Source organism: Saccostrea cucullata, unplaced genomic scaffold, assembly GCF_032062105.1.
Source record: "Saccostrea cucullata isolate Sc308-1 unplaced genomic scaffold, CSIRO_AGI_Scuc_v1 ctg2620, whole genome shotgun sequence".
Lineage (NCBI taxonomy): Eukaryota > Metazoa > Mollusca > Bivalvia > Ostreida > Ostreidae > Saccostrea > Saccostrea cuccullata.
Genome location: NW_026937953.1, coordinates 7 through 72,095, shown reverse-complemented (window position 1 = coordinate 72,095; position 72,089 = coordinate 7). Strand labels below are relative to the sequence as shown.

Sequence of the window (72,089 nt, the reverse complement as noted above, 5' to 3'; positions counted from 1 at the left end):
CGATCATTTTATTTGTTCAGGGAAAATATCAAAGGTTGAAAGCGCCGTGGGGTTGACTGAAGAAAATGCAAATAATTTTTTTTTCAAGAATAAACATTACTCTTGTCTGTAAATGGTGTAAATAAAATTTTTAAAACATGGTTTAACTTCATCAAATTTATAATAAAGCATGCATCATTACGAATCATTCAACTTTTGAAGATATGAAGATATTTTCCTGTGAAGGGGGGGGGGGGGATAGAACATGCATATCCTCTCATAAAAACATTTTAAGAAAAACGTCTGAAACAGATGGGATTTCTTTATGATCAAATATAATCAAATAAATACTGTGTATTGGCTTTATTAGACAAAATATAATTTGATTTAAAGTTATTTATAATTTTATGCACAATGAAAGAAAAAGTGAGTAAAATCACATACCCCACGCTCCCACAAGAGTCGAAGTGCTGAAATTCACAGAAAAAATAAAGGAATCGTAATTTCCTTGTAATATGCACATCTATACACGTTGTGTCCTAATTATCTGCTAAGTTTGACGAAATTATATGCACCGGTTTATGAGGAATTGTGCTGACAAACTGCTCATCTTTATATTCAAGATATGGCCAAAATCTAAATGTAAAAGTGCGGAAATTCCCGAAAAAATAAAGATTTCGGAATTTCCTGGTGGTGTACAAATACAGACACATTGACTCCTATGAATATCAGCATAGTTCAACAAAACTCTGTGCATTAGTTTATAAGAAGTTGCGCTGCCCCCCCCCCCCCCAAAAAAAAAAGGGCTGACTGATGGGTCCAAAACATGTTACCTCACGCAACTTGTTGCGCGGAGTATAATAAACTAGTTTGATTCTGTGGTACAATAATAATGAAATGATAATTTAATGTGAATTAAATTTCTAGACATAAGTAATTAATGATTACTAGAAAAAACAGATAAAAAGAGAGAGGAAACTCCCCGTGAGAAATCCACATTCTACCTACAATTAGCTTTTTAAAAATTCTCTTGTTTCTTGTCCAGGTTCAGCATTGAAGTGTCGGAACCGGGGGGGGGGGGGGGGGGGGGGGTTACAAATATATACTTAGTATAGACATTGAATATTGCTGCGTATGTTTAGCCTCCCCATCCCCCCGCTTTTCACAGACAAGTCGCAGTATAAGTTAAAAAAGAGGAATGTGTTGGTGTTTGGAGAAAAAATTTGTTACTGAAGTTCGAACCCATCCCACCCCCACCCCCCTTTCCCCCACACGAAATAGGAGATTTGTGTTTAGGAAAAGGACATTCCCCCTTTTTTTAAGCTTGACAGATATTTTGAATGTATAAAAAAATTTCTTTGCACTTAGCCCCCCCCCCCAGTTTCAATTTGCTTCCGACGCCAATGCGTTTGAGAAGGTATTTGAGAAAGTTCCCGATGTACCCATTCCTGTGATGTATATTTCACGTTTATTTTATCTCCCGCTTGAAAAGTGGGAGGGTATATAGTAATAGTTATGTCCGTCCGTAGGTCTGCTACGCTTTAGGATACCCATCTCCTATCTGCAAATCCTCTTATAACCATATGGGCGGCGGGGGTATCATTTAGTGAGCTCATTGCTCACAATACCTCTAGTTTAAAAACCCTTGCTCTGTCCTAAGGATTAATAAATGGACGGCACAAAGTGCGTAGGATCTTATACCTATTATTGTCCTAAGAGATGGTTACAGATGGTTACAGAGAGAGGGAAAGAGAGAAAGAGAGAGAGAGAGAGAGAGAGAGTTAGTTCAATATACAATTAGTAAATAAAATTATCCGTATTCAACCAGTGTCAAGACTTCGTATCTTAGCTTTTAGAATTATCTCCCAAATACTCCTACAGAGATAATTTTTAAATATAAAAAAAAGTACCTACACTATCAGACAAGGATAGTGAAATCTCAAAAGCCTCTCTATAACACCATAATTATAAAACATTTATACATACCTCAAAATGCACATACATTGTGGTCGGAGTGACACATTTAAAAATAAAATTTTCAAAATTGAATTCGGCAGAGATGTCCGTCTTCCAAGAATATTTTGATAACGGTCATGTCAATTATTTTTGCACGCCCCCCCCCTAAAAAATCAAATGCCTAAATGTCAATCTGAACAGTGGATGGCATTTCTTCGTGTGTTTGTGTGTTAAAGAACGTATAGATCTATATACACATAAAAAAAAAATATTCTGGGTCATTTGAAGTAAATAATTGCCGTACATCAAATTACTTGGTTTAGATTTGAGATTAGTACTACAATTATCAGTTATAATCATGATAATTGACAAATGAATTTTGCGACGCAAACCAACTGCAGACTATATACATGACTTTGATTATAATGTATATTAGAACTACATGTAAGACAATTCACAATTATAGCTTCTGAACAGCAGTTATACCCCCCCCCCTTCAGCCGCGCAAAAACCAAATAACTTCTCTTTCCACTTGTGATATTTTCCCTGACCAAAATATGATTAGCACGGACTAGGTGTATCGACGTGCTTGTCTGTACGGAGTAATGACAGTGTGTTTACTATTGAGCTTTTACGGAGTTTATTTCTTTATTGTGATGCATATTTCAATAAATGGAATTCAGGGTGTATATCACTTGACTTGTGCACATCTTCGAACCGATGCAGTAACCTTTTTACCAGGTACATGGGTACGTTTACAGCGTTCGAGGCGTTTTCTCGATATGCACCAATTGCATAGGGGCTGCAAATCAAAGACGTTGGTTGTTTTACGCCATTCAAATAATAATAATTTCAAAATGTGTTGCAGATTTTACTGCTTTTTATTTCAAGTTTATTCTGCATAAATTGTCGCACTGTAAAAATACGTACTCGTGCATCTAAATTTCTCACCAAACTTGCATTTCTTTTCTTTTGATTCAAATCAATAATTATTCAGAAATATGATTATTATTTTGTTTATTGTGGTTTTGAAATGTCTTGATATCCTTATGTGATCTCATATATGCTTTACCATCGGAGATGTGCACAAGTCGATACCCAAACCAAAAAATCATTGAACTGTAACGAGCGCATTGGGGTATACATCGTTACAATGAGACAAGGTATCTGAAAGAAATATGGCGGAATACGGCTATCGTTGGTATGAAACAAGTCGTACATAGATGAAAATGTTGCGTTTTTAAGAATTCATGTCAGCTTTAATCCGTGACTAAAGTTTGAGAAACAAATATTAATTTGGTGTAAATAAAAATATATTTATTTATCACTTCTCTAATTGCATAGGGTAGTCTCTTCACTTACGAAATTACACGCAATACGGAAAACAAAATGTATTCGACACAAAAGCAAAATTCCCAGATACCGATATTAGATTTGCGACAAACTGAAAATATCTAAAGCTACATATGTAGATGCGTAAGTCTGGTCTATGTATCGTTGTGTTTAAACGTACAACTTTATTAATGAAATGGTTTCCATTAGCTTTGTAGTCTATGAGAGGCCTCCGTGGGATTAGGGCAGCTTTTGAGGTTTGAACTTGCTGAATTAGCAGTAAATTAACACTCAAGTCGTGGGAGGATTGAATGGTACTAACGACGATTTATTGTGTTGTATTGTTTTGCGTATGGCAGTCTTATCTATTTTTATTGGCTAATTAATACGTCTGAACACAAGCCTATCTCATAACAAACTATCAAAGCAAGTAAATTTGCTAAAATTTAGAATTTTAACATATCTCTTATAATGACAGACAATAACATGGTTTTAATTTTAATTTACCTTTGATGTTTTTTTATGGTACTGCCATGTCTGAAGCTTTACAGACTCTGTCAATGTTTTAGCCCTATTTTAGTTACTAAGTCTGCTTTGATACCAGAGAAAAGTGGATCTGTATGGAAAATATGGACTATTTTAGAAATATCTTATCAATTTTACTCAGTTTAATAAAGCTTTGTTTTCATTAAGCGCTCGTCAAGGCCGGGGTGACAGGAGTGACGTAAAAGATGACGAAACAATGCTCCATTCCAATCTTTAGGAAGTTCTCGGTTAATCAAAGGCTGGATTAGATATGCGAAATTAGTAGAGTTATCAGAATAGTCAACATTATGAGATTGAAAGTGCTTTTAATCTTGATAAAATAAATGATAGGAAAAAACAAATTTTGCACATTCGTCATTAAAGAGATTTTCTTTTATGAAAAAAGAAATGCAATTGTATTTTACATCTTAGATTCTAACCCAGATGGAGTACCTGTAGAGTTCCGTCGTAAAAATTAATTTGCAATTTAAAGGTCGAGGGTCCTGATGCATCTTTGTTTTTAAGAATGGTACTCATGTTTTCCTCAGACTTTTTCGCGAAATTAATTTAAAACAATTTTTAAAAAAAAAGCAACAAAAAATCGACCAGGTGCCAGAATTCTGATTTCATGGCATGTTATTCTCCTTTCCGTGCATCTATTGTTTTTCTGTAAGGATTTGGGGCAGCAATAAAAAAGCAAGTATTGAGTTCTCTTAGCAGGTTAGCCTACTTCATCTGATATAAAGAGCAGTAAATTATTGGAAATATAAGCTTTAAGTCTGAGAGTCGAAAGCTGTACTTTAACATTTCTTTGATCTGATCTATTCATTATTAATCTAAGGTTTCGTAACATTTTTTTTTCTTTAATCATATCACGTTTCAATAATCCAAAGACGAAATCAAAATCATTTGATTATATATAATAGAAGTTAATTTGACCCAAAATTTAGGTCCCGGAAGACGAGCGCAAATGGTTTCCTCTAGAGCTTTCAAACTTTAACCTGTCAGACAGGTGGATTTTTTTTCAATGGAAATACACTGGGAGTCTAAACTAAGCGTGATCCACGACCTTCAGCTTCTTCCATCTTTCATTCAGGATTACAGACATTAACCTCTGCGGACGCTAAGAACTGGGGATTATAGCACCATCCTCAGTGGCTATATCCCGCTTAAAACGTTAATCTATAGGATATATACCACAACAATCTCCGAATTTCCCACGTCTGATTGTTTCTGATGTATGATTCTCTCGTAGAATTAGATTGGATTGCGGTGTTCTCTTGTTTGAACATGGAATTTTGTTTAAATCTGTACGAACACATGAAGTGTCTGACGTAAGAATAATTTAAAAGATTTTAAAATAAATGACACCCCCTCCCAAATAAATCCAGAAGATTTACACGGTCCGTCAACCAATAAATGCTCTTATTAAAAAGGTTTTTTTTTACCGTGGTATGTTTTGTATATAAATGATTCATTTATAGAATTTTATGATACCCTTTTCCCACCCTTTTACAGTCAGGAATTGCAAAAGCAAAAAATCTGTTATATTTAACGTAAGAAATGAAAACATTTAAAACAGATCGAAACAGCCTGTCTGCGGTGATTTTTTTTTTAATCTCTAGTCCCATCCGATTGTTGATTTTTATTTAACTGTAACAATTGATAGTTAAAAGAAAGTAAATGTCAGTTAAATGAATAAAAAGTAGCGCTAAAAAATACCCTGGAGATGGACAAAAAAACATATATTTTAAGTTTTCAGAGGTGGGATCGCTTGTGATCTCTAAGTACAAAATTAATCTCATTTGTAGATCGAATAATTACGTGTCAGATATATAAGACAAACAGTGTAGACGGTGTCAGAACTTCTCTGGCACGTGCTTGTTTCATTCGATCATTTTTATCAACAAATTGTCGTATAATGTTCCTTCATTGTTAGATCCAAACTCGTTAAAGAACACCCTGAATTGTTGAAGGTAACGCCCTACTGAGAGTGCAGGAAATCGATAGGAAACAAAGAAGGGTTACCGTCCACACCCTGCTTCTAGTGTTCCCGTGATGAGCATTTATTTAAACTTTAATTTATTATTGCACTTAATATACGATTTCGTGCCTGCCGGGGAATGGAAAACCCGTGTTTTAATTTAATAAAACATATACCGTATTCCATTGATATAATGTGTATACTCACGACTTCCGTACTGATAGGGCGAGTTGAATTACACCCTTTGTTCAGTTCTTTCTTCGTTTCCAGGTACGTGTAAATATATAGAAACTAAATCGCTAATGATTACAATCAATTATATTGAGAAGAACAAGCAGTAATGATTGTATTTAGTATACCAGACCTAAAACATGTACTATAAAACACATTTCTGACTGAAGGGTTATGAGGCTGCCTGAAGGATATGGAGATAACGAACAGTATTCAATATAAAAGTCAATCCCCACCCACCTACCCCACTCCCAAGGTAAGCCCCAGAAATCCCGGAAATTTGCAATATTTAGGAGCATTAGATTGATACTCCTAATGTGGAGTGTGAAGAAAATGCAAAACAGATTATCTTTAAATATTGAATAAAATTAGTATAGAAATACTTTCTTATTTCAAATGACTGATCGCGGTGACATATGTAGGGTGTCTCAGGTTCGATTTTGTTCCCGACGTTTGCGACAAATTAACTTACACAGGCAGTGAGATCCTTCACGAAACGTCAAAAACAAAATATGCATAGTGTTACACCCTTTTTACATCTTACATGTAATGATGGCAAATGTGTCCTCCCTATATGTGTTAAGTTAGATTTTCAAAATCAATTATGTTTGATAAGGAGTTGATCTTTACGTTGTGAGTGCGAATCCCACTGTCGGACGTGGAGACAGGTCCTTCGGATGAGACTGTATAAACCGAGGCCCTGTGTCGCAGTAGGTGCTGGCATGAAAAAGACCCCTCACTGCTCAATAGTGTAAGTTCCGAGAATAGCTCAAAATTTGCAGCTTTCCACCGGCAAGTGGTGGCGTCTTCATATGAGTAAAGAATTCTCCCGAGGCGCAGCCGAGGTTGTCAATGGTTTTCGAGGGGTGAAAATTTTCAATGTTGCACTCAACTACATTCAATCTTTATTATATTATACTGAATGTTTTATACAAATACATATAACAGTGAACCATGTGCGCTTAAATTCTGCGCAGTCGCTATTTTTTGGAATATCACCCGTCGTCAAGTACTGTTGACTGTTGCTACGCTGGAGGACGTGGCTTCATTATACAGCGGGTAATAGTGTTTTTTAACAAATGTTTCTCGACCAATCAGATTCAACTAATTTACATGAAAGTATAATATTATTAAATATCAAAGTCCATAAAACAATACAAAATAGGAGCAAAGCAAACACGGACCTCCAAAACATCAGAGATGGGATCAGGTGCCATGGAGGAGTGAGCATCCCCTGCTGACCGGTCACACCTTCCTGTGCTCCATGTCATGATCGGGAAATAACGGGAAAATCCGTCAATTCAGTGTATAAATAATGGACTAACAATTAGTATGAAAAACGTCAGTCAGTATTTGACGCAATGATAAATTGTATTTGCTGACAAGGTCATTGTATCGACCATAGAACTTACAAAATGATGACTTTCAACGAGACTTCTGATAGTCTTGTTTCATCAACTTGTTTGTCAATAATTTACCTCGTTTTAGAAATTGTTCATACGTAGAGCATGCTCTTGCGTATCGAATCAACTGAGATATATAAACTCCGTATGCAGGTGATGAAGGATTAATTGCTGCATTCATGTAAGTAAGGGAAGTTGACGTTAGAAAAGTTAAAGTCATGACGTTTATCATAGAGCTTGGTTGTTATATTACCATTAACGTCTTTTTCAAGTAAAATATCCACGGATGAAACAGATGTATCAGACTCTGTGGTATCTTTTATCTCAAGCTCACCAGGATATATCGTATCGACATAGGAATGGAAATGACCATTGTTAAAGGACAATATGTCGTCGATATATCTAAATGTTGAGCTGAAGGCCACAGCAAGTGTTTTCTTCTTTTCACGCGTAAGATTTTGCATAAATTCTGCTTCATAAGAATACAAAAATAACTCTTCTAATTACGGAGCGCAATTGGTACCCATGGGAATTCCAATAGATTATTGGAAGACCTGGTCTCCAAAAACCATATATATATATTGTCAATCAGAAACTCAAGCATCTTTTTGATGTCAACTTCAGAGTACTTGTGGACTTTAATTTATCTAATTTAATTACAACAATATTTGAATTAACTTTAAACAGTCTTCATGATTTTTGAAACAATCAAATTAACAATTTTCTAATCTAACTGCAAGACCGACTCCAAAAACTTTTTCGATCAGTTTGTATTATTTGGCTTTTGAAAAATCCATGCATTTATTTACTGTATATTGTAAGCTCTCCCGAGCTGAAAGCATATGGTTAAGGGCGTTCAATTTATAGATCTGTACTTGGCACTCAAAGCCACAAAACAGTGAAGGTTCTTCATGATGCCAACGCCTACTGTGACACGGAACCTCGATTTTAAAGGCCTCATCAGACAGTTTGGTGACTCTTACTTCAAATGCCTGGCGTTTGGAGAAGAATTATCAATAAAATATATGGAGATAACGAAGAGTATTTGAGATCGAAAATCTATTAAACATTACAAATTAGGATAGTAGAAAACACAGACCTCCACAACATCAGAAATTGGATCAGGTGCCACGGAGGAGTGAACATCTCCTGCAAAAGGCCACATCCGCCGTTTGCTCATTGTCATGATCAGGAAATCACGGAAAAACCCGTAGACAACATATTGTGTAAATAATGGCCTTACAATCAGTAACTAAGGAAAAAGTCAGTCAGCGTTTGACTTAATATATAATGATAAATAAGGTCATTGTATATAACAAAGAAACGAAATTGCTGATATTCTTGCTTCCTCAACTTGTTTGTCAATAACTTACCTTGTTTTAGAAATTCTTCTTACGTAGAACATGCTCTTGCGTATCGAGTCAACTGAGAGATGTAAACTTCGTATGCAAGTGACAAAGGTATTTTGCTGCATACCGGTAATTAAGGGAAGCTGACGATTGAAAAGTTCAATTCATCACGTTTATCATAAAGTTTTGTTGTTAGATAACCATTAAGGTTTCACCAAAGGTCAACATGCGTAAAAATTATCTTTACAATAGCCAAAAAACTATGTGGTTTATAAAGTTAAAACTTTTACATTTTATAAATATATCAATCATATAGAGATAGAAAGTATCACTTACAAATAACAAAGACTTAAAAAGAATATTTATCGAGAAAAAATCTTTTTACAAATGCATATACTTTTATAAAAGGCATCTAAGTACATCCTAACTTTTAGTGAAATTCATCACTGCAGAAACAAATTATGTTTATCAATGAAGGGCAAGTAGCACTTTGATAGCCTCTGGAAAGTTGTTTTCCCTGTTTGTTTTGTCCAAATGTTAAGACTTGAAACCGAAATTACAATGCAAATGATGGATTTTATAGGGGTCTTGTCTTTATACATAATCATGCTTTCAATAACAGCCTTTCAGGGACCATTCACATCCAACTTGCTCTTCATTGATAAAAGTATATTATTATGCGCCCGGATCGATAGATCCGAGGCGTATATTGTTTTTGTCCTGTCTGTCTGTCTGTCCGTCTGTTTGTTTGTTATCCCCTCGCGCAACTAGTTGCGGAGGGAATATAGCATCGCGAATGTGCGTATTTATGTGTGTGTGTTAGTGTGTTCGTTACACCTTGTGGGCAAGATTGACAGAAAGCCTTTGCATTAACCATTCTCAGCGTTTACATACTTGTGTGGCAGAACAAAAGGACGAAGCCTATTTATTTTCAAGTTCATTGGTGAAATATTTCTTTAGATATCGCGTTTTTACTGCCTCGAAACCCTGACATTTTATGTACGAGTTGACAATAATCATTTGTGGGCAAGATTGACTGAGAACCTTTGCATTAAACACTCTCAGCGTTTACATACTTGTGTTGCAGTATAAAAAGATAAAGCCTATTCATTTTCAAGTTCATTGTTGAAATATTTCTTCGGATACCGAGTTTTCACTGTCTCGAAACCCTGACATTTTATGTACGAGTTGACAATAATCATTTCCGCTAGGGAATGCAGAAGGATAAAACGTACGCTGAACTAGGACCTTAGGTCCTCTGCTCAGTTCACGTCTATCGGGCCTGTTTACTCCGCTACAAAATGTAGTGCGTTGCATACGTAAAGTGAAAATAAAATAAATCGTAATACTGTGAAGCCTCTTCAGTGTAAAAAAAACAACAGAAAATTTATTTTTGTCAAGGGAATAACCATCTGATGGGTATTAGAAAACAAAAAGGGGGAGGGGGTTGCTGAGCAACATTAACTGCAATATTATAAGATATATGATATATAAGAGTAAAACATTTATGGATTACGTTGGGTGACCTGTGGTCTCCCCTATGATTTTATTATTCCATGTAAGGTTATAGTATCTGTATAACACAGTGCCTAACCTCTGATCTCCTTACTAATAGTAAGCAACTCAGAGTAAACGACGTCCAGTCTCTGCATTCGCAGATCTCTAAGAAGCAGGGGGGATGAAGATTTTGCCCCCTACCACCCCCTACCTTTTCATTTCGCTCGGACTTTTCACCAATCCTTTAACATAATGGAATAATTATTTGTTAATAAATTATTCAATGTCTCCTTTGTCTTCCTTATGAGGTCATGCTTCAATAGGCTACCTCATCACTTAACACTTTTTGCCGGAAATCACTGATTTTATTTATCTTACAAAGAAGATGTACACCTTGTATTGCAAAGTGGAGTTCTCCACCCCTTTCCCTGGATTTAACACATCAAATTCATAAACCCATCAAAACTACATTAAACCAGAAGTCTCTGTCGAGACTGAAGCTCTACTGGTTTGTACTTATTATATAGCAAAAGAAGAGACTTAAGCAGTTGGGAATTGAAACTTTACAACAGCAATAAATAGGATAATGATCCTTGATTAAGTCTCGTTATGTTCTTAGTGTAGTCTACTTGCATGCCACATTATATTATAATCAGACTAAAACTGTATTTGGAGTAGCATTTTGAGAGTATATAACAGAAATTTCTATTTTTAGCAACTGTGGCAACACCGTTCATTGAAGTAAAAAACCAATATACAGAATTATGTACCTTATTGTAGTCTACTTGTGTGCCAAGTTATATTGAAATCACACCAAAACTGTAGGAGGTGTAGCATTTTAAAAGAATTTCACAGAAATTTCTATTTTTAGTAATCACAGCAACACCATTCATCGAAATCAAAAACTGATATACAGAATTATGTACTTTAGTGTCACTAGTCTACTCGTGTGCCAAGTTATATTGAAATCAGACCAAAACTGTAGGAGGAGTAGCATTTTGAAAGAATTTCACAGAAATTTCTTTTTTTAGAACCACGTAAACATCGTTCATTGAAGTCAAAAACCGATATACAGATTTATGAAGCTTAGTGTAGTCTACTTGTGTGCCAAGTAATATCGAAATTACACCAAAACTGTAGGAGGAGTAGCATTTTGAAAGAATTTCACAGAAATTTCTATTTTTAGTAACCACGTCAACACCTTTCATCGAAATCAAAAACCGATATATAGAATTATGTATCTTAGTGTAGTCTACTTTTGTGCCAAGTTATATTGAAATCAGACCAACACTTTAGGAGAAGTAGCATTTTGAAAAATTTCACAAAAAATTCTATTTTTAGTAACCACGTCAACACCGTTCATCGAAATCAAAAACCGATATACAGAATTATGTATCTTAGTGTAGTCTACTTGTGTGCCAAGTTATATTGAAATCAGACCAAAACTGTAGGAGGAGTAGCATTTTGAAAGAATTTTACAGAAATTTCTATTTTTAGTAACCACGGCAACACCGATCATCGAAATCAAAAACCGATAAACAGAATTATGTATCTTAGTGTAGTCTACTTTTGTGCCAAGTTATATTGAAATCGGACCAAAACTGTAGGAGGAGTAGCATTTTGAAAAATTGTTTACAGACGGACAGACAGACAGACGGACGGACGACGGACGCATTACTATCGCATAAGCTCTTCTGGTCTCTGACCAGTAGAGCTAAAAAGGAAATAAAATTTTAAAAATGCACCAATTGTTATTTACTTTTGGGATACATATACTGTATTTGAAGACAAGCAAGTTGACTAATCCTCCAAATTCCAAATACATACATTTAGAGAGTTCGGAGAAATTATGCACTTTTTTCCCTGTCAAAAAATTAGGGTTGCAATTTTTTTTTTGGAGAGGATTTGAAAAATAATTCTACACATTCCATGATTATAAATTATTGCCTACTTACAACTTTCAGTAACATCGTAATAATGTACAACATAAGATTACCTTTGTCTCATTCATATATACTCTTCAAAAAAAGAAACGCATACTAGGAACAATGCCCTGAAAAATGTATGATAGTTTTGTCATACCTTTTATTTTCGTATGGATACTATGTATTCAAGTGAAATGCATGATTTTTTAATGCAATTGTTAACTTTACAGCTATTTTTCAAGTCTCACAGACAAAAAGACCGAATTTTGCAAAATTTCCCAGAAAATTTTGATCTCAATTTTCATTTGTTGAATTCCGATGCAATTCCTTCAGGTACAAAGGGGCTTTCAAAAGCGGGGGTTCTCGATATTTTGAATCTGGTTTTATCTGAAAAATGACGCTTCCTAAAATTGCTGCATCTGAATGTTGCGTAGCACAAAAAGGAAAATGGGGACTGGAAGCAGGGGTACCACAATCTACGATTGCAAGAGGTTTTAATGTTACACACAGACCATATCTAACCTATAAAACATAAACCATTAACATCGAACACCCAATACTCGCAAAAAATATGGTAGACTACGTGTGACATCAGCAGCACAGCATCACTTCCGAGCATTACGTAAATTGCATGAATGTAATGCAAGGAGGTCAGCTAAAGCATTAGCTATCAATGAACTGCACAGATCATCTAACAAGACCGTTTTCAGTTGACTGCGAATTATTGCAAGAGGATTATTCATGCCGTTGTTCCCACCCCACAACACCCCAAGCATCGACTTCAAAGATCTCAGATCAATAGAGTGTGACCACAGCATCACTTCTGAACATTTTGGTTAACCTACTAGTCAAGAATCTTTATCTGAAAGCCTCTAATAAGTTAAAGAGTGCTAATGCTTTGTAATGAATGTTAGACAGATAACTGCCTCCAGGACGTTAAAAAAATTGGTGGTGGTAGTGTAATAATATGGAAAACGGTATTATAAGAACATAGGATTTATTTGGTTCGAGTTCCATTTACTTTGATGGAAAAAGGCACTCTAACCATGTTCTACCTACACATACCCATTCAATTTTGCAGCATCCTAGAGCCTTATTGTAATCTCACAATACAAAGCCACATATGGCGCGTTTGACACACTTATTCTTGCAAAGAAACAACAATCTGTTTCAGTCACAGTCATCTCAATCGCTAGATTTAATCCAAATTATGCAACATTGGACAAAATGGCTTGACATGATTTGCCAAAGACAATCGCATCCCCAGACTCTGCAACAGCTGACCAAAGTTCTACATTTGGAGTGGGAGAGTATTCCTATACAGTTTTTATTACACACATTTGCTTCCATTAGATGCCGTTTGTGGCTATCATTTGTGTCTGCGGGGGGCATACCAGATATTGATCTTTAATTGTCTTAAACTGACTATAATTTTAAACTTGTTTAGTAATTATGACATTTAGATAGTATTCCTGTTGCTTACCACATTTCTGTTTTATCAATGCATCATTTTACTAAGTAATCTTTATATTCAATGTGTCACTAAAATTCTACTATGCGTTTCTTTTTTTGAAGAGTATACTACAATTTGTGAAGTATAAAATCCTTATTGATGTGCAATATAAGACTTCCGCTTGTTCCCATCATCTTTATGCAGATACCAGAGGTAACAAAAAGTTAATAAGACCAGAGGTAACTTTATATCGTACATCTTTAGGGCGACCATAGGTCATCTTATATTGTACATCAAAAGGGAGACCAGATGTCATCTTCTGTTCTACATCATGTGGGGGACAAGAGGCCACCTTATTTTGAACATCAGTAGGGGGACCATAGGTAACTTTTTATTGTATATCAGTAGGGGGACCATAGGACACCTTATATTGTACATTAGTAGGGGGACCAGGGATCACCTTATATTGTACATCAGCAGGGGGACCAGAGGTCACCTTATAGTATACATCAGTAGGGGGACCAGCGGTCACCTTATATTGTACATAAGTAGGGGGACCAGAGGTCACCTTAAATTGAATATCAGTAGGGGGACCAGAGGACACCTTATATTGCACTTTACATTAGAAGGGGAAACAAAAGTTATCTTATATTCTAAATCAATAGGGGGACCAGTGGTCATCTTATTTGTATATTAGTAGGGGGACCAGAGGTCATCTTATATTGTACATCAGTAGGAGGACCAGAGGACACTTTATATTGTACATCAGTAGGGGACATCAGAAGGGGGACCTGAGGTCATCTTAAATTGAACATCAGTAGGGGGAAAGAGGACACCAAATATTACACTTTACATCAACAGGGGAAGAAGAGGTTACATTATATTGTACATCAGTAGGGGGACCAGAAGTCAACTTATCTTGTACATAAGTAGGGGGGCCAGAGGACACCTTATATTGTACTTAAGTAGGGGGACCAGAGGACACCATATATTGCACTTTACGTTGGAAGGGGAACAAAAGTTATCTTATACTCTAAATCAGTAGGGGGACCTGTGATCATCTTATTTGTACATCAGTAGGGGGGCCAGAGATCATCTTATATTGTACATCAGTAGGGGGACCAGAGGACACCTTATATTGTACATCAGTAGGGGGATCAGAGGTGACCTTATATTGTACTTCAGTAGGGGGACCAGAGGTAACCTTACCTTGTACATCAGTAGGGGGACCAAAGGACACCTTATATCGTACATCGGTAGGGGGACCAGGGGTCACCTTATATTGTACATCAGTAGGGGGACCAGAGGACACCATATGATGTACATCATTAGGGGGACCAGAGGACACCTTATATCGTACATCAGTAGGGGGACCAGAGGTCACCTTATATTGTACATCAGCAGGGGGACCAGATGTTACCTTAATCTTGTATTGTACATCAGTAAGGGGACTAGAGGACACCTTATATTTTATATCAGTAAGGGGACCAGGGGTAACGTTATTTTGTACATCAGTAGGGGGACCAGAGGTAACCCTTATATTGTATATCAGTAGGGGGGCATCATTAGGGGGACCAGGGGATACCTTATATTGTACATCAGTAGGTGGACCAGAGGACACCTTATATCGTACATCAGTAGGGGGACCAGGGGTAACCTTATATTGTACATCAGCAGGGGGACCAGATGTTACCTTATATTGTACATCAGTAGGGGGACTAGAGGACACCTTATATTTTATAATAGTAAGAGGACCAGGGGTAACGTTATTTTGTACATCAATTGAGGGACCAGAGGTCACCTTATATTGTACATCAGTTGGGGGACCAGAGAACACCTTATATTGTACATCAGTAGGGGGACCAGAGAACACCTTATATTGTACATTAGTAGGGGACCAGAGGTCACCTTATATTGTAGATCAGTAGGGGACCAGAGGACACCATATATTGTACATCAGTAGGGACATCAGTAGGGGGACCAGAGGACACCTTATATTGTACATCAGTGGGGAGACCAGAGGTAATCTTATATTGTACATCAGTAGGGGGACCAGATGTAACCTTAAATTGTACATCAGTATGGGGAGCAGATGTAACTTTATATTGTACATCAGTAGGGGGACCAGAGGACACCTTATATCGTACATTGGTAGGGGGCCAGGGGTCAACTTATATTGTACATCAGCAGGGGGACTAGAGGTCACTTTATATTGTACCTCAGTAGGGGGACCAGAGGACACCTTATTTTGTACATCAGTAGGGTGACCTGATATTGTATATAAGTAGGGGGACAGAGCCTTCAGGTTAGTTTTAACGTTCGTCACTAGGTGGACCAGAGGTTAACTAATATTTTACATCAATAGGTTGATCAAAGGTCACCTTGTATTTTATTTTGTTATGGAGACTAAAAGTTACAACAGAAAGGTTACCAGAGGTCACCTGTTACTGTACAAGACCAGACGTCAGATTATATTGTTCATCAAAAATGGGAACAGAGGTTACCTTAAACATCAATGGGGGTCAGATGTCACCTATGTTGTAGATCATTATGGGGACCTAAAGTCACTTTATATTTTACAAAACAAGGGGGACCAGAGGTCACCTTGTATTGTAGATAAATAGGGAGATCAATGGTCTCCTTTGTTGTGCATTTTTAAGGAAACCAGACATAAATAAAATTTATATGAATGCAGAAATAAGCCATCAACGATTCTAGACCCGTGTTAACCAAGAGACATATAAAAAGAAAATAAGGGCGGACCAGAGGTTACAGATATAATGCATATTATTGGGATACTCGAGAATCTCTTATAAGAACACGACAAGAGGCCTATGGGTCTTACAGGTCGTCTGAACATCATAAAAAACTTTAAAACAATTGAATTAGGTTCGCTCTTTGAACCAGAGGCCAAGACACTCGCAATTTTGAAAAAAAAAGCACCATTGGTCATGGAACATCCTTATACTTAGCATGCTTAGTTTGTCTACTTAATGCCTATACGTATAGAGCGAAGGGGAACAAAAAGTGCATTTCAAATAATCAGTGATAATTAGCAATAAATAGTAGTGCCCATTGACCACAAAAACCCTCATCCTGTGGTCATACATTTCACAATGTTGGAGAAGGCACCCTTGTTCATAAAAAAAAATTTGGTTCATACCAAAGAAAAAAATTCAAACCATTTATTCAATTATAGTATTTAATTAGAGCCCCCACCCCTCAATGATACCCATGAGCAAGGGACTTTGAAATTTATAATTTTGGAAGGAGGCTCCCTTGCTTATCATAACTATATGTAGTTAGTTTAATTGTTATCCAGGAGCAGAGAGGAAGATTTTATAAAGAATTAATGAATTTTAACTTTACAATTTATATAGCCCCACCGTAATACCAGAACCCCTGACCTTTGGGTCACAAATTTCAAAACTTTGGAGAGAATATCCATTCCTCATCATATCTATGCATGTAGTTAGGTTGTTTAATATCTAGGGACAGAGGGGGAGATTTTCAAAGAATAAATGCATTTCACGATATAAATTTTTATAGCCCTGTCCAAACCCCAGGGCCCCTGACTCTGGGACAATAAACTTCACAATTTTGGTAGAGGAGTCAATGCTTATAATACTTATGTCAACAGTTAGACGGCTTGATGTCCATCAGTAAAGAAGATTTTTAAAGATTTCATCAATTGTAGTAGTTTCGCCACAACTTTTTTGCCTTAGGAGGTGGAGGGCAGGGACCATGATTTAAAAAATATCTTCACCCATAGATGCTTTATACCAAAATTGGTTGTAAATGGTTGAGGGATTGCAAAGAAAAGCTTAAAATGTTCGAATGTAAACGCACAAGAAGCCAAAAAAACCCCAGATAGCAATAAGTCACATGAGTTGATTCAGGTGACCAAATAAGGAGTTCTTTGGTCTCAATATTTATGTAAAATATTAGATGTCTTCTGGTCTCCCTGTTGACTTACAATATAAGATGACCTCTGGTCTTCTTATTGATGTAAAATATAAAGTCTTCCGGTTTCTTCATTGTCGTTCAAAATAGTGTGATCATTATTTTTAATGATGTACAATATAAGGTGACCTCTTGTCCCCCTACTGATGTACAAATTACGAGGGCTGTTCAATAAATAATGTCCTGGAACTCTATGACATACAATACAGAAAAATGGCATTAAGCTTGACTTTTTCTCATTATTGAATCTTTAATGAATTTATAGCAGTTTATGTGACCACTTTTCATCAAATAAATTGTGAGAAGCTGGAAAACAAGGGTATTCAAGACACTGCATTAAAAATGAATGGTGCAGAATCAGTAAAGTAGAGTGAAATTAAACCGTTCATTAAAGTTGCTGTAAAACTTGTTAAGAATCCCAAAGAAATCCTCACTGAAATACTAGTATGTTAAATTTACAGCAATCAATGTCTGTTTTATAGACAATTGAGCAGGTGGATTTCAATGATAAAAAATCGTATAGTGGGCATCAAAAAAGGATACCGTCCTTGAAAACAAAAATATTAAACGACGAATGTACTGTTTGTCAAATTTCAACAAATAATCACTAAAATGGTGTATGATTGACTATACGACATATAGCAAATTTGATAGCATCATTTCGGGAGTAGTTCACACTGCTTTCAAAAACGTATGACAGTAAAAAAAAAAGCTTAGTACTCAAAAGTCACCCTATGTTTTAAAAAATGATTGAAAACGACTGCGTGTAAGAATTTCAAACAATTATTAAAAATATCAGAAATGTACGAGGGGCTATCAAAAAGTTCGTGGACTAGCGCCATAAAATTAAAACCGCTTTAGGTACATGAATGAATTTTAAAATATCTAGTTATCATCATCTTTTCTATCTATAGAATAAATCACAAATCATAAATTTTATTTTTGAATAAAATAGTAATGTTTTTGTAAGCAATGGTATGTCCATGACCTCGAAAATGACGTTTTTTTCTACCTATGTATAACTAAGAAAAACTATTGTGATATGAACATTTGACATCCAAAAATCCCCTTAATTCAGGTATGTCTTGGGACACTCTTGTTCCATAAAATGTGGAATTTTTACCTCATTCTGGAAATTCTATGAAATTTTATCGTAAATTTTACATGGAGTGTCCACACAAATGTTGCTTTGAAAATGACGTCAAACGGGGGGAGGGGTTTCCTTTTCCAACACTCTATAAAGTTTTGCCCCTGGAAAAACTAGTATACACCTAGGAAATGTTTAAATTGGCTAAGGAGAAATAATATGCATCTAGATTACTTGTTTTTTAATGCCAAAATAGATTCAGAGAGAAAAGGAATGCACGTTTTATATCGATTTGTAGTCAAGGTGTGAAAAATCAACCACGTCAAAAAATGACGTTGCTCGTGTGTTGTAGATATTGAACTTCAAAAAGCAAAATATGCTGGCACAATCAAGCGAGGATCTCTGCCATGTTATAAACCCATTTGCAATAGTATATGCATTAAAAGCCGTTGTTCATAGCATTGTAAAGTCATATAAAAAAAGACGGATTAAAGTCCTTACTCAGCTCCAGGGAAGCTCATAAAAATAAGTATGAGGTAGAAGAAGCAGACATTGAAAAACAATGACGTTGTCGGACGTCATAAATTTAAACGGAGACGGCGCCGTTGATGATATAATGTCGTTTTCATTTTATAATAATTTGGGAAATAATGAACGTATCAAGCTAAAATTTTCAACATTTCTTTATTTTTTGTTGTTTTATGCTCCATACAAATTTTGTAAGCTTAGACTACATAGTACTAATTTTATAGCCACAGTCCACGAACGTTTTGATAACCCCTCGTAGTTATCCACTTTTGTTTGAATTTCAAACAGAAAATTAAACTTGAATCTTTTGCTTAAAACCCTCAAAACAAAATTTACAATAAGATGTACTTGACAAAAAAGCAAAGGTCTTAGAAGAGCAAAGAATTGCAAGAGCACAAAGACAGTTTTATATGCAATTTTCTTAAATATTACTAGTCTTGTTGCTCAAATTCTTATTCTGGGAGGCAGTTTAATTTCTGGAGCAATCTAGAAAGGATTTTTTTTTTTTGCGAAAAAAATCAAAAGGTTAATGAGAATCAAGATTCCACTACATTAGATTTTTTCATGGCAGCGTCCTAACCCGCACGCCCTTAAGAGTAAATGAGTCTTGGGGATGAACAGAAAATTAATGTTCTTTCGCATTAACAATATTCGCCAGATCTTTCGCCTTTTGACTTGTTTCATTTTCCAAAATTGAAAAAAAAGCCTTTCAAAAGGAAGAAACAAGTCCAGAAAAACATAGGATTTGGCATAATCCAGTATTCAAAGAGTCATACCCAAAAATTAGTTTTAAAAACAATCAGACATTAGATGAAAAATGTTTACGGACATGCGTTTTAATTAAAAGATAATATTGGGTTAAATCATTATGAATAAATTATTGAAAAGCGTCTTTTGTTTCTTTCCGAGCACGAGGACATTATTTATTGAACAGCCCTAATATAAGGCGACCTCTAGTCTCCCTAATGATGTACAATATAAGGTGACCTCTAGTCCCCCTACTGATGTACAATATAAAGTCACCTATGGTCCCCCTACTGATGTACAATATAAAGTGACCTCTAGTCCCCCTACTAATGTACAATATAAGGTGACCTCTAGTCCCCCTACTGATGTACACTATAAGGTGACCTCTAGTCCCCCAACTGATGAACAATATAAGGTAACCTCAGGTCCACTTACTGATGTACAATATAAAGTGACCTCTGGTCCCCCTACTTATGTACAATATAAGGTGACCTCTGGTCTCCTTATTGATGTTCAATACAAGGTGACCTCTGGTCTCCCTACTGATGAACAATATAAGATAACCTGTGGTCCCCCAACTGATTTACAATATAAGGTAACCTCTGGTCAACTTACTGATGTACAGTATAATGTGACTTCTGGTCACCCTACTTATGTACAATACAACGTGACCTCTGGTCCCCCTATTGATGTACAATATAAGGTGACCTCTAGTCCCCTTTATTGATGTTCAATATATGGTGACCTCTGGTCCCCCTACTTAAGTATAATATAAGGTGACCTCAGGTCTCCTTATTGATGTTCAATATAAGGTGACCTCTAGTTCCCCTTATTGATGTACAATATAAGGTGACCTCTAGTTCCCCTTATTGATGTACAATATAAGGTGACCTCTAGTCCCCCCACTGATGAACATTATAAGGTTACCTTTGGCCCACTTACTGATGTAAAATATAAAGTGACCTCTGGTCACCCTACTTATGTACAATATAAGGTGACCTCAGGTCTCCTTATTGATGTTCAATATAAGGTGACCTTTGGCTTTGGGGCCATAAAACATAGACGAGCTCATTTTTGATCCCAGTCTCACTTTTCTACTATTAAATCCTTTGGGAAAAGTGAGACCGAGATCAAATGTGAGCTTGTCCAAGTTCTATGGCCTCCAGACCTGGTTCCCCTACTTACGTACAATATAAGATAAGATAACCTCTCGCCCCTACTGATTTACAATATAAGGTGACCTTAATCCCCCTAATGATGTACAATATCAGGTGACCTCTGGTCTCCTTATTGATGTACAATATAAGGTTTCCTCTAGTCCCCCTACTGATGTTCAATATAAGTTGACCTCTAGTCCCTCTAATGATGTACAATATAAGGTTACCTCTTGTCCCCCTACTGATGTACAATATAAAGTGACCTCTAGTCACCCTAATGATGTACAATATAAGATGACCTCTGGTCTTCTTATTGATGTAAAATATTAGGTGACCACTGGTCCCTGTGCTGATGTACAATACTGAGTATTAGGTGACCTCTGGTCCCTCTTATGATGTGCAATAAAAGGTTAGTTTTTGCCCCTATTAATTTAAAATGTAAGGTGACCTATGATCCCTCTAATGATGTACAATATAACAATAGGGTAATTTGACCACTGGTCTCCTTACTGATGTATAATATAAGGTTACCTTTGGCCCCCCTAATTACTTTTTGCTTCTGCTAATATATATATTAATATATATATTAGAAAGAAGATCTTTATAAAGTTATTAATATGATTATTTTGGAGTAAGACAAAGAAAACTGTCCCCAATCGTATAAAATTCAATTAACAGATAAGGTGACCTGAGGTCTCCGTATTGATATCGATGAATTTACTTTTGTGCTTTTAATGCCTGAAGAGTTCCTAAAATGTTTCATTACTACGCAAAATGACGAACTATTTGCGGGGGACCCGAGGTCCTAGTTGAGCGTACGTTTTATCCTTCTGCTTAGGGAATCAGTTTAAAAGGCATGTCGAGTCTGCAGGAACCAGATTAAAAGAATTTGATGAACGTCGCGGTTTCATTTCCAAATTCCAGTAGGTGTCTGGGAATTTCGGATGCACGTTATTCCTGAAAGCTGTAAATACAATCCACAAGTTCAATTAACCTCTCGATGTACATACATGTACGTACATTGTTATTTTTCATTATGAAAAAAAAATGCATATTGCCTGGAACTGTGAGATATACTTAGGTAGGTAAATAATTGATTGATTGATTGTATACTGTTTAACGTCCCTCTCCAGAATATTTCACTGATAAGGAGACGTCACCATTGCCGGTGAAGGGCTGCAAATTTAGCCCTATGCTCGGCACTCACGACCTTTGAGCAGGGAGGAATCTTTATCGTGCGACACCTGCTGTGACACGGGGCCTCGGTTTATACGGTCTCATCCGAAGGACCGCCCCATTTAGTCGCCTTTTACGACAAGCAAGGGGGTACTGAGGATCTATTCAAACCCGGATCCCCACGGGGCGGTAAATAATTAAAAATTACTGAAACTTTTTACATACTAAGTATAGCATACGTGATATGTTTCTGCTAGGTGTAAGGGAAACTGCCCAATTACGTATGCATATTATGCCCCCCCCCCCCCCCCCCCCCCCCACTGAAATGCTATGCTATTTGATTTTTTGTTAAAAATAGACATCCTCCACTCCCGATAATTTTGTTTAAAATACACATAGTGCTGAAAAACAATTTAATATCTTATATTAAACTGTACTACCCCAAATTAGGTTTCCCTGTTATGCCCCGCCAACCAAGACTTTGCATTTTGTGATCAACAACAACGCAATAATTTTGTCAAAAGTAAGGGAGTTGATCCTAATGTTTTGAAAACGGGTTTGAATCCCTTTGTGGGACATGGAGACTGGTCCTTCGAATGAGACTATGTAAACCAAGGGCCCATGACCCAATAGATGCTGGCATAAAAAGACCCCTCACTGCTTAATGGTCGTCAGTTCATATTACAGGAAAGAATGTGCAGCTCTCCATCGATCAGCAAGCCTTCATATGAGCCAAAAATTCCTGAGAGGGACATTAAACAAAATACATTGTACTATCAATCTTTAACATGTTTACCGTCCCTCGAGAGAATTTATCTCTTATGAGATATTGCCATTCCCAGTAAAGTTCTTGTCGCGAGGGGATGCTCCGCTTTGCGGTGCCCTTGTTTGTTTGTTTGTCTGCAAACTTGAACCTTCGCCATAACTTTTGAACCATGAAAGATATAGACTTCATATTTGATAAGCATACTCCACTAATTAAGCTCTTTCAAATGACACCAAGGTCAATAACCTTGTGACCTTGACTGTGGCTTATATGCTAAATATAGTTTTTTTCTGCAAAACTTTAACCTTTGCCATTAGTTTTGAACCATGAAAGATAGAGACTTTATATTTGGAATGCATATTCTACTAATCAAGTTCTTTGAAATGACACCAAGGTCAATGACCTTGTGACCTTGACTGTGACCTATATGCTGAAAAATAGCTTTTTTCGAACTTTGTTGCCGCCGGGCGCATAGTGTTTCACAAACACATCTTGTTTTTACAATGATAGTTTTCACTACAAGTACAGATGCATTTAAAAAAATCTGCAAAATTTTTGATATATTTTTTCTCAAAATATGTATTTTTTATATTATTTGTTCTCAAATGATACTTTCTATCTGATAATCAATGAATATATTTATACACTGTACGCTTAAAAGTTTTAACTTTATACATAACATAGGTTTGGAGCTATTGTAAAAATAGATTTTTGGATATGCTGACCTTTGGTGAAACCTAAACGACTTTTTCTAGGAAAAGATCCAAATAGGAAACAGATGTCAGACTCTTTGGTATCGTTTAATATTTCAAGCTCATTGGGATACATCGTGTCAACATAAGCATGGAAATAACTCTTGTTAATTGACAATACGTACGTCATCGATATATCTAAATGTCACAGTGCTTTCTTCTTTTCACATTAAATATTTTGAACAAATAATTCTGCTTCATATGAATACAAAAATTAGAATGCTAACAACGGGGCTCACTTTGTATCCATGGGAATTCCGATGGATTGCTAGAAGACCTGGTCTCCAAAAACCACATAGATCGACTGGGTTTGTGGGCAACTTGCGTTTAGTTGTACCTAGGAACCAAGCCATTTTCCTGAAGTCGTTAGACCGAAGACAAGCAGTATTGTTCGAGGGTCGACAAAATGGAAGATGCTCGAGAACACAGTCAATAATTAGTTATCTTTTATTTATTACTTTTTGGATGCATGTATAATTTACTGTCTTTCGTGATATGACCTGAGGTTAAGCTCGGTCAGTTCCGTCACTGTCGAACACCAACAAATGCAAATGAGACTTCCATTGTGTGACGTTCATTTTAGCGGTCTAATATCTCATCAACAGGTTCAGCATCTCACTGCAGCGGTCAAACATAGACATTTTTCATGGTCACTAATAATAACATTAGAAATGTTATATTTTTTGTACAAATTTGTACAGGAACAATTTTTTAAATACAACAAAAGAAAACTTTGAGAATATTTTTATCGATTGAAGCCATAGGGCTTTTTTTTTTCACTCACGTGTATATTACTCTTGCCATTACATGTACCTTCCCTTAATTATAGGTACAAACATTTTTTGACTTTATCGTCTTCTTGGAGTTTGACCAACCTTTTAGAAACTTTAGCACTGGCTGTAGTTTTTGAAGTTCGCCTACCCAACCCCCTTATACTGAGTTCCATGTTTTTGATCTCATGGCATTCGTTTTGGATGCGGATTCTAAGATATTGAGGATAAAAATGGCAGGAACTTCTGAACAGGGCTACTTTTACATAATACATTAAACTATGACATACTCATATTGATTTAAGATATTGATGTTCAAAATACAGAAGTTCATCTATAGTTTTAAATTTATTTTATTTTTAAGTACATGTTACTTTTCAACAAGAATGACAGAAATACGGGTCACATCGGCAAAAGTTAATCCAGCTGTCCTTCGGATTCAATTTCTTCAAATGACAACTATGTCAACGTTAACATTACTAGAACTTTTGTTTTTATGCTAGCAAGAGACCTGGTGGCCTAAAGGGTCTAACTTGTCAGACAGCAGCTATTCTTTGGCAAATTTTCTAGTTTTGAAACTGCTCTGTGTTATAAAAAAAACCTTCATTGTTGTGTTTTATGACATTATAGTCATACACAACTGTCTACTTTGTGCCACAGGCCTTTAGATAGCTTTAATTCCACTTACAAAAAAATTAAGGTGTAAAAATATCTTTATTCAACTCCGATTTTTTAAATTTTGAATGATTGAATTGATTGTCTTAAGTTTTCATTGTTAAATTTTTTTAGCGTTATTTGTCAAGAACTAAGACTATGTCTATGAGTTGAAAATGAAAAACGTGTTTAAAAGATTTTTGCCATTATTAGTCTGGTCCGATTTATAGAAAAAAATACTTCTAACAGCAAATAATTATTATTTGGTCTAGCATAGTTTTTTAACCTATTTCGAGTATGCTGAATCCGAAAAAATATGCTGGCCTTCATGTAAATGGCATTAAAGAGGTCAAAATGGCGGACATCAAATTTTTCTAATTTTCTCTCAATATCGTTCAAAAAGGAGAAATAATGTGTAAATATCTGACTGAGTGTAATAAAACTATAAAAAATGATAAAAGAATGCAAACATTATTACTTTAACTCAGAAAATTTAGTCGTTTCTACACTTAATTCGAATTTTCTCTGATTTATTTGTCTATTCTTTCATTTTCTGCTTTGTTTAGGATTTTACATTTGCAAACATCCATACACTGCAGATTTGTATTTTTTCCTCTACATCGCATCATTCTACAATTGAATGATGGTGCAGCTGTAAGTCAAAAGTCAAAATGGCGATTCAAAATTGCGGATATTCCTTTTTTAAAATTATTTCTTCTAACAGGAGAAAGGATTTGTGAATATCTTACTGAGCGAGTACAATTAACTATGTAAAATTCCAATAGAACACTAATATGATCACTTTAAATCGGGAAATTTAGTTGTTTAAATTTAAAATGTGTTAATTGGCTCAAAATGGCAATTCAAAATGACGTGATATTCACTCGATTTTCGTAAAATATATATATACTCAAACTGCTTAATTTTGAGTCGTTTTGTAGAAAATAAATTACAGTTTGTTTTTATATATATAGTACTAGTATAATGATTAGTCCATTAAATATGAACAAACACAAAATACTAGAAAAGATTCATTTTTTTCTGGAAATAGTTAAAACAAACTCGACTTAAGAGTTTCCAAATATTCCCCCTCGTATTTGACCGTGTTCCAAAGCCTTTGAGCCCCCGTCCACCTAAAATCACTCCTGAATCCTGTCTTTATCAACTTGCATTTCTACCTCAACATCCCTCAGCACACCATCAAATATAACTGAAGAAATTCTTGTCCGATTTCATCAAATACTTTGTTATAGCTTTTTAGCACTTATAAGAACTTAGTATTTATATCCCCTAACATCTTCTCTTCCAGTTTTATTTGTTATATGTTTCAGTCTGTCTTCGGAATTTTGGTATTTTCAACACTCAAGTAAAATGGTGCCCCGTGTCAAGGATGATTACCCACTTGGCACGTAAAAGATCGTTTCTCTGGAGTTCGAAAAAGAGTAAGCTCACTTGGCGCCGCTAGAGAAACCAAAATCTTTCAAAAACCGATTATTTAAACTGATAGTCCGCCGAAACATGGCTGAAAAATTGCCGACTCAAAAATCAATCACTCAACACTCAAGGAACAACACATTTATGTTCAAATGTGAAAAGTCTATTTTGGTGTCCAAAACCTTATGCAAAATGAAGTAGAGGTACTGTGAGCAATTAGCTCACTAAATGATACCCCCCGTTTCCCATATGAATATAGTAATGACAGTGTCAATGTTTTGCTATGTGAAACCCAAGATATGTGTTGGATCAAAACGTGAAATAGAAGATGCACAATGGCAATATGTAATAAAGATTCTGTGAAAGTTTATCAAATTTCATTCAGTGGTATGAGAGGAGTTGCGGATAAGAGATGGGTACCCCAAAGCGTAAAAGACGGACGGACGGACATGCCGATTACTCTATACTCTCCTGCTTTTTCGAGAGGGGGGGATAAAAAAAAATCACTGATATTCAAGACATGTATCTCTTAATTTTGTGACCGCGTATAGATTTGTTGTCTTTTAGGGTAGAAAGGTCATTCTATTAGCAAGAAAATTCTCAAACTTTATCATCTGGAATCACATTGTGTGCATATTTTGGTGAGAAAAGTTGTATAATTATGCAATTCATGTGCGCCTGCAGATTCCTCGTGATTCCTATCACTTACAAGCTTTCGTACCAATAGGCCTAAGCCATTCTTGACTTCGATCTAGTCAACACTTCTCTTGACAACATAATTTTCTTGTAAAACACTCCAAGAACTTTACAAGGCAACTTGATCCACACTTCTTTGTTAGAATAGTGTAAAGTTGTATCAAAAATCGAGGGAGGATTGAAAACATTTCTTCTTTCAGATTTTGTAAATCTCAAAATTTTTAAATTTATATACACTGTTCAATACAAAATTATCCGTTCACAACATGAAATACTAGTATTTGAGAATGTAGTTAAATTTTTGACTGAGAATAACAAAATGCAAATGTAGGGACACAATATCAGAGCTGGACAATCAAGAAAATTTATGGTTTACGTATATTATACTGATAATTCTTAATAAATATATTTATATTTGGATATTATAATGTATTCAGATTTATATGATGTAACAATTACTAGCCCTCTAATTGGTCGTGGTTCATCATTTTAAAAATCATACTAAGGAATGTTGCACCAGACCTTCCACATGAATATAAACATTTATTTTTTTTTCTATACTGGACTAAAAATAGATCAAGAATTTCCAACAACTGATATGATTTAGCAGCCCTAGAACTACAATGTTCCCTCGCTTTAATGCTTGTGGAATACTGCTCTTGGGGTAGCTTAATTTTCATATTGTCCTCAAAACAGCAATTATTGTAATATATTATTAACTTTTTATATGAAGAAGCATGATAAGACGGGTAATAGGTAAAATGTCTTCGGAACTGTCGTCAAATATTTATCTTAATAATAGAAGTAATTTAACAAAAATCCGTGTAATAAAAATCCTAAGTCATTATCAAAAATATCCTTTAACGTTCATTACATATATAAACATTATTTCAGGAATAAAGAAAAACCTGTCATTTATTTTCTGCAAAACGAATCAGAATTAAGCAGTGTGGGTATTTTACGAAATCGAGTGTATAAAACGTCATTTGAATTGCCATTTTGAGCTAAATAACACATTTTAAATTTAAACGACTAAATTTCCCGATTAAACGTGATTAGCTGCAGATCTGTAGCGTTGTGGTTTTATATATTTGTCTTTGACCATAACGCTACAGATCCCGTAGCGCAAAAAAGATGCAATTTACGGCGCAATATTTTTTGCGCTCTTTTGGGGAGAATTTCTCCACTTTCTAGCATTGGTCAATCGACTACCTTTCATTCCCTAATTCTAGACACATTCTGTAGCCAATATGTATAGTTTATCCACCTCCCAACCATCTATAGTTGTCTCTACAGGCAATAAACTTGCTTGAAGTGAATTTTCAGTAATATAACAAATAATTTTAATCAAGCGAGTTTATCACTTGTATATAGAGACGAGTATAAAGGGTTGGGAGATGGATAAAATATACAGATTACACTGTAGTTAAATAATGTGTCTTCTAGAATTAGGGGTTGAAAGGTAGTTGATTGACCAATGCTAGAAAGTGGAGAAATTCTCCCCAAAAGAGCGCAAAAAATATTGCGCCGTAATTTGCATCTTTTTTGCACAACGGGATCTGTAGCGTTATGGTCAAAGACAAAATATATAAAACCATAACGCTACAGATCTGCAGCTATAACGTGATCAAATTAGTGTTCTATTGGAATTTTGCATAGTTGTACTTCGCTCAATAAGATATTCGCAAATCCTTTCTCCTATGTAAACAATATTAAGAAATGATTTGAAAAAAAAGGAATATCCGCAATTTTGAATCGCCATTTTGACTTTGTACTTACAGCTGCACCATCATTCAATTATAGAATAGGGAAATGTAAGGGAAAAAATTCAAATCTGCAGTGTATGGATGTTTGCAAATGTAAAATCCTGAACAAAGAAGAATAGAGAAACAACAGACAAATAAATCAGAGAAAATTCGAATTAAGTGTAGAAAAGATTAAATTTTACGAGTTAAACTAATGATGTTAGCATTCTATTATATTTTTTTTTTACAGTTTATTTACACTCAGTTAGATATTCACTCATTACTTCTCCATTTTGAACGACATTAAGAGAAAATTACAAAAAAATTTGATGTCCACCATTTTGAATCGCCATTTTGACCTCTTTAGCGCCATACTCGAAATAGGTTAAAAAACTATGCTGGACCAAATAATATTTATTTGCTGTTAGAAGTTATTTGAGAGATAGAAAAAACGGCTATCTATCATATAGTATTCGTTAAGAGTTCATAATCTGTGATTTACACGTTGAAATTTCACTTTTAATTTGTGTGTTGGGATGGATATGTACATAATTAAGTAGTTTGCTATAAAAGTATGTTTAACACATTTCCTTTTTAATTAATATTTATTTAAATTTTACAAGAAACGGGCAATTTTGAAGGCATGACGACTTGGATGCGATAACATCGCTTTTTCATTTTCATACACTAGCTTTCCCCGCCATTTATTAGACGTTTACGCGTAAATAGTTATACATCACCCTATTGCGGATGCGAGCTTCTAATTAAATATTATAAATTAAAGCAGGTCTTAATTTTATTGCGACAAATTAGCACAATAAATAAAGAAATTAATAAAATTGACAACAAAATACATGGTTAAATCATTTTTAATGAAATCATTGTTATAATTCAGTACATGTACATATATATTTTGTTATTATACATCTTTTATTTTTCATAATACTTTATATCTGCTTAGTAAAACAAACATGAACGCGTTTGTCTCAATAGAAAAGTTTTGTGCATACTAGTAAATTGTCAATGATTTTATCACATATTCAACTCGTAGCTCTCTCTTCTAGTTTTAATTTTACTCCATTAAGTGGTTTTAATAAACCTGATTTGTCAAGCTGCAGTGGAATCTGAAACAAGTTTAGGAAATATTTCGCATTTAAACAAAAATATTAATAAAGCATCCACAGTATCACCTCATATAAATACATGTACCTCTAAATTATGCTTGAAAAAAGAAATTGAAACAATTATTTTTTAATGCAAAAAATTAATATAAATGTATATTCAATTTATCTGAATACAAAACAAATTTTCATTTTGTTTCTTACCTCTGTTTCACTACATGTAACAAAGCGGTAATGCTGAAGTATGTAGACAATGGCACATTTAGCTTCCATGGCAGCTAGGCGTTGTCCTATACAGTTTCTAGGTCCATGGCCAAAAGGAAGGAAGGCGTATGGGTGACGCCCAGCCTTGTTTTCAGGAGAAAACCTTCATTAAATGAAAAAAAGCTCTTCTTAAATAATTTGACTACATTCGCACAACTACACATGTATAGCTGGTCAATTCACTAGAAACAAGTTTTTATGCATTTTCATGAGCATGCATGATCCTTTTTAAAGATAAATTTTGGTTGATCACGTTTATATAAATATCACCTACCTTTCCGGATCAAATTTCTCCGGATCCGGCCAGTATTCAGGGTCTCTTTGTACTGCAAAAATTGCAAAGGACAGATCCATGTCTTTCGGAATCTTGTGACCACCGATTTCCATTTCCACTTTACTTTTTCTATTGGTTCTAGTATTTCAAAAAATGACACATATTAAACAATAAGAAATTGTCTATATAAAAATTTGCTGATTTTTTTTTTGAATATGTGACCTTAACAAGAGATCAGAAAAAAATTTACGTCAAGTTTGTGTTCTTTTGTTGAGATATATGCATATGAAATACGTATATAGCAACAGTAATTATTCCAACTCAAAAATCCATTAAAAATTTAAAACTATACAAAATGGGAGCAGTGCAAACACGGAACTCTAAAACAACAGAGGAGGGATCAGGTGCCATGAAGGGGTGAGCATTCCTTATTGATCGGTCACACCCGCCGCGTGCTCCTTGTTATGACTGTCAAACGGAAAAATTCGGTATGAAAATCAGGTTTAACAATGTAAGTGGTATGAAAAACGTCAGACAGCATTTGCTCTTTAAATAATAGTTTGTACATCTATACTTGCTGACAAGGTCATTGCATATACCATAGAAATTCGCAAAACGATGACTAAACAGAGACTACTGACACCCTTGTTGAATGAACTTGTTCTTCAATAGCTTTGCATCATTGTAAAAATTATAAATACAAAGAGCCTTACATGTATCTTTGTTATCGAATCAACCAGGGGATATTCCTAAACCCGGTATGCAGCTGGTGATAAGGGTTTATTTTTAAAAACAATCAGGTAAGTTGACTTTAGAAAATTAAAATCGTCACTTTAATCATTCAGTTTTTTTTTTCTTAAATTGGCATTAACTACTTTATATAGTATTTAAGAAATAGATGTGTCAGACTCTGTGGAATTCTTCAGTTCAAGCTCACCGGGATATATCGAGTGGGTATCTGAATGGAGGTAACTTATTTTTTTAGGAAGGATTGTATACCTGACGGCGGGAGGGTATAACCTCAGAGTCTCATTGAAGACCCAGTCTAAATACTCCAACTTCTGGACGTTGTCGTATGTAGGAAGGTCCTGGAAAATTGAAAAAGGTTTTGTGTAGCTTATAATTGAAAATATACTGCAGAACGACTTCTATTTATTACAGTATACGATAAACAACAAGGTTGAGACATTGGTGATTTGTATTTACAATTTATCTGTTCTTATAATAAATAGAGGAACCCCCCCTTTTTTGTTAGCTGTTAGCATTTCATCATCTTTGTCAAAGTATGTCAAATATTCATGATTATATCCCCGCTTGAAAAGCGGGAGGGTATATAGTGATCGGGATGTCCGTCTGTATGACCGTCTTTTACGCTTTGGAGTACTAGTACCCATCTCTTATATGCAACTCCTCTAGTACCATTGAATGAAATTTATTGAGACTTTAACAGAATCTTTGTTATACATGTGTATAGTTCCATTGTGCATTTACTTTTGATTGGAGACATATTTTTGGGTTTCCCAGAACAAATAATGAGCACGACCCTTTCTTCTATAATATAGAAGGGTGTCCATTATCTTATCCGCAACTTCTCCTATACCACTAAATAAAATTTAATACTTTCACAGATTTTTTATTACGTAATGCCATTGTGCACCTCCTATTATACATTTTGATCTGAAAATTATTCGGGTCCCCCAGAGCAAAACATGGACTTTTGCCATTATAATCATATGGGAATCGGGGGTATCATTTAGTGATCTCATTGCTCACTACCTCTAGATTTTTAGCTCACCTGAGCCGAAGGCTCAAGTGAGCTTTTCTGATCAAAATTTGTCCGTCGTCTGTCGTTGTTGTTGTCGTTGTCGTCGTCGTTGTTGTCGTAAACTTTTCACATTTTCTTCTCCTCCTCAAGAACCACTGGGCCGATTTCAACCAAACTTGCCACAAAGTATCCTTTGGTAAAGGAGATTCAAGTTTGTTCAAATGAAGGGCCACGCCCTTATTCAAGGGGAGATAATTCAGAAATAATGAAAAATTGATGCTTTGTTTTAAAAATCTTCTTCTCAAGAACCACTGTGCCAGGAAAGATGAAACTTATAGGGAAGCATCCTCAGGTAGTGTAGATTCAAGTTTGTTCAAATCATGACCCCCGGGGGTAGGGCGGGGCCACGCTGACTGATCAAAGTTGTACATAGAAATATATAGATAAATTCTTTAAAAATCTTCTTCTCAAGAACTACTCTGCCAGGAAAGATGAAACTTTTAGGGAAGCATCCTCAGGTAGTGTTGATTCAAGTTTGTTCAAATCAGGACCCCCGGGGGTAGGGCGGTGTCACACTGGTCGATCAAAGTTTTACATAGAAATATATAGGAAAATTCTTTAAAGTCTTCTCCTCAAGAACCACTGTGCCAGGAAAGATGAAACTTATAGAGAAGCATCCTCAGGTAGTGTAGATACAAGTTTGTTCAAATCATGACCCCCAGGGGAAGGGCGGGGCCGCACTGGCTGATCAAAGTTTTACATAGAAATATATAGGAAAATTCTTTAAAAATCTTCTCTGGAATAGCAAAGGCATAAATTATCAAATTTTATGGAAGCATCCTCAGAGTGGACATTCATGTTTATTCAAATCATCACCCCTGGGGGTAGGGCAGGGCCATAACATAGAATCCAAGATTTACATAGAAACATGTAGAAAAAAAATCTTTAAAATTCTTCTTTTCAGGAATAGCAAAGCCATGTTTAGTCCTATTCATAGTGTAGATTCAATTTTGTTCAAGTCATGGCCCCTGGGGGCAGATGGGGCCACAATGTAAGTTCAAATGTAAAGGGCAATAAATCCACAGGTAGTCAAAGAAATAAATATGCAAGCATCCTTAGTTAGTGTAGATTCAAGTTAGTTCAAGTCATACCCTCTCCCTTTCAAGGAATGGTTGGGACCACTTCTGGGTTTTAACTTTTCAAAAATAAACTGATTTATGCTTTTTTCCTAGCTACATTGCTCAGGTGAGCGATGTGGCCCATGGGCCTCTTGTTTTAATATAGCCATCTTTTCTAAACAGAAAAAAACCCAAAAGGATAACTACTGTGACATATATTGAATCACTTGTCTGATTTCAGTGCGGATAATTAAAGCATTACAAATACTAATAGGTACAGCTCATGTAATTAATGATCCTGGATACTCTGAAGAAAAATGTTTTTGATTTGGAAAAAAAATATTATTTTATAATATATATCCATTTTACTCTTATTTCATAAAATACCACAGAATCAAAACTCTGTTTGTGAAGGGAATGGGAGATTCACTTTTTACAACCTTCTGAACAAAAGAAAGGTAACTCTAACAATGTTTAAGTTTGTGAAGATGATGTGGACTTCTGTCAATAAGTGAAATATTTATAATGGTGTTTACAAATAGATATGAAAAATCGATAACTAAATCAAAATCAAATACATTTACTAATACTTTGAATATTGAATGCTTAATTAAATCTACAAATACATCTTAATATATAATTTATATAAAATTTCTTACGTTCCCTAAAGTTGAGTCAATTTGGTTTATAAGTTTTTCCTGACAATCTGGGTTCGTTGCCAGACAATATACCAGAAAGGTCATGGTGCTAGCCGTTGTATCAAATCCCGCGAGAAGGAAGAGTATAGCATTGCCTGTGACTTCATCCTCCGTCAGACCTATCACAAATGTGGCAAAATCACTATAATTACATTTGTATCAGATAATTTTCAAAAATTAATTTAGAACATAAAGCTCTCAATTAAATTTCAATACTGTCGGATTTGTTGCTTAATAAAACTCTTTACTAATGAGAGAGAGTGAGACCTCGTTTTTTCCATTTGTTTGGGTCTCCTTCATAGCTGTGCACGTCCTCAATCTCATTCTTCTCGGTGTCCTTGTGGGCATTTAGCATCATCTGCAGCAAATCTTTCCTATTCTAATACAAACAAAACGAACAATCATCTATTAGACAAAAAACATTTGTAAAGAGACAGGAAATTTGGTTTTCCTTTAATTTTGAAGAAAATAATAAATTGAATCCTAGAGCTTAAAGTACGATTCTTCTCTGGTTTCTGACTAGATGAAATATTCAATGTATATTTGCTTATATGTCTTATATATTTACATGAAAGAGATTTAAAGGACCATATTTTTCTTTCCTTATCTCAATTGTACAACTTTAAATAGAAATGGTAAACTGTGTTCGAAAACTAGCAGGGACTATACTTTTGGTGGAATGGTGGCATATGAAAATATCTTAAATTCTTTTCTGCCTCTCAAAATTATTATAGAACAATGAATGTAGTTATAATTTTTACACCATCAAAGACTTAAAGAATTTTTCAAATGTTAGCTAAATTAATAATACGGGACTCAAGTTTTAAAATACGTATATCAAATAAATATGATTTTCTACACAAACTACAATTATGTTAGCTTTTAAAAGCTTCCAATCTAAGTACAGATATGAGTCAAAAATCAATAGAAAGTGTTTTTACTCTCTTAGTAAACGGTCAAAACTTTTCGTTTTTGTATCATTTTGTATCTGTGTCTGACTTCTTTACCATATGTGAAAATAAGAAAAATTTAAATATAGGGTGCATATGAAAATAACCTAAATATCCTAAAAATTTAAGAAAGATAGAGAAAATTCGGATTAGCCAAAATCCATTTTTGTTAAACTATTTGTGTCAATTTGGTTATATCATCTTATAGACCATATTGTAATATCTTTTTACGTAAAAAGAAGAACATTTAATCTTTTGAAATAGAAGACCGTATCGCATGGTTGAATGCAGTCATTTTTATTCTTAATGTCCAGGGAAAAGGTAATGACCTTGACCTGACCTTCACTCTAATATAAAATGGTCAAAACTAATCTAACTGATAACATCACTTAGTAATATTGTCTTCTTGATTCTGTGAAAATTTCATCAGTTTATAATTACAAGAAATACAGTTTTTTTGTGAGAAGAATCCTACCTTAAGTCACTTTAGGTCTATGATTGAATTAATTTGTGATTTTTATCAACACATATTTGTCATTAAAGTGTATGTAGATGTCGACAAATAACAAAATCAAAACTCGTTCCAAAATATTTTGAAACCGTAAAAATTGAAGACTTGTCTCGCATTTACTTATTTTAAGGTTTCACCAAAGGTCAGCATGTCCAAAAATTTATTTTTGCAATACCACCAATACTATGTGGTTTATAAAGTAAAAACTTATATAGTTTATAAATGTATCATTGATCAACAGATAGAAAGTATCACTTGATAATATATTCTTAAAAAAGAATATTTATCGAGAAAAATTCTTTTAAAAAATGCATATATTTTTCAAAATAACCTAAGTATATCCAAACTTTTAGTGAAATTCATCAAAGCAGAAACAAAATATGTTTATCAGTGAAGTGTATGTAGGCTTTTGATAAGCCTAGGAAAAGTGTTTTCCCTGCATGTTTATTTTGTCCAAATGTTAAGACTTGAAACCGAAAGTACAATGCAAATGGAGGATTTTATAAGGGTCTTGTCTTTATACATATCATGCTTTCAATAACAGCCTTTCAGATACCATTCACGTCCAACTTGCCCTTCGTTGGTAAAAATATATTATTTCTACAATGATGGTTTTCACTAAAAGTTCAGCATTAAAGACTGAGGTGCATTTAAAAAAAATTGCAATATTTTTTTTTCTCAAAAAATATATTTTTAAAAATATTTGTTTTCAAATGATACTTCCTATCTGTTAATCAATGATATATTCATACACCGTAAAAGTTCTAACTTTATAACTCACATAGTTTTGGAGGTATTGTAAAAATAAATTTTTGGACATGCTGACCTTTGGTGAAACCTTAAACATACTGTACCTTATCACCCTCATCCCGCATTTCTATGGCCTGGTGGACCGCCGATTTGAAGAAGTTCATAACTCTGCGATTATTCGTTGGAGATTTGTTAAAATAGTTCAATATCCCATCAAGTGGTGGAAAAATAACTGAAAAATATCATAATAATGATACAGTACAAATTAAATACTGTTATAAAAATTATGAATTTTTGCTTCTAATTTAAAAGTTTTAGCTGATCAAATAAAAAAATTAAATGTTTTTGCTCTTTATGAAAAGAAGATTACTTAGAAGTTAATATCTGTTAAAATATAACTTGAATTAAACACTAGTATCGTTGCAGTGTTTAATTTTTTGTACCAATAAGGAAAATAAGAAAATTAATTCTTGGCGCAAAAAGTTCCTTGGCATATTTCACAAATGTATTATCTGGGTTTGTCTGTGAGTCTATATCCATTCCGAATCCAAGCGAGGCTATAACGTCCATCGTGTATCTACCAAACATTCTGTAAATGTATAGTTTTATTATAAACTTTCTGATAAATACAGTTATTTTTGCATATATATACTGCACATGTTTACGGTTTCTTCTTTTTTTTTTTTTAAAAATCAAACACTGTAAACCAACTTTTATCCGCGACGACTTTATTTCGCGATTTTATAAAGGTAAACTAGTTCGCGACGATTAATTTTCGCGATAAAGCCTTTTTGGATCTGTTGTTAATAGACAAAGAGACTTTAAGGATTGGTTCGCGGCGAGAAATATTCGCGATGATGAGGCTCTCGCGAAAATTTATAGCAAGCGAATAAAAGTTGGTTTACAGTGTATACCAACTCTTTAAACTCTATGGTTTTTCCCTGATCCGCTTCCTTTTTCAAACCTTCGAGTAACAACTGATACTTCTTTCTTAAAAGTGGATCCATCTAAAAAATATTATAGGCAAGCGAAATCATTCAATTCTTACCTATGTATTTTTACATGTACAAACTGAACTTTGACCTATTTACAAATTTTCCTTATAAGTTTATTTGAATGATTTTTTTTATTCTCCAGCAAGTTTTTCTTCGCATACGATATTTTAAAAATAATATTATTCAGTTTAAATTTTGTGAACAAAAGAAAATGAAAAGATGTACCTTTCTCATTTTCCCACTTGAAAATGTTGGTAAAAGTGTGTTTCTCATAAATCTCCAGTGGTCATCTTCAACAGCAGTCAAGCCATGTCGCAATTCACTCCTGATCTGAAAACTATTCTAAAAAGAATTTGTAAAGTAATGTAAATTTTGTATATTTGTATACAGGAATTCTTGTTTAAAATACTATATGTGTACTATAATTCTCATTTTTTCAAGAATAGAAATTAAAATTTGCAATTTGTTATGGAAAATTTACTCACAGCTCTGTTTGGGGCGTAAGAGAAATCTTTAACTGAAATAGTTTTAATAATTTCAGGATCCGCTATCAAGAGTGAAGGCACTCCACCTATGAAGGTGCTGGAATAAAAAAAAGTATATTAATCAATTATGTAAATGCTCTTTTTTAGTATAGGAAGTAAAGGTTGCATTCATTCAAGAAAATAAGCACAACCAGCGTAAGCAATTGTTGCAACCGTCAATATTTCCTTAGTATAAAATCATTGCAAAGGTAAACCGGTTAACCAAAAAATCTCAGCTGCCCCAAAACTTCCATTTCGTGTGTGTTAGGGTGTTTGAGTATAAGAGTTTGATATTAAGATTGTTAAAATGTAAAACACGGAAGTACCTGTATAATCTTACCCGACGACTCTACCGTATTTGTCGATCTGTTTCATATCAAATCCATGGACACCCTTTAAATAAGAACATCATGACTTATAAAACTGGAAGAAACAGCACAACTTATAAACACAAAAAAGGGGAGGGTTTTGTTTACTGAGTGATGACTTTGAAGTAAAAAATAAGACGTGGCCATTTTACTAATTTATTATAAATAAAAGACATGCCTGAACTTACAATTTTCTTTAACTCTCTAAGCGACCCAATATAAGGAAAATATTCAGGACCTGGAACACCAAGACGACGCCATAATCCAAACTTCCATTTCACACGTCTACAAAATAATAATAAGACCTGCATCTGTATCTTATCGTGTTTCAAGAACTTTTTTCGTCGCCAAAAAAAAAAAACAACAACATTAATTAAAATGTGATCAAACAGTAAAAAAAGTCATGAGAAAAGGTTTTCAGTAACAACAGTATTTTTACAAAACCAACATGTACTTACATATCATAACAACTGAATGTTAAATTTTTTATTAAGTTTTATTGAAATGAGTTTATTGACTTTTATGGAGAAATGAATTGACGACTCGCAGAACAGTGCAGAGACGAAAGAAAATGAAGACAATACGCACGGGAACATACAGATTAAATGCAAGCTGCACGATAACACGTGCACGTGAGCCCCCGATGTAAACAAAAGGAGTGAAATACCTTCACATATATTTAACGTTATATACTGGTATATTGCTTGTTTTATTACAATTTTGAATTTGTTTTTGTCTCAGAACAATAATTTATGAAAAATCGTTTGATTGCATGGGTTCCTGTTCATAAGTTATGTGAATTGTAAACATGGTAAAACCTAATCAACAAACTAGTTTTCCTTGACGGAAGTGCAATATTCTCTGAAACGTGAAAAATTGATAAGGAATATTTAAATATTCAGAAATACAAATACAAAAAAAAACAAGCTGTGTCTGTACTTACATGTAAACAGCAACTAGAGCAAAGACAATGAGTAAAATCCACCCATTAATTTCCACAATACCAAGGACATCCATAGTGTACCTCACACTATTTGAACGGTCCACGTATTTATATATAAAACAGCTCTGTGACCGAGAAATGACTAATACAAACAAACCTCATTTGACGACATTTTTATTTTAAGATTGCAGCTATGAATATATAGCAGTTATCTTTCGTTGAGTCATGGATAACTCTGCTCCTGATAATCATGTCTATATGAAGGCAAACGAAAAGGTAAAAATACTAATTATTGACCTTAAAATCGTTTCTTTCAATGGTGTAATACTTTTTTCATGTTTCGAACAGGTAGAATCTTTATCTACCGAGGACGCGTCAAAGTCTAGATAACAGTGATTGTCAGGTGTAAGCTGGTTTTTGTTGAGAACATTTATTAAGATCTATGTACTTCAGTATTGCAATGCTTGTATAAAACGAATGAAATTGATTTATGTCTTCTTACGAATGAGTGAAATCATTTTTCTTGCGAATTATATTTTTAGCTGTTTTGTTGTGTAAAGAAGGCCACAAATTTATATCAACCATGCAAGAGCAAATGTAAATGTGCACAACGAAATAAAATCTTTAAATTTTTCAACACTTCTTCAGCCACCAAATAATGGGTTTAGCAAATACAAAGTGGAGTGTAGTTTTTCATACAAGCTGTAAAGGCATAATTTTCACACTAAACTGTCTTGTTTTATTCCGTTTGCCTGATTATAACAAGGAGCATAAAGCGTTTATGACCAGTTGACAGGGGATGCTCACTCCTCCTTTGTACCTGATTCTACCTCTGAAGTTGTTATAGGTCCGTATTTGCTCTGCTCCCAAACTGTAAGATTCCAAGTTTTTTTTTTTAGCTAAGGTAGGATTTTTCTCAAATTTCTTGTATTTAAGAATTAATGAAATTTTCATAATCAAGAAGACAATATCACAAAGTGATGGTATCAATGAGAATAAGTTTGGCTGTTTTATATTAGAGGCAAGGTCATTAACTTTTGTAATGAAATAGAATAATCATAGTGGATTGAAATGCTTTTGAAATCGTCCAATAGAATTATTTGATAATTAACCAATCAACGTTTACATTGTAGCCAATCAGAGTTTGCAAATTATTATCCAATCATTTGTAAGTAGAAAGAGTATAAATATAGACACCCATGTAACAATTGGTTACTTGGTCGTTACTCATCGTTGGAGTAACACCTTCTTGGTCTGTGTCGGGAAACAACAGAATTGTTCGTTATACCACTCAGCTCAAGAATCTAGTTCCTTGTATGTGTCTCAGTGACTATAGTGTCTTGGTGACTTAATTAATATAGTGTCTTGGTGACTTTTAAGAAAGGTGTCTCAGTGACTTTTAGGGTGTGCTCTTTAGGTAGTTGCAGACTGTGTCGGGAAACAACAGAATTTGTTTTATAGTTAGTTTTCTAATCATTATCCAGATAGGACCTAGGAAAAATATATATAGTGAATTCAGTCAGTTGTTCGCCATTGTTATAGAAGTTTGATTTATATTATAAACGTGATTCTTAGGAAGGAATCCTAAGCGGACCCAATAGTTAATCATTTGTTCTTTGTAAAAACGTTACACTTTTCCCTGGACATTAAGAATAAAAAAATCACTGTTGCCAATCATGCGATCCTTACTTGTATTTCAAAAAACTGAATGTTTTCTTTTTGCATGTAAAGAAACTACCATATAGGGCCTATAAGTTGATATTACCAAATTGACATAAATTTAATTGAACTACAATGGATATTGGATAATCCGAATTTTCTGTACTTTTCTAAATTTTAAGGTACATTTATTTAGTTATTTTTATATGCTTTCTATATCTAAAGTTTTTCTTATTTTCACATAAGTTAAAGTTGTCACATAAAAATACAAAATGATACAAAAACAAAAAGTTTTGATCGTTTACTAAAAGAGAAAAAACATTTTTTTAGGATTTTTGGCTCAAATCTGTACTTAAAGTGGAAGCTTTTAAAAGCTAACATAGTTCTAGTTTGTTTGAAAAATCATATTACATGTAATTTAATATATTTTGAAACTTTTGTCCCTTTCTTCTATTTTCTCTCTTTCAATTTTAATTTTACCCAATTGAGAGGCTTTACAAAGCTGAACACAAACACATAACCATGATTTTATTTCGAGAAACTCTGCGAAATATCAATTATTTAAAAGCTGGACATGACTCGTAAATAGGCATACGGTATTTTTTTTCCGATATTATTATCTACAATTAAGATATCAGCACCAGGGTATACTCTTTGCATTCGTTAAGCCTTACTGCTTTATTTTCACGGATATTAGCGTGGAATAGCGACCTGTGTTTGTGCTGGTTACCTTGCATTGCCTTTGTTTCCATTGTATTGCAGTTACAATGCAATACAATGTGTATTTGTGTTTGTTTGTATACTGTACTGACCAGTGCAACTACTGAAAATTTCTTACTTCCATGCATTAGAAGAAGTATATACCGTTATTTTTGTCGATGACGAGTACTGTATAGCATATGTACCTCTGCACCATTGAAGATTTATTATACTGAACAGAGTTACATGTAACAAGTAACAAGTCTTGCAAAAATTCAAAGCAATCAGTACTTCAAAGTCGATTTTTTTTTCTCACGAGTTTATAATGCAAGTTATAATGTTTAGGAATAGTTCACTCTAAAAATAGGGAGCTCGGGATAAAGAACAGTAATTACATGTAAGCTAAAAATCACGTCTTAAGATAATTGTGAGCAGAGCCTTTACCGACCTTTAAAAATCAGGCGTTGGATCAGGTGCATGCCGTAGAGAAATTAGCATCCTCTGGTAACAGGTAACACCTATTGTATACTTTGTATGTTTATATGGGAGGGTTAACGAAAAATCAGTAGAAAAAAAATGTTTATTTCTTGTGTTCACAAGTAAATTATTAATAAATGAATATTAACATACATGCTCCAAAATTAATCGAATTCAAATTCATAAGACCGAAAACCACTAACAGAATCAGTAAAAATAGGCCCAGTTTAGGTCTTTTACTGAAATTGGGTTTGAATACTTAATTAACAAAATATCAAATAGCACACCACCACACACACCACTTCAAATACTGTGAAATCATCAATGTTCGTGGGGGACCGATGTTCGTGGACTTCGTGGGTCACGCCTATCCACGAATTTACATCCCCACGAACATTTATCTTGACAACATATTTACTGAATTTTCTGTATGAGTTACCCACGAAATTATATCTCAACAAACCAACAAAATTTTGATTACCCGCGAACATTGAACCCCACGAATTAAAATGATTCTACAGTATTTAATTTTCAAAACTGCATTGGAAAAATTTCTTTTGTGATTCTTTCTACATGTACATGTATATCACTCAGTAATTTCTATAACTGTCAATATCCTTCAGATACATATGTATCAATGATATATCTACTTCAAGATAAGTAAAGATTTGTTCAGTGCTTCATCCATCTAAGAGTCCTTTGTTCTTTCTTCTAATTTTAACTTGATCCCATTTAGAGGTTTTAATAATCCTGAATTGTTAATCTTAAAGGGGATCTACAAGAAAAAGTCAAAAAGTAACTTTCTTGCGGGGAATAATAACCTTTAATGTAAAAATATACAACTGTGATGAGATTTGGTGCAAATGAATGTCCATTAAAGTTATAAATGTGGTATAAAAAGTATACCTCTGTTTCACTACATGTAACAAAGCGGTAATGCTGAAGTATGTAGATAATGGCACATTTAGCTTCCATGGCAGCTAGGCGTTGTCCTATACAGTTTCTAGGACCATGGCCAAATGGAAGAAAGGCGTATGGGTGACGCCCAGCCTTGTTTTCAGGAGAAAACCTGAAAAATTTGGAGAATTATTTGTCTCACAAACCAGCTTAACTTAAAAAATTAATTTTCAAATCAACAGCTGCTTTAAAGTTAGTCATATATTTTTTTTAAATGTAGCTGATAAATGTAAATGTTAACTTAATGTTTCTTGAATAAATAAATATATTAGGTACATGTAGTTATAGTTCTTTAGATATTATACCTTTCTGGTTCAAATTTGTCAGGTTCTGGCCAGTATTTAGGATCTCTATGAAGTGCATAAATAGCAAACGACAGATCAACGCCCTTAGGAATCTTATACCCGCCTATGTCCATCTCAACTTTGCTCACCCGATTTGTTCTAAATTTAACAAAAAAGATATATTATCTAAGAAATCTAAAATTCTTGATACAAATTCGGGATAGATATAAAATCAAATGCCATGTTTTGGAAAGCGATAGATGTTGTTGCAAGCCAAAGAGACATTATTTTTTTATTCAGGAAGTTAAGTATTATCACCAACTTCATGCAATGTTCGTTACTTCATGCAATATGAAAATGGCTTTTATTAATAAAATGCATTTGCTAGTACTCATTTTAAACTACAAAATGCTATTATTGTGACAACTCAGGAAATTAAAGAAAAAAATTTAGTAGTGTACATGTACATGCGTGTTGTTAAGAGTCGCATCCTTTGGCTGTTGAGAGAAAAGTTCGAACAGAATTGCTTCATAATATTACTTGATTAAATGGTTGTGTTATGTAAATGTCATTCCTAAAAATAAAAGATTAAACAATTTTAAATCGCAAATTTTACACTTGAGTGCGTGAAAACATGCGTGTATGGTTGTTTGGGGGAGGGAGTGAATCTTTTGCAGATAAAATACCTTACAGCTGGCGGATAGAGTCTAAGTGTCTCATTGAAAACCCAGTCCATGTAGTCAATCTTCTGTACATTGTCATAAGTTGGTAACTCCTAGAAATGTTGATAATTATCATGTTACTTATATTTGATAATGAATATAAAAGATGAATATAAGGAACCATGGATGATCTAAAAAAAATATAAACAATATAAATGTGTGGAGAGAGCACGGGTCCCTGGAAATACCAGAGGTGGGCTCAGGTGCCTATGAAGAGTAAACATCCCCTGTCGACCTGTTGACCCGTCACATTCGCTAAGAGTCCTACGTATTGATCAGGTAAATGGAACTTTCCGTACGTAAATTCAGTATAAAAACAAAAAATGACAATTGAAACAGGTCAGCAAAAATACGACCCAATACCAGGCTATATTCGCTAACAAGGCCATTTTAACGACCATAGAATTTACGAGATTCCGACATGCAGAGTGGTTCTTAACGGAGTAATTTTGCAGTTGACCAATCACAAGATGTGAAAATTTCCGAAGTTCCAGAAGCTGATATTGAAAAGTCTAGATTTTAATTTATCGTGAGGAACTGTAAAAAGTTTTTCAAAAATCGAAAGTTGTAAAGCTACAGACTTGAAAAATTGTGTATTTTTCCGTTTTTTAATGATGTGTTTTAGAGATTCTAAGGATCCACATCTGATTTACATCACTTCTAGAATATGCTGTAGCATGATACTTATAAAATTTCTCCTTTACAGTAGTTAATATTTTCGTTAAGAGTAAGGATTAGGGCTAGGCATATCATTTGCTGGAAGAGTTCTGATTTTTTTCAATGTGAGAATGTTATTAATTATGAATATAGAATATTATCAAAGAGATTTCTTTAAAAAAAAGAAAAAGAAACAAGTCAATTTTACCTTTCCTAGAATTGAATCGATTTCGTCAATGAGTTTTTCTTGGCAATCTGGGTTCGTTGCCAGACAATATGCCATAAAAGTCATGCTGCTTGCCGTTGTATCAAACCCAGCAAGTATAAAAAATATAGCATTCCCGGTCACTTCATCTTCAGTCAAACCTGGTATAAAAAGACAGTTTAGAACGTACAATTTTGAACAAAAGAAAACGTATCGCACGCTCATTTGTTCGTTTTTTTAAAATTTCGCCTCTCTTAAAATTACTTACTAGTATTTATGAGAGAGAGAGAAAGAGAGAGAGATTACCTCGCTTTTTCCATTTGTTAGGATCCTCTTCATAGCTGTGTTCACTCTCTATTTCATTCTTGTCGGTGTCTTTGTGAGCATTCAACATTAACTGTAGCAGATCTGTTCTATTCTACGTCACAAAAAAAAAACAATTGAAATTTACTATCTGCTTAAAAAAACCCAACTATTTTAACCTAAAGATGTAATGATTAATAACTACTATAAAACCATGCATGGCATAATGAAAGCAAATTAAAACAGAAGTCAATACAATGCATGTAAATATGTAAGAAATTAATTTATGCCATTTTGTTCAAGCTAATAATTTTGTACATGTAAATGATCAAAGTTTAAGAAATCTTCCACTTCCAGATACATGTATATAACGTCTCTTTCACAACTGAGATTTTAAAACACTGACACGCTTACATGTAGATTTTTCTCAACAATGATGCATATAGGGCTTAAAATGCTTTTTATTCTTCATTTTTGTTAAGTATTGGTAAGTTAATTTATAATTTATAGATTTATCCCAAATGAGAATCCTACTTAAAATTTGACCTAGCCAAAATGAATTGTGAAAGAAATCAGTTTCATAAGTTTTCTAGTAATACGAGGGGTGATCAAAAAGTTCACGAACAAATTAAATAACTTCCAAAAATGAAATGATATTGGGTTTCAGTTTGACAATTTTTCAAAGTAGTACTCTCTAATTTTTATGCGCATCTGCAACCGTTCTGCCCATGCGCGGACACGTAACACGCTCACAGAAGCTTGAATTTTTTTCCCACTCCTATATTTCTAACCATGCAAGTTATTTTTTACAACAAAAACAGTCCATTTGTCAGAAATGGCCTTATCTCGGCAATAGTATGGGTGGATAATGATAGATCTATCCTTTTGCACAATGAGCATGCATATGGTGATCATCAAAACCCAAGTCCTCTGTCTTTTGAGCGTCGTTTAATTCATGTGGATAAAGTACGGGTGCCTTCACTTTATCATATCTGATGTGTTTAAAGTCTAAAGTGAACGATATTTTTGGGATTTGATAATTATATTATTGTAAAGATATTCATTTATTTTTCTAACTGTAAGTTGGCGATCTTTTCTAACAAATTGCTTAACAAAGGAATCGTCTCTTTCCCAGTTTTCTTTCACTGGGCAACAAAACAAACATCATTCTTAAACATCTCCCTTCCTTCACTTAAACAATCAATCCAATTTGTAAATATAGAGATAGTTCGCGAACTTTTTGATCACCCCTCGTATTTCTGAAGATATCAAATGCACAGTTTGAAAATAAATATAAAATATTTTTTAACCCAATCATGGACAAGAAATATTTAAACAAAAAGCAGAAAATTTATTTATTTACTGGTGCCATTTACCTGATCTCCTTCATCTCGCATTTTAACTGCCTGATGTACAGCCGATTTAAAAAAGTTCATCACTTTTCGATTATTTAACGGTGATAACTCAAAGTAGTCCAACACACGGTCAACAAATGGTAAAACAACTGAAAATGTAAAAAAAAAATCTGATTTAAAATATACAATTCCAAATGAAATGTGATATTCCACAATGTCGAATCGTCTTTTTAGAATGACGTGTAAACGTATATATTGAAGTTACATATTAGTATGTTTCTATTACTACTGTAACAGTAACTGATATGCTACAGATGTTCACAACAGTTTTACCTTAATTTAGCCTTTTATGTTTTCAATCTTTAATCAAATTTCAAAGTAAAGGAAAAAGCGGTATTGTTTTCTTTTTAATTGATTTTTTATGGTATTTCTAACAGAAATCATAAAAACATTCATTTTGAAAACTCTTGAAGGTTATATACTAACAATATCGATGTACCCTATGGTACTGGTATTATCGAAAATCAATATCCAGGAACAGCCATGCATATCTTTTGTATATGATTTGCAGCTCTTGAAAATTATTCAAATACGCGTTGTTATTCGGACAATATGATCCCTATATCATTACTCTGACATGATAATGACTCAGACGTAGTTCAATAACTGGTAATTTGCTAAAACATTATGAACAAGGAATACACCTATGAAATATGAAAGCCATAGACCCATCCACTCAGTAGTAATGGGCTAGATTAATGTTGACACAGACAGAAAAACAGACAAACGCACAATCAGACAGACAGGACAAAATCAATATACCCCGGGTTCTTTCAATCCGGGGGCTTAAAAATAAAAATAAACTATTCACATCACTGAGGTATGAACAACAGATATCTTGCAATCTGCATGTTGGAGAAGTTATCAAGACAAAGATCTACTCGAAATGCAATATTTCGCATAAAATGACTCTTTTCTCGTAAATTTATCTGATAATTTTAATGCATCCTTCTGGCAGTCGTTCCAGTCCACTAATTGAACAACTTCAATAAATGGATTATCCCTTCCGAAAACCTCTTCACAATTAAAATCACAAATATAAAAGTGTTTGGCTTGTATATAATTAAAAAAAATAGAAAGTTGCACCCGCAGAAAAAAACAGCATACATACAAATCAGGAGTAAACGCAACGATATCTTGTTGTCGAACAGCTCTTTGGCATATTTCACAAATGTATTATCTTGTTCCATCTGCGAGTCTATGTCCATTCCGAACCCAAGAGCGGCTATAACGTCCATAGTGTATCTACCAAACATTCTGTAAATAAATTTAGTCATCTGAATGGTATAGAATGTCTATTATTTTTTATAGTAAACAAAAAAATAAGATGTAAATCATGGTTTAATTTTTGGGGGCTCTGACGGCTATTTTTACCTATCCGATACTTACTCTTTAAACTCTATGGAGTTTCCTTTATCTGACTCTCTTTTAAGACTTTCCAGCAATAACTGATATTTTTTTCTTAGAATGGGATTCATCTGCAATAAATATCAGAAAATAAACAGTTTTACCCTCGTATGGTAGCTATTGGCGAGGGTTGAAACTTCTCAAATGCAACTTTAATTCCAAGTTCAAGGTCAATAAGTGGAATTTTTTGGTACCCAATGGAAGGTCGTGTCACAAGAAATACACATGTGAAACTATTTTGTCGCCCGCATGGCGCAGTGGTTAGAACGTATTCTCTAGAGTCACGGAGTAAGGAGTTGATCCTTACGACATGAGTTCGAATCCCACTGTAGATATGGAGACCGTTCCTTTGGATAAGACAATATAAACCGAGGTCCCGTGTCGCAGAAGGTCTGGCACGAAAAAGATCAATGTCCGTAAGTGCCGAGTATAAGACAAAATTTGCAGCTCTTCACCGGCAAGTGGTGGCGTCTCCATACGAGAGAAAAATTGTCAAAAGGGACGTTAAACAACATTCAAACAAACAACAACTATTTTCTACAACAACAACTAAACAATGTCTATGTAAAAACCAACAACTACTTTATTCCAATGTAACGCTTTCATTCATTTATGTGACCGACCCTGTCTACCCTCCCTGCTACATGCATATTAAACAAATATAAATCACTTTGCACAGAACGGTCACGGAAGACTAGTAGTAGGGCGTTCGCTTTCTGATTGGGAGACTCAGGTTTGAATTGAAGCCCTTCATCGATATACATGTACGGTACATGTACTGTCTACATACCGGTTATGACGTTTCTATACTTCAACTCGACATTTAGATATATCGACGACGTATTGTCAATTAACAATGCTTATTTCCATTCCAATGTCGATACGATATATGCTGGTGAGCTTCAGATAAAAGATACTTCAGAGTCTGACACACCTGTTTCTTATTTGGATATTTTACTTGAAAAAGACGTTAATTGTAATCTAACAACCAAGCTCTATGACCAAATGTGATGACTTTAACTTTTCAATTGTCAACTTCCCTTAATTGTATGCAGCAATATATCTTCATCACCTGCATATGGAGTTTATATCTCTCAGTTGATTCAATACGCAAGAGCATACTCTACGTATGTACAATTCACAAAACGAGGATAATTATTGACAAATTGATGAAACAAGAATATCAGCGGTCTCGATATGATGACAGAGCTCACTTGTATAACAAAAGTTTTATAAATACAGGGCTTTGTAAAGTACTTGGAAATTGCATCTGCCCCAAAAGCTTAAACCTGATTACTCATCCGTAAAATAGAAAATGTAGGTCAAATCCAACATATAAAGAAATTATAGTAGTGTATCATTCATGCAAGCTTGGTCAATATAGGGCTTATGTATAGTTACTGGGAAATGAGATCTGCTAAAAATTCTTTAACCTGTTCCCAAATCATTAACCTGCTCAAAACATTCATTTGGTCATTCTTCTGCTACAATTGCAGCATCTGAAACCTTGACTATTACAATGAATTATGCTGGAGAGCATCTTTCATTCATCTCTGATTAATGTTCATTTAGAACATAGACATATTTGAAATGAAATTTGCTCCAAATACTTTAACCTGGAACGCTAGCTGTATTACATAACACCCCCCCCCCACACACACACACCCTCACTTGGTTGAGATGAGCTATAAATCAAAGCGTCACTTCTATCTAAAATAATAATTTCATACAATATACTGATAATTTAATTGGTTAAAGCTTAATTGAGCTAAAGTTAAAGAGTTGTACCTTTCTCATTTTCCCACTTGAAAATGTTGGTAAGAGAGTATTTCTCATGAATCTCCAGTGGTCATCTTCAACCAGAGACAAGCCATGTTGGAGCTCACTATTGTTTCGAACGACGTTCTGCAAATAAATCTTATTATGCGTGTAAGAGGGTCATTCAAAAAATACGTACACACTACACTGTTCCCCATCGTATAGATCAACACATTTTTGTAAATAAAAACATTTATTTTGTTAAAGTGTGAAGTTTCATTCAATTCGATTAAATAGAACTCATGTTAGTGAATTTTTAAAGCAACATTTTTTTGCCACGGAGCACGGTTAAACAACACTGTAACGTCAAAAACAACGTCGAGAAAGTTTCTCAAAATAACTCTGCTTTTCAATTTCATACACGGTGTGTAGCGTCTTCTTCATTCATAAAACATAGGACGATAGGTAATCAGAGATTACAGAGCTCACCTCAACGAATGTCGTCTTTAAGTAAGGCAAAGTCACACAATTAAACAACAAAAAGTATACATTCCAAAAATGAAAATATTTTTAAAAGCAATTTTGATCTGATACTTTGAAATAGACCTACATAAAAAATTTAAACTACTTCTTCTTCATGAAAATGTAATGAAAATCCAGCATCTGAAGCAAATTTGAGAGTTTTCATCTCTTGATGCAGCATTTGTGCAAGTTTGGTTTATACAATGTTATATAAGCCTTATAGTTTTTGGTAATAGACCTGCAACCATAACTTTTACCTTGTCTATTATCTGAAAAATGTATGTCCAATTCAGCATCCGAAGCAAGTCCATTAGTGTGCATCCTTAGATGTATCATCCATGCAAGTTTGCTCATTATAGGGCTCATAGTTTATTGGAAATGAAACATGCATCAAAACTAACATATTCACTCATCCACAAAAAGTAGGTCAGATTCAGCATCCGAAGCAAGCCTGGAAGTATGCATCCTTAGATGTATCATCTATGCAAGATTGGTCATTAAAGAACTCATAGTTCCTTGGAAATGAAACCTGCACCAAAAACTTTTAACTATTCACTCAACCGGAAAATGTAGGTCAGATTCAGCATACGAAGCAAGCCTGGTAGTGTGCATCCTTAGATGTATCATCCATGCAAGTTTGGTCAACATAGGGCTTAAAGTTACTTGCAAATGAAACCTGCACCAAAAACATTAACCTGTTCGCTCAACTGGAAAATGTATGTCAGATTCAGCATCCGAAGCAAGCCCGGTAGTATGCATCCTTAGATGTATCATCCATGCAAGTTTGGTCAACATAGGGCTTATGGTTACTTGGAAATGAAACCTACACCAAAAACTTTAACCTGTTCACTCAACTGGAAAACGTAGGTCAGATTCAGCATCCGAAGCAAGCCCGGTAGTATGCATCCTTAGATGTATCATCCATGCAAGTTTGGTAAACATAGGGCTTATAGTTACTTGGAAATGAAACCTGTACCAAAAACTTTAACCTGTTCACTCAACCGGAAAATGTAGGTCAGATTCAGCATCCGAAGCAAGCCCGGTAGTATGCATCCTTAGATGTATCATCCATGCAAGTTTGGTCAATATAGGGCTTATAGTTACTTGGAAATGAAACCTGCACCAAAAACTTTAACCTGTTCACTCAACCGGAAAATGTAGGTCAGATTCAGCATCCGAAGCAAGCCCGGTAGTATGCATCCTTAGATGTATCATCCATGCAAGTTTGGTCAACATAGGGCTTATAGTTACTTGAAAATGAAACCTACACCAAAAACTTTAACCTGTTCACTTAATCGGAAAATGTAGGTCAGAGTCAGCATCCGAAGCAAGCCCGGTAGTATGCATCCTTAGATGTATCATCCATGCAAGTTTGGTCAACATAGGGCTTATAGTTACTTGGAAATGAAACCCACACCAAAAACTGCACCAAAAATGTTAACCTGCTCCAAAAACATTAACCTGGTAATTCCTTTGCTGAAATTGCAGCATCTGAAACTTTGTCTGGTACAATAAAATACACTAAAACCATCTTCCATGCATGTCTAATCAGTATAGGACACAGAAGTAATTAAAAAGAAAACTGCTCCAAAAAACTTAACCTTAACCTTTTGGGTTTTGAAGTTTGACACCGACGCCGACGTCGAGGGTATCACATAAGCTCCCCCAACTTCGTTGAGGTGAGCTAAAAAGTATCCATAACATTTGATACCTAGTTTGCAAACAATTGTGCCAATAGCTTGAAAAATAGATTGTCAGTGTTTCACGTTACTCTATTAGTTCCGCAACAGTAAGGCGCGCATCACGTTTAATGACGTTCCTAACTCTTTTGGCAAGAGCTTTAACTTGTTTCTTTGCCGACCACCCATCGTCCGACAAACTCGCACACCAATCAAAAATTGTATTTTCCATTTTATACAAAAACACGACTTAATTTTCATACATTTCCTGGTTTATACAGAATTTTTAAGGTTTGTTAGAGACCCTTGCCCGAATGCAAAGCAAACTTTTATTGCCACTCGCTGCTCCGTGACGTCATACAACGTCACGGTTTTTTTTGGTTACCTTTTTAAAATCTTTTTTTGATATCTTTTAAACGGAGCAATATATTACATTACCTGATAGCACCTTAAGTAGTACAGAAACACTTAATTTATACACACATAATGTAAATTTTATTTCGTTTCAGCTCCATTCATTAGAGTTGTTGCTATAGCTGCTCTAAAAAAATTAGTAAATTACTCAGTTTTGACGTTGCTCCGTGACCCCATTTTTGCTGTTCTAAATCTTTGATAGTTTTATCAAATATGAAAATATTTTCCATGTTTTTACTCAAATTATTCGAATTTGTTGTTAAAATAGGTGTATCAAATATGGATGTAATATAATGTTAAATTAAGAATTACGACAAAAGTCTACGAACTTTTTGAATGACCCTCGTACATGTGTTGTCGACAGAAAGTCCATGGTTAAAACATAAATACATGTAACCTTGCGAGCCCAGTCTATCAACAATTTAGCATAATACAATTCAACTGAGAGATTAATGAGCGAAATTTTGGGGTGGCTCACAGACTATTAAGAATTAAACTACGTGGAAAATTTGAGCAAAGCATGGAATATCTTTTGTTTTTTTACACATGTGTACATTATATTGGTAAAGACAGAAACGAAATTGTGAAATGACTACACGATTGATTATATTTCAAATATTTTCACTTTAACTGCAGACAAATTTAACTCAGTTTTAGTCTATGTAAACCCCTTTTCCGTGAAACGCAGAAAGGATACTTCAACTCTATTTAATTTTATTACATTTGCCAATCAAAAATTAAATTTGTATTGCATTTCAAATAAATAGCATTAATCATTACTACAATTTAAATTAAATTTATGTGAAAATTATTTGTTTTTCTATAGATATTGATAATATTTACCAATCTGTTTGGAGCCTTTGAGAAGTCTTTAGTTGTTATTTTCTTGATTATATCGGGGTCTGCTATCAGTAGAGAAGGAATAGACCCTAAGTAGAGACTACAATTCAAAGGTTTTCAACGTTAATAAAAAGGCTTAGAAATCCATAATATATGCATGTAAACTGTATCATATTTCTGGAAATCAAGATATTGATTTGTTTATATTTTAGCTGCATAATGTACACAAGACATGTTAAAATGTAAAATACCAAAACTTAGTCTTACCCGACAAGTCCTCCATAAGATTGGATCATCTTTTGGTCAAATCCATGGACTCCCTAAAAGTACATAATTGCAATTTCATAATTTTTTTAATTAAAAAAGACCGTTTATCATGATCACCACCGTTATTATATTTAAGGTCAGATGACACGTTCCTCAAATATATGTTTTGTATTTCTTGGTATCATATAAAAATAGTTCATATTTGTCCTTCTCCTCTGATTTCTACATTGTTTTCAAAATGATTTTAAATATAAATACACCAAAAATTGTGATATAGGGCACTTAAAAGATTATCCATAAGGGTTATATAGGAAATATGTCCAAATGCCTGGTAAGGTACCCTAATTTTTTGTGTGAAAACTTATTTAAGTACATATACTTCAATGAAAAATTCTTATGAAAAATTATATATTTTTGAGGAACGAGTCATCTGACCTTAATTACTTGCTAGTACATGTATACGATGTTTTACAGCAAACACATACATACGTACTATGCTGAAAGAACTGTGTAAGAAAAAGGAATAATGTGTAAAACAAGAGGCCTATGGACCACAAGCTCACCTCAGTAAATATGTCCCTTCTTGTTCTTCATCAGCAGAGTCTTTTTTTCTCCAGACATTACAAGATAAAACTTTTCCGATTGTAGCCCTACCCTACTGATCGTATTATTACCCAACAAAATTTTTTTACTACCGGTATTTCTAAATGATACAACCTTGGAAGAGATTATAGCCCTTTATTTCAGCATTACTGAATCTCGACAACGATATCACAGACAACGGACAAATTTTAATAAGCAATGTTTTCTTCAGCCTTGAACTCAGGCGAGCAAAAATGCATGTCAATGGGCAAAAAAAGAATAGTGTTTTTCTTTTAAGAGGAACAATCGTAAGTTTCATCACGTTTCAGTTGCGGAAATCATTTGTATTCATGGATACCTTAGATTTCCGCACTATGGACACTTGACGTTTCAGTACAGAAACTTTTTGGAAACTATAGGTATGTTTAAAAGTAAGTTTCCGCAAAGTTTCAATAGTGTGTCAGGTATGTGGAAAATGTTTTTTTTTAAAGCCAGTGGTATTTTTTAAAATCTTATTTAATGTAGATAAGATAAGAAACAGTAGAAATTTAAAATCAATCTATTTTTTTTTTTCAATATAAAATGTTCATTTAAATTATTCCCTTTTAACCGAATCTTTACATGTACCCAAACATGGTTTATTTTAATGTATTAAACCAGTAAAATTTACTGGCAATATGTGTTCGTATTGAATCAACAATTATGGCACTGTTTGTTAAAGAAGGACAAATATGATGTTAATTTATTAACGCTATCATTTTTACTATTATAGCTTATATTGAATTTAATTCCAGTCCTGAATTCCAATTTAACAATGTACAGCAAGCCTTAAGGCCGGTTCACACTATGCCTCTTGACACATGCATCTTGGATTCACAGTGTAAATACCACTTGTGTCAGATTTTATAGGTATTGCATCTTGACAGATCGAATAGAACTTGTTCTATATTCCGTGTGTCAAGATGCATAGAACTGACCAATGAAAAGAAAGGTCAGAGTTGAAATTGAGTCATAAGCCTTATTTTCCTCCATATGGTTGTAAAAAGTGCATCCCAAGATACACAAAACAAAGAAAATACTGATCAAAACTACAATTAGAAAAACTTCTTTGTTTATTGTTATAAAGAGGAGGCTTTTTTGGAATATATATAAATAATATCTTCAAAGAATTATCACGAAAGGGAAATACGGAATGATTTGTTCAGCTAAAACACACCTGGAAAGGAAATTTGAAGGTTTCATTATTTTTTTAAGTAGATAAATTTCATCTTTCATTATAAAGTATTCTAAAATGCATGTGTCAAGAAACTTAGTGTAAGAAGACATATGAGGCAAAATAGAAGCTTGAGTTTAGATGTATGTGTCAATATGCATAGTGTAAACCGGCCTTTAGGGTGCCCTTACCTAAACTCAAAATCAATTATTTATAGGAGAATTATATCAATTATTTTCATTATGGACATCAATATACATGTACATGTTTCTCAGCGTTGACTTATTCGGGTAAGTAGCATGGATATCGAAATACCATGGTTTGAATTTATTCGGTCAAAATACGAAAGTGGTTTATGGTATTCCATGGAATAATTAATTAAAAAGGCCGAACATATTGCCTTTTATTAATTTTCAGTCTGAAGTTAATTTGTCATTGAATCATTTTCAACTTCAGATTGAAAATGAATAAAAGACACTATTATACATATGGGCAATATAAGAAAAAAGGGGTGATAAATGAGTGGCTTTTATAATTTTATTAGAAATGCAAAACATTTTCAAATTATATTTTTAAAAACGACGTTTTTATTAAAGTATTTTTTCTTACTAATTCTTTCATTTCATTAATTCCTCCAATGTATGGAAAATGATTAGGACCAGGGACTCCAAGACGACGCCAAATTCCAAATTTCCATCTTATGTATCTAGAAAACAAACATTAAACAGGATCTCAGTTAATCTTTATGCAGAAATCAAATAAGATAAAGACTGGCATGGGACATTTAAATTCCATTTCTGGAATGAATGTTACCTCTTCAAGAATGTAATTACGTTTACGCAGAATATTACTTTTTTCTGCATCAGCTTAACAGCTCAACCATCATTTAAATAACGACATAAGGCATCTATGGCGTTCCATACCAAGCCCTTGCCCACAATTTTAGATTCTGTGTATAACAAATGCAGATTAATGCAGACATTATCCATAGCAATGAATCGTGAATCAGCTAAATATTTCAAACAAATGCATCCATGACCAAAAATTAAAAAGTAAGACGTTATATTACAGGTAGATTCAATGTTTCCATCGTACACTATGCAAGTTCACTTTTGTGCCAGTGTTGAATCAACGTGGGTTCAATATGCAGGTTAAATTATCTGATATAAGCAAAGTAAATATTGCATTAACTTATACTGTACTTACATGTAAACAGCAATCAATGCAAAAACAATAAGTAAAATCCAGGCGTTGATGTCCACAACACCCAGCACATCCATTGTTTAGCGGTCACTTTTCTATGTACACACAAAGTGACCACATGTTTAATTTTAGCATATTCATGGTGTACAACTAAACTTACGGGGCTATGCTATGTAACAAAGTCCATTATAAAAAAAAATTAACAATAACTTTACTTTACAAGGTTTAAATTTCAAAATAACCTCATCTAAATAGATTTAATGTTTTCAAAATCTAAGTCGCTAAATTCATTCAAGTATCTGTGAGCAGCATTTATTTTTAAAAAGCATCGATATAAGCTTTTTATGAGCGAAAAAAATGCAGACTTTTGAATTTTTTTTCTTGTGTGAGCAAAAAAGCTATTTGGGTATTTTTGTCTTTAAAAATAGTCTCAATTTACAATATTTCTATCAAAATTATTATTGCGCTCACAAACACAAACGTGACGTCATAATAGGCACACTATAAGCGCGATGAAGCATTTAGCAGAGAAAACCATTTATAAACTACAGATAAAACGTAAATGTTTCATCGGTGGGGTAAATTCGTTACATAGTCATTTAGTGACAGGGTATGGGATGATACCTGGTTAGTAAATTTCATACCTGATCGGCTTCGCCTCGCCAGGTATTTTTACGAAGTTTGTCAGGGATAATCACTAAAAGACTATGTAACTAATATTTTACCCCACCTCTGTCGATTTTTCCGTGAAATCCTGGCTTACGATTGGTTGAAGTCTGTCACGTGAAGGCGGTGGATTTCTTATACCCGGTCAGTTGTAAATCCATACCCGGTCAGTTGTAATCTATACCCGGTCGATGTATTACGTCACAAACACAAACGTGACGTCATAATGGGCACAGTATAAGCGTGATGAAGAATTTAGCAGAGAAAACCATTTAAAAACTACAGATAAAACGTAAATGTTACATTGGTGGGGTAAATTCGTTACATAGTCTTTTAGTGACAGGGTATGGGATGATACCTGGTTAGTAAATTTCATACCTGACTAACCAGGTATCATCCCATACCCTGTCACTAAAAGACTATGTAACTAATAATACCCCGCTTGAAAGGTGATCGAGAATTCCGTCCGTTTGTCTGTTACGCTTTGAAATGTTTGAGGTACCCATCTCAATCTACTCCGCAACTTTTTTAATACTGAATGAAATTAAACGAGACTTTCACAGAATCTTGGTTACATATGTAGTGCCATTGTGCACCTCTTATTTTACTTTTTGATCAGACCAGAGACATATAATAGATATTTATATGTCTCTGATCAGACGTATACTTTTTATTTCCCATATAAAAACAATTAAGGACATGGCCATTCTTCCTATAATGTTGAAGGGTATCCATCTCTCCTCCGCTACTTTAAAATTACTTAATGCCATTGTGTACCTAAGTATTTCGGGTCTCCCATCTTCTGCAGCGAAACATGGACTTTGCCATTATAAACCATATGGGAGGCGCGGGGTTATCATTTGGTGAGCTCATTGTTCACAGTTCAGGTCTTTAGTTATATCCCTCGCTTGAAAAGCGGGAGGGTATACAGTGACTGGGATGTCCGTTCGTACGTCCGTCCGCCTGTCTGTCCGTTACGCTTCATGGGGTACTAGTATCCATCTCTTATCCGCTACTCCTTTTATACCACTCTTTGAAATTAAATGAAACTTTCACATAATCTTTGTTCTTGTTATATAGTGCCATAGTATACCTCCTATTTTACTTTTTGATCGGACACATACCCGGTTTTCCAGAGCAAAACATGGGCCAATGTCGCAAACCACGGCCCTGGGGCCACATATATTTACAGTTGTATTATTACAATTTTTTATTACATACTTAGTAATAAATACAAGGTTTTTTGCATATGCAATATGCCTGACGTCACATACCATAGCCGTATCAGCCCCGCAGGCTGATATGGATTTGCAGGGCTGATATAGGTTATCAGCCCTGCGGGGCTGATACCATCAACATCACATCCCTAGAAAATTAAACCTAAAAAACAGTACTTGTGATCATACACATATATTGGTGTTACATAAATTCTTAAATTTAACTTTTTAAATGTAACGATAATCTAATTGACAAATAAAAGATTATATTTTCAAATTACGGATCGGGTACATTTGAAATAGAAAGAGAAACAAACCCAAACCCTATGAGACAAAAGACCGTGTACATGTAAGAAGTCCATGTATGATTATTGACTTATTTTCTTCTCAACTTAAATGTGTACTGTATTTTATTACTAAGTATGTATAATGTAATAAAAATAATACTAGTAAAACACACCCTTTTTTCAAATCACATCCTGTATCAGCCCTCGACCAATATCAGCTCTTGGGCCTTTGGCCCTCTGGCTGATATTGGTGTCTTGGGCTGATACAGGATGTGACATGGAAAAGGGTATGTATATTTACTGTTAAATATACGCATAATATCGATATCTTATAAAACATGTCAATATAAGTCAAGTAGATTTTAATTTTTTTTAAATTGACTAATAATGTGAAAATTGAGACTATAATTTCTAAATATTTTTTTAAATCCCATAGATAGAAAAAAAAAATCACTTCGAATAGAAAAGAAAATCAGGCAAATGTACTTTATGAAAAAATTACAATGGTTTTAGGTTTATATAATGCAAAGTTTTTCCTTACATAGGAACTGATTGGCAACTTTTTAGCACCAGCACAACCTTTTTATTTCATTATTTTTTTTTAAATCATGTATATCACTATCGCCATTTGGCGCGAGAATGGTTAGAACAATAAAAAACCACAACGCCTGGTGCACCCTGGACAGCATTTTGAAAGATATACTGTAGACATCGTACAAAAATATTTTTCATGAAATAAAATGTCCCATAATCACACTGTTAGTACAGTTACTGCTACATCCAAGACATAGAGAAAACAGAGAATGAAAATTTATAGGAAATACCGGATGCTAACCTTTTTAAAAATATAGTGGAATGCAAGACAGTTTTTCTAATGATTATGAGCAACGGGTCGGTTGGTTTTGTTTTTTTGTTTTTGTATTTCCCTACATGTAGGGGCGTACCGTTGAATCCAAAAATTATTTGCTTATTAATAGGAAGAGGGGGAACAAGGCGTGCAGAATAGCTTTAGATTTTAAAGAAATCATATTCAGTTTGTAAATTTAAGTATTTAAATTAAGTTCTCATTATTGAAATTTATAAAATTATAAAGAAATAAACCTTTTCCGGGGAAAGAAATCTGGAAAAAAATTATTTTTTTATTAAATTATAAGATGGAAAAATTGGGGTTCGAACTGTAGCAATAAAAATACGGAGTATCATACTGCTTTGGGCCAAAGCGTAAACTAAAAACATATCTTATTTTTTTTTAATTTGGGATTTCAAAAAAACGGCCCTTTTTTGAAAGAAAATTTTTTAATATTGGTATTTTTTTTCATTTTAGGGTTTATCTTTTTTAAAAAGGGGAAAAATTTTTAATTTTTGGGGAAAATTTTTTAAAAATTTTTGGAAAAATTTTCCATTTAAATTTTTAAAGTTTTTAAAAAAATAATTTAAAAAAACTTTGGAATTTTTGAAATTTTAATTTTTCATTAATATTTTAATTTAAGGATTTTCCCCCCCCGTCCCCATTCCCCCCCCCCCCCCCATCTTCTTTTTAAAATTTGTCCTTCAATCATTTAAAATAATTAGGGGGAACAGAGTAAATCTAGTGTATACAAAAACAGTACAAGATACAATCATTTTTTTTAAAATAACAGACAAAAAAAAAAAGAAATTAAAGTTTCTAGATGTTTATTTCTTGTATTGACATTTTCTTTGATAATAACTAATGATTATTGGCATGCATGCTAATAGTCAAAACCTACATGGGGGAACAATTATGTAATGTAAATTGAGGATTTGAAAGTAGATCAAAGGTCAATTGTATTCATAATTCATAGGGTAGGAATTAAAAACCCCCATCTGAATCAGTTTTATCAGCAGTCTTTAAACATAGATTTCGTCTCTTAAAACAAAAACAACTTAACTTAAAGGCTTCTAAACATGTATTACAGTTGCTTATATAGCTACTTACAATAGTATGTTCTTAGAAGGCCAAAGATTATGTTCAAGGCCAGGTTGTAAAGCACAGTATGTGATTTTTAAAAACATGTGAGATCAATTTCAAGGTAAAAGGATCGAGCTCTAGGTACAATAATTTTAAAATCTTGTACTGAAATTTGGTTTGAATAACTAAAATTTTAATGGGAAATACACAGACATACATGTATACACACCCACAATGCATTACTTCACATATTTATTTTCAAAAACCCATTTTGGAATTTTCTTTCGTGATTCTTTCTACATGTATATCACTGTATTCAAGGAAATTTTTTTAACAATACATATTCTAAACATTTACCCGAAAATCTATATATCTAAGTTAACATATATTCAAAATAAAGATTTATTCACAGTTCACCAACCATCTAAGAGTCCTTTTGGGCTTTCTTCTAATTTTAACTTGATCCCCTTTCGAGGTTTTAATAAAGCCGAAGTGTCTAGTTTTACGGGAATCTAAAAGAAACAAGATGTGTTTTGGGAAAAACTGATGCCCCCCTATGGCAACATAGCGAAAGTTAAGCTTTCTCAAATGCATTTCTCAAATACGTTGGTACCTAAAGTAAGGCCTTTTCACAAGAAATAAAAATGTGAAATATGAAACCCTAGCACCATCTGTTTAAAATTTTTGACCAGGCTTAACGTTTTTAAAGGTGAGACAACCCCTGAGTCAAGGTCAAAGGGTCTAGATTGTTGGTTTCTAAAGAAAGACCTTGTCTGAAAGATTACATATCGGAAGTATGAAAGCGCTGGTCCTTTCCTTAAAAGTTTGGCCAAGATTAAAGTTTGTAAAAAGTAGGTCAAACTCCAAGGTCAAGGTCAGAGGGTCTTAAATTGTTGATATCCAATGAAAGGTCTTCTCACAAGTATTATATTGTAAGTATAAAGCCCTAGCCCTTACCGTTCAAAAGTTATGACCAAGGTTAAAGTTTTTTGTAAGTACAAAAATCTCCAAGGTCAAGGTCAAAAGGTCAAAATTTTGGTTTCAAATGAAAGGTGTTGCCACAAGGAATTGATATTTGAAACATGAAAGTCTTAGTTCTACCGTTTAAAAAATTTGGGGCCCAAAAAAAAGTTTGGATTTTTGTGTAAAAATGGGTTAAAAATCCCCAAAGGGAAAGGGCAAAGGGTCAAGGTTCTTGATATCAAAAGAAAAAGGGCTTTCCAAAAGGATTGCATATGTGAAGTATTAAAAAAACCCAAATCTTAACTCTCGAAAAATTATGGTCAAGGTTGTACTAGTATTTTAAAAGTAGGTCAAACTCCAAGGCAAAAGTTAAAGAGTCAAACTTCTTGGAATCAAATGAAGCGTCTTTCCACAAGGATTACATATGTGAAGTATAAAAGCCCTAGTCCTTTGTTTAAATGTTATGGTCAAGGTTAAAGTTTTTTTAATTTCAGAAATCTCTAAGGTCAAGTTCAAAAGGGGCAAAGTTGTTGATATCAAAGAAAATTTTGCCACAAAAAATACAAATATGAAGTATAAAAGTCCTGGTTTTTACTATTCAAAAGATATGGCCAAAGTAAAGTTTGGAATTTTTGGTAAAAGTTGGTCAAACGCCAAGGTCAAGGTAAAAAAGGGCAAATTTGGTGTTACCCAATGAAAGGTTTTGTCACAAGGAATACACATGTGAAATATGAAAGTCATAGCTCCACTAAATCAAAAGTTATGGGCAAGGTTAAAGTTTTTGCGGACAAACAGACAGCTAGACAGACGGACGGACACGACAAAAATTAAACCGCCGAAACTTCGTTTACGGGGGCATGAAAAACTCAGAATTAATTTTTTTTTTTAACGATAAATTATACAATTGTGAAAGGTTCTGATAAAGTTTTGGGCAATTAAAATTTAATACATGTATATCAATGTGGCATATACATGTAAGTTATCCCTGTTTCACTACAAGTAACAAAACGATAATGCTGGGAGTATTAGATAATGGCACATTTAGCTTCCATGGCAGCTAGGCGTTGCCCTATACAGTTTCTAGGTCCATGGCCAAATGGAAGGAAGGCGTATGGGTGACGTCAGCCTTGTTTTCAGGAGAAAACCTGAAAAATTTGGGAAAAATTATTTCTCGCACAAACCAAATCATCATTGAAAAATATTAATTTATGAATCAATAGCTGTTTCAATTTGATCTTATTTCTCTTTTATGCATTTGTTTGTTTGTTTCTTGTTTAACGCCCCTCTTCAGAATTTTTCACTTGCATAGACTCCATCACTTGCCGATGAAAAGTTGTTTTTTTTGACCAATGCTCGGTATTCAGGGCCATTAAGCAGTGAGGAATCTTTTTCATGCCAATTCCTATTGCGACACTGATTCTTTCTATACGGTCCATTCGAAGGACCGGTCTCCACGTCTTGAAGTGGGATATGAATCCATGACGTAAGGATCACCCTTACTCAATAACCCCAGAACAGACGCTCAACGGGGCGACTATTTTTTTTATAAAAGGGAGCTGATAAATATTTATATTAAGTAAAATGTTTCCTGGATAAATACATAAAGGTACACGTAGTTATAGTTATGGAAATATACCTTTCTGGATCAAATTTGTCAGGTTCTGGCCAGTATTTAGGATCTCTCTTTGTGAATAAATAACAAAAAACATATCAACGCCCTTTGGGAAACTTGTATCCGCCTATATCCATCTCAACTTTTGCTCACCCGATCTGTTCTAAAATCAAAATTATCTAGGATATCAAACACTCTTGAAACAAAGAGTTAGATATAAAACCCAATGGCGTGTCTTAGCAAGCGACAGATGCTGTTGAGTGCTTGGTGTTCGCAAATTGGCAATATTTAGCCATATTTCGGCGGGTATAGATGCTGTTGAAATCCAAAGAGATATTTTTGATACAGAAAGTCAAGTATAATTTCCCCAACTTTATGTAATTTTTGTTTTGGTTTCCCGTGACTTTGCAATATGGAGAAAAAAACTTAAACTTGCTTTGGTAATTTAAAAAAAAAAAGGGTTTAGGATTGCTTTAAGATATTAGTTGATTGATCAAGGACGTTCGATCCTGAGCTTTTGAGTGGATTTTGGGCATGTCCTTTATTTATGAAATTCTGCATCAATTTTAAGTTCTAACATTAAATCTGAATTCTACAATGCACAATGAACTATATTCAATGAAAAAACAGCGATTAAATTATATTCAAGTAGAAATAAACTAGGGACTATATTTTGTGGCGGAAGGTTTTTTAACGAAAATGATCAGTTTTTCCCCCTTTTGGGACTATACCAGTACCGTTTATTGGGATTCCTATTTTTCCATGCTGGTTGCACACAAAGCTCTTTTTTGCAGGAAAAGTGTTATGCTGGTTCTGAAAATTAATGAATTATTTCTTATGATTTATAAAATTCTGCATTATTTTTAAGTTTTAAACAATAAATCTGAATTCTACAAATGCAAATTAAAGCAAACTATTTTCAATGAAGAGACTAAAAAGAGATTAAAAGAATCAATTAAAAGATTAAAAGAATTAAAAGATTCAAGAAGAGAGAGAAGAAGAATTAAACTGGAAGCTCTTTTTGTAGCAGAGAGACGAAAATAATAAATTGATAATTAATTTTAGGTGTATACCGAAGCAATTTGAAACCTTTTTTAAGTCACAATTTTAAAGTGCCTTTTTTCAAACAGACTTAGAGTTCATTTTGTTACGAGCTTTAATTGTAAATATTGCAGGGAAAACGTCGAATATGTAATTTTTAATTAAGACACAAATTTCAGTGCAAAAAGGTCATATTAAATATACTGTAGCGCCAAAAGAAGCATGACCTCCATATTTTAATTTGAATTTTAATTAAGCTATGCATGTAAAAACTAAAAAAAAAGTACTTGGCAAAAAAAATTTAAGACCTTAAATATCAGGATCGAACGTCTTTAATATGAAAAATATCATTCGTATTTTAGATTTTAAAAAAGCAATTTTAAATTGTCAATTTAACAAAAGACATGTGCAAAAAAAACATGATTATAGTTTGTGTTTTTTGGTTTGAGGGTGCGGGTGTAGGTGGGATGGGGGCGGATAAAGTACCTTACAGCTGGCGGATAAAATCTAAGTGTCTCATTGAAAACCCACTCCATGTAGTCAATCTTCTGTACATTGTCATAAGTTGGTAACTCCTAGAAATGTTGATAATTATCATGTTACTTATATTTTTTCAATATTATAAAAAGTTAAAAAAAATAAACAATGATCGATCTCAAAAATATCTACAACAATACAAATTTGTGAACACACGTAACATAAAAACACGGGCCCCTTGTAATTCCAGAGTTGATATAATGTGCATGAAGGAGTAAGCATTCCCTGTTTACTGAGCACACCGGTACCCGACATAAGCCGGTCAGTTAGACGAACTTTTCTGTAGTTAAATTCAGTATAAAAACACACGTCGAACTACTTGCAGGTCATTACACGACCCATTTGTAGGTTATATTTGCTAGCAAGGTCATTATATTTCCCACCACAGAAGTTCATACATCCCACTTTAATCCTTGTAACATCAACTTTTTCAGAAGAAACATGACTTACAATAAAAATTGACCGTACTCTGAGCAATACCATAAATGACTGATATTGGAATATTACTACATTAATAGGAAAGATACTATAAAAAAGGTGAATATTATTTCATTAGTCATACAGTTAAATTTTTAAATTTCCTTTATTGTCTTTAGTTAATTAAATACATCCAATGAATCAGATGTTACAGACTCTGTGGTGTCATTTATTTTAAGTTCACTGGGGTATATGAAGTCGATATATGAATGAAAATAACTCTTAACTGTTGATTTATGAAACATTGTCGATATTTCTGAATGTCAAATATATCCATTTTCACGTACACATTTTTAAAAATAAAATCTACTTCAAAGGAAGGGACTGTGGGACGTGGAGACCGGTCCTTCGGATGGTCCCGTGTCGCAGGAGGTGCTGGCACGAAAAAATCCCCCATTGCTCAAGGCCCTAAATGCCGAGATAGGACAAAAAATTTTAGCCCTCCACCGGGGAAGAAAAACTCTCCCGAGGGACGTTAAACAACAGGTCGGGAAAAATTTAAAAAGGGAGCAAAATTAGTGTATATCGGATTTCCAACAAGAAGCCTAGAGGCCACATCGCTCATCTGAGTCTGTTGTTTAAGGGGAAAAAAACAAAAATCAGTTTAGTATTAAAAAACTTAAATGTAGGTGGTCCAAACCTACCCCTAAAAGGCAGAAGGGGTAAGGGGGGGGGGGGATGGTTTTTAAAAACTTGAACTACACTATCAGAGGTTTCTTCTAATCTAGTTTTTTTAAATTCCTTTAAATATTTTACAACACTTTGAGAATATGGTGTACCACAGTACGTCTGATGTTTCTCCAATAGGGAGTTAATTTTTTGAAAGGGAAACAAGAAAATGGCTTGATATAACTTTTTTTGGACACAGTGATGCAACTTTATTGGTGACTACCGTGAGGAATAATTTGGGGGTTTTATAAAATTTTTTAAATTTTTTTTTTTTTTCCTTGGGAAAAAGTTATTTATGATGAAAAAAGAATTTAAACCCCCAAAATTCAATTTTAATTTTACCTTTTCCCCAAAAAATTAAAAGATTTCCTAATAAAAATTTTTCAAATTGGGGGGTTTTTCCAACAATATGCCATAAAAGTCCAAATTTCTCGCCGTTGTATCAAACCCAGCAAGTATGAATAGAAGAAACATTCCCGGTCACTTCATCTTCAGTCAAACCTGGTATAAAAAGGCGTTTTTTAAGTCATTTTGGGTTTTTTGCCCTTTTTCTTTAAAACCCTTTTAAAGTTTTAAAATTAAAAAAAATGAAATTTCAAAAACCTCCTTTTCCTTTTTAGGATCCTCTTCATAGCTGTGTTCCTCTTTTTCATTCTTTTCGGTGTCTTTATGAGCATTCAACATTAACTGTAGCGGGTCTGTTTTATTCTATATCACAGAAAAATAATTGAAATTTACTTTCGGGATAGAAACACTTGTAGTACTCTTTTCAACCTATAGAAAACGATGTAGTAACAACTCAATGGAAAATATGAAAATACTATGAAAGCAAACATTATTCGATACAAAGCATTTATTTGTACAAAAAAACCTAGTTTTTGCCATTTTCAACCTTTTTTTTTCTTCAACTGAACAAAGTTTTTTTGGTTTATATCTTCAGGACATGTACACCATCTGTGTCACGTTTTGGGAAAATTTTTTAAAAAGTTGAAAACTCTTAACTTATCCTCAACTTTGATGCAAATAGAGCTTCAAATGTGTGTGTTTATTTGCATGGTTTCATTTCTTTGAATTCATATATGGGGACATTTCTAAGAAATATCAAAAATGAGAATCTTACTTTTCTCAATTTTTAAACCTTGGTTTAAAATGTGATTGTATTTAGCTAAGGGAATGTCAAATTACTGTCTGATCGAAAAACTTTAATAAAGTTGAACGATAGGCACTACAAAACAATGATTCTTTGAATTCAATATCTTAGAAACTTTTATTCGGTGGTAAATGAGAAGTCGTGGATAAGACGATACCCTTAAACATTGCAGATGGAAAAAGGGGGTAAAAGAGGGAAAAAATATACAAAGCTTTTCATGCGGGAAAGGGGGGAATATAAATATAAAGCAGTTTTGAACAGTAGGTTGCAGAGTATAAAATACGTTTTTGACAGATTTTGAAAAATAATTTGTGGTAAAAAGAATTGTCTGAATGTATACACCGTTACACGTGTGTTGGTTTCAGTATTTCATCCAAATCTGCCGGCAGAGACGGTAGGGTTTTAATTGTAAAAAGTTATTCAGTTGGTGCCAAATACCTATTCCTTCATCTGCATTTTTAAATGCCTGATGTACAGCCGATTTAAAAAAGTTCATTACTTTTCGAAAATTTTTTAACGGTAAAAACCAAAGTAGTCCAATATACGTTCAGCAAATGGCAAAACAACTGAAAATTAGAAGAAAAAAAAATATTTAATATACACTTCCGACTGAAATATGATACTCCACAATATCTAATCTTTTTTTTTTTTAAAATTTTCTTTTAAAAAGCACCAAAATCATGTATACGTATATCGGAGTTTTTAAGTTAAAAATTGAATAACACTAGTATTTATTTGCGCAAAAATAAAATCCAGGTAATATTCACATCTCTTTTATGTGCATTATTGATCTGTAAATCTTGGGGGGGGGGGGGGGGTTGAAGAGTTATCCGTTCAAATGATGATCCTTCAAAAATATTGTTTACGAAAATAACTTAGTTCCCAAAGGGTAATTTCTTAGAAAACTATTAAAAATTCAAAATCCAAGTACATGTACTATGCACATCTCGGATGTATGAACAATTGGTTTTCAAAAAAAATTATAGCTTAAACCCGTTGAAGGAGTTATTCAGAAAAAGGATTTACCCAGGATACATGTACAATATTTCAGGGAGAAAAAAAAACAGTTAAATTACTTTAATAAATGTACAGATAGTTTGCAAAATAAGAAGTTTATATATATTTTTGTAAACTATTGGATGAAATATCAGGACACATCTACAGTATGTATTCTGGCACCCGCCCCACCGATATTCCACCGTCCGCTATTTAAACTATATTAATAACTGAATTCCCTTCGGAGGAACCCCTTTCACAATTAAATTCACAAATATAATAGCATAATAATACATAAGTCGCAAATAAGAAAGTTTCAACCAAAAAAAAAAAAAACTAGCATACATACAAATAGAAAAAAAAGCAACGATAACTTGTTGTTGAACAGCTCTTTGGCATATTTCACAAATTTATTATCTGGGTTTGTCTGCGAGTCTATGTCCATTCCGAAACCGAGGCCAAATTTCCCTCGTGTACCTTTTCCCAAAAATTCTGTAAATACATTCATTTTAAAACTGAAGATACATTTTTAATTTTACAATACAATCTGATTGTACACACAAGTACTCTGAAGTTGACATAAAAAGATGCTTGAGTTTCTGATTGACATTATCTATTTTTTGTTTTTGGCACCAGGTCTTCTAACAATCTATTGCAATTCCCATGGGTACCAATTTTGCTCCGTTATTAGCAGACCTATTTTTGTATTCATATGAAGCAGAATTTTGGGTGAAAGAAAAAAACACTTAATGTGGCCTTTTAAATTGACGAAAGTATAGTCAATTAACAACGGTAATTTCCATTCTTATTTCGATACGATATACATTGTATATACATGTACTGGGGGCTAAAGAAAAAAAAACCCATCAGTCTGACACATCTGTCTCATATTTGGATATTTAACTTGAAAAAAAGTTAATGGAACTAAACACGCAAACTCTATGATAAACGTGCTGACTCTAACTTTTCTATCATCGACTTCCCTTACTTATGAAGCAATATACCTTCATCACCTGCATACGGAGTTTATATATCTAAGTTGATTCAATTCGCAGGAGCATGCTCTACGTAGGAAGAATTTCTAAAATGAGGTAAATTATTGACAAACAAGTTGATTAAACAAGAATATCAACAGTCTCGTTTAAAGTCATCATTTTTAAGTTCTATGGTCAATTCAATGACCTTGTCAGCAAAAACCGTTTTAATTTAGTCAAAATGGTGACTGACGTTTTTAAAAACTTATTGTTAGGCTGTTATTTATACACTAATTTACACGGATTTTTCCGGGCATTTCCCGATAATGACAAGAAGTACACGGCGGGGGACTCCTCCATGGCACCTATCCCACCTTTGATGGTTTGGAGGTCCGTGTTTGCTCTGCTACTATTTTGTATTGTTTTTTATCTGGAATTGGAAATTTTTATCTTGAATACTGTTCGTTATCTCCATATGTTTCATTTAATATGATAAATTGTACAGTTTTTATACAACTTCACAAAACACATATAGATGTGAATCTTTTTTTTTATTTTAAGCGTTGACCACACTATTTAACTGCTACCTACTCTTTAAATTCTATGGTCTTTCCTTCATCCGCCTCTTTTTTAAGACCTTTCCCGCAATAACCCAAAAATTTCTTTCTCAGAATGGGATTCATCTGTAATAATTATATTATTTTCTACAACTATTAAAAATGTCTTTGTATAAACCATCAATTTATTCAAGTGTAAAACTTTAACCCATTCATTACAAAAGCTGACGGTGGCCCCCCTTCATCCTGGGGGCTAGCTGATGGTATTACTTTAGCCCCCCCCCCCCACACACACATCGTTGAGGTGAGCTAAAAAAATCTACGTAAAATATATATAAACATGTACAATACGCTTATACATTGATTGGTTTTTCAAATTTGAACTGTCCTTCAACTGTGACAGTCTTTTGGGAGCAATGAAAATAATTACAGTGTTACACCTTTTTTTTTTGGGTAACGTTAAAAAGTACCCCTTTTTCATTTTCCCACTTGAAAATGTTGGTAAAAGTGTGTTTCTCATAAATCTCCAGTGGTATCTTCAACAGCAGACAAGCCATGTTTGAGTTCACTTTTGTTTCAAAACATTCTGCCAATTAAATTTGTTTTGTGCATTATGTATTGTCCAAAAAAGATTTATGGAAAAAAAAAACCCCAAATTTTTTTGCGACCCAGTTTATCCACAGATTCTGTACTGTGTCAAAAAATGTCGCAAAACAATTCAGAGTTTAAATAGGTACCCTTCCCAAAAATTTGTCCCCCAAAGCTCTTTGTACAAAGAGAGTCACGAATAAAATTTAGGGGAAGCTTAACGACTATTCATACTGTACATAATTTGTGTGGGTGACATAGGAAAAAAAAAAGAGACGCAATATGAAATGATATCTTTTTACATTTTACTACCGACTACTTTAAATCAAGTTTTAGTCTATGCAAAATCCTTTACCATTAAACGCAAGGGAAAAAAAAGGATTAAAGTTTTCAATAATTTTTACATGTTTTACCGTCAGATATAATTGAAAATTTGTTATTGCATTTTAAATTATACGTTTTAATTTTTATCTCATAAAATAAATGCAAACGAATACTTGATTGTCATAAATTCTTACTACTGTACAATCTGGTCCGTTTGTACATGAAATGCACCAGATAACACAAAATGAAAATTATTAATTTTGTTTTTCTATAGATATTGATGATATTTACCAATCTGTTTGGAGCCTTTGAGAAGTCTTTAGTTGTTATTTTCTTGATTATCTCGGGGTCTGCTATCAGTAGAGAAGGAATAGATCCTAAGTAGAGACTACAATTCAAAGGTTTTCAATGTTTAATTTAAAAAAAAATCTTTAAAAAACCTTGAAAATAGACTAGTAAACGCTTTCAATTTTTTAGAAGTCATTAGTTGTATTGAATTGCTTTATTTTATTTTGTACAAAAAATACATGTAAAATGTAAAATAAAGATGTCAAAAATGTAGTCTTACCCGACAATGCTTCCATAGGATTGGATCATCTTTTCGTCAAATCCATGCATTCCCTAAAAGTATACATCTTGCAGTTGTATCTTATAAAAATTTAAATGATATAAATCCATTTATCGTAATGTTATTTTGTTTTATTAATATACGTACTACATGTATTATACATCTTAGATTTATAAGATAATACCATTTGCAAGAACTGTGTCAGTTATTTAAAGTGACAGGACGGCGCATCCACAAAAAATTCCGCTCATATTCCATTATAATTATAAATCTTACAGTGAAGGCACGTGTCATTTTAGAATTCACGTTCTATACCTAATTATCCTAATTGATTTTCCTGCAGATTCTACATGTTCTAATTACATGTACGTTAACTATATATGAGGAGAGAGTATTTATGTTTCTCAAACTGCTGACTTCAAATTTATATCTTATTCCTAAATGATATATTGGATAAATTTGAATGAAAAAGCACGCGATTTGCAGCTGTACTGTCGCTTTAAAAGTTGGAACTGAATTTAATTCGAACCCAGTATATGCATGATCTTAATTATGAGTCTCTATGAACTACAGCGTGACTGATACGTGCATAACCTTTATTCTGGCCAGTGGGCATAGGCATATAAATACATGTTCCATAGATTGATCGAATTTAATTATTCAGGTGCACCAGTCGAAGATAAGATAACAGTTTAAAGTATTCCATATTCCCTGGTTATTCCAGGGAGTAAAATGGATGAAAGGGCCGAGCATTTTAAACAAAAGTCAGGAAAAGCAAAAAAAAAAAAAAAAAAAAAAATAATAATAATAATTATAAAAAATAAAACAATAGTTATAAGAACATATGGTTGTTTTTATTTTAAAAAAGCAGTAAATTAAT

The 72,089-nt window shown here is 33.8% G+C and overlaps 2 protein-coding genes across 2 annotated transcripts; both read right to left on the bottom strand.

Annotated features, from left to right (window-relative positions):
• Positions 1 to 30,764: 30,764 nt before the first annotated feature.
• LOC134249117 (cytochrome P450 3A14-like) lies at positions 30,765 to 56,730 on the bottom strand. The gene is made up of 24 exons (XM_062731466.1): positions 56,657 to 56,730; positions 56,060 to 56,156; positions 53,656 to 53,708; positions 53,392 to 53,488; positions 49,964 to 50,080; positions 48,158 to 48,246; positions 47,880 to 48,025; positions 46,730 to 46,857; positions 45,357 to 45,468; positions 45,054 to 45,211; positions 44,153 to 44,241; positions 43,488 to 43,625; positions 43,132 to 43,294; positions 38,636 to 38,752; positions 38,420 to 38,472; positions 38,041 to 38,137; positions 37,781 to 37,897; positions 37,479 to 37,567; positions 37,004 to 37,149; positions 36,665 to 36,792; positions 34,617 to 34,728; positions 34,311 to 34,468; positions 31,768 to 31,856; positions 30,765 to 30,906 (listed from the first exon to the last, which is right to left on the bottom strand). Exons 1-24 carry the CDS (start codon positions 56,728 to 56,730, stop codon positions 30,765 to 30,767), a joined length of 2,709 nt encoding a protein of 902 aa, XP_062587450.1.
• A 6,011-nt stretch (positions 56,731 to 62,741) lies between these two features.
• On the bottom strand, positions 62,742 to 71,262 carry LOC134249118 (cytochrome P450 6B1-like; the record flags this gene model as incomplete). Its single annotated transcript, XM_062731467.1, is given in 10 exon segments — positions 62,742 to 62,839; positions 62,842 to 62,861; positions 63,353 to 63,399; positions 64,861 to 64,944; positions 66,656 to 66,760; positions 68,548 to 68,690; positions 70,081 to 70,265; positions 70,467 to 70,492; positions 70,933 to 71,029; positions 71,210 to 71,262. Coding segments are annotated over 10 exon segments (858 nt in total), but the record flags the coding sequence as incomplete, so codon positions are not given.
• Positions 71,263 to 72,089: the final 827 nt, after the last annotated feature.

Coding starts and splice junctions, on each gene's coding strand:
- LOC134249117 (XM_062731466.1), bottom strand. CDS start 56,730: ATGGATGTGCTGGGTGTTGTGGACATCAACGCCTGGATTTTACTTATT. Junction 43,295..43,487: donor GACAAATTTGAACCAGAAAG/GTATAATATCTA, acceptor CAAATTTTTCAG/GTTTTCTCCTGAAAACAAGG. Junction 36,793..37,003: donor TTTTCTTATTTTCCTTATTG/GTACAAAAAATT, acceptor GATATTTTTCAG/TTATTTTTCCACCACTTGAT.